Here is a 72,089-nt window from a genome sequence, read left to right as displayed (position 1 = left end):
CGCCAGAATTCAGTACAGCCTTTCATCCGCAAACAGATGGGCAGGCCGAGAGAGTCAATCAGATTCTGGAGGACATGTTGACAGCTTGTGTGCTAGATTATGGGTCTAGTTGGGATGATAATTTGCCTTACACAGAGTTCTCATATAACAACATCTACCAAGCTAGTTTGAAGATGGCCCCTTTCGAAGCTCTGTATGGAAGGAGGTGCAGGACACCATTGATGTGGGATGAAGTTGGAGATTGACAATTGTTCGGACCAGACTTAATCAGAGATTCCGAGGAGAAAGTCAAGTTGATCTGTGGTAGACTCAAGATAGCCCAGTCCAGGCAGAAGAGTTATGCCTATACTAAATGCAAGGAAGTAACCTATGAAGTCAGAGACAGAGCATATCTTCGTGTGTTTCCACTTCGAGGAGTTAAACGATTTGGAGTCAAAGGAAAGTTAGCGCCACGATTTGTGGGACCATACAGAGTCTTGGAGCGTATGGGTGAAGTTGCCTACAAGTTGGAATTACCCGAAGGTTTGTCAGGAGTTCAGGATGTGTTTCACGTTTCCTAGTTGAAGAAGTGCCATGCAGAGATGGCCGATATTCCTCTGAGAGATATCGTGCCCCTGGAAGCAATTCAGTTGGAGAGTGACCTGACTTATGAGGAGAAACGTGTCAAGATTCTCGAGTTCCCCAACCGAGTCACTCGCAGCAAGGTCATCAAGTTTTGCAAAGTTCAGTGGAGTCACCATACTGAGGAGGAAGCTACCTAGGAACGAGAAGAAGACCTCCGAAAGGACCACCCACACCTTTCTGCTAGCCAACTCGAATCTCAAGGGCGAGATTCATCTTAAGAGGGGGTAGGTTTGTAACATCCCAATTTTCAATTTGGATGTTATCATTTAGATAATTCATATGCATCCATGATTTATGCATTTTGCCCATTTGATTTATTCAAAAAAAATTATCCTAGAAACCTTAAGCAACTCAAGGACCAATTGAGAGAGTTGGAGGCTTTCTCCAAAATTAATTTTTGAATTTTCAAAATTGGCAAATTGGATCAAATTGATTTATTCAAAATATTTTTCCAATTATTTCAAATAAATAAAATAAAGAGAGAAGATAAAAGGACTTCTTCAAAATCAGCAAAGAAATATTGGAAATTAAATTTTGAATAAAAATATATTTTATTGGATTTTATTTGCAAGTTTATTTATTTTTATTAGTACTAAAAAGTTTATTTTTATTTTAGGCATTTAGGTCCAAAAAAATGTTCACCTAAGCCCATTTAATTAGGAGGGACTGTGTGAATTTTTCTGGAATTTTTTCAAATATAGTTATTATGTTTTTCGTATTTTTCGTACCTCTGGAAAAAAATGTTCTAGAAAAAGTTTTGGGTCGATCGAACTGGGCCGTGCCCAGCCCGGCCGGCCCAAGCCGCGCACCGCCTCCGTCTCCGAGCTCGGGACGAAGTCCCGAGCGATCCCGCCACCTTCGCCCATGTCCGCCTCGGGCACGCCTCCCGCCGCCGCCTCTTCTTGCCCCTCCCCCTAGCCGCCGCACCCCCTACCCTCCTTTAAATAACCGGCCCCGGCCCCCTCTCTTCCCAATAGCAGCCAAAGTTGTCGCCGCAAGCCACCGCCTCGCTCCGCGTACCCTCGCCGCCCCGCGCCACAGCAGCCACCGCCTCGCCTCGCCTCGCCCGAGCTGTCACCGCACCGCCTCGCCGCCGGAGAGCCGTCGCCGAACCGACAAAAGCCGCGGTAACCGCCGCCCAACCGCCCGGTTCTTTTTGTTTTTTTTTTGTTTTTCTTTTGAAACCCGATCGATTTGTTATTTTAGTTGTTTAGCGAATGTTCGTTCATTTAGGTTCTATAGTGAACATATTCGTTAGATTAGTTTCGGTAGCGAACGTTCGTTCGGTAGATTTTTCTTTTTTCTTTTAGTTTTCTGCCAGGGACCTATCCGTTAGGTTTATTTTATAGATTAGTCCCTGTTCTTCAAACGATCACAACTTTTTACTCGTTTGTCCAAATTTGATGAAACCAAAGCCAAATTCTTCGTTATGATCCCCTCTATCCATATAACCAACTTAAACAGTATTTTGAAAGTTTAAAAGAAAAATTCAAACAGATTTGAATTTGAACTTCTTTTGATCATAACTTGAGTTTCATAACTCCATTTTGATTAATTCTTTTTGCAAATCGAAGCTCTTGACCTAAATTTTTTGTTAAGATCTAATCCACATAATTTAGGTACTGTTAGAAATTGTTTTCTGTTTGAAAGTGTTATTCGCTTATTTCTGAGTTTTCCAAATCTTTTTCTTCGGTTTTCTTTGCATCTTCATGCTTGAGTGCTTATGTATGCTATTGTTTGTCTATGATAGATTTTTCGGAGTGCGAAGCTTGCTCCTACAAATCTCTAGGGTTCCGATCATCATCAAGGCAAGTTACACTTTGATCATACTCTTTCATACCCAGTTTTATTATGCATTATGTAGTTCATGAGGTAGGAACCTGTTACCTTTAATCACCCCGGGAATATACATTATGCTCATATTGCTTAGCCATTCTCATAGACGGGGATTGGTATGTGAGAATCATGCAAGTTGTGAGAGTTAATGATTAAGGATAACTTAAGGTGGCAACTTTAATACACATCTGGGTGGATTGGTTGCGGGCATGTGAAGAATCCAGTGTTGTCCTAGGAGATCCTGGAGTACCCGTGTGATCATCCTATGGAATGCCACCCAGGCTCAAAGGGATCATATAATTATTCATGCCTAGAAACTTCCATGTGCAGCCACAAGCCATTATGGGCTTTGTCATAGTTGAGTAAGTTGTGTGACCTCTTTCAGTGGTGGACTAGCAGATGTAGGGGAAAGTAGGTGTGCCGGTCTACCTAGAGTAAAGAGTTAATGCTTCAGAGAGGCTGTGTCTTGATCTTCCGATCATGGAGGTGGTCGAGTCTTGTGGTGAAAGTGTGCAACCTCTATAGAGTGTACAAACTAATCATGATTAGTCGTGTCCCCAGTTATGGACATCTTGAGTATCTAGAAGTGGATTATTTGTTGATCTCATCATTCTGTCTAATGAAATTGTTGGGGTAATATTTATTACTTGGTAATTTTGGGATTGAGTTGGAGGAACTTTCTAAATAATGGCATAAACTTGGTAGTAAAATAAAATTTATTCCTTTGTTATAGGGAAAAATTAGCTTTATGCAAACATTAAACTTAGAGCATCCACCAGCCAAATATGCATGTAGTGATAGTTATTGCTCTATAGTGTGATCTTGCCAACATATTCCATGTGCTGACCTATACGGCTGCAACGTCTCATGTTGTAGAATTTTCCGACGAGGATTAAGGTGCGATAGGTCGTTGTCGTGCACTCAGTTTTGTCGTGGAATTGGATGGACTCATTTATCTTCGAAGCTTCCACAGTTATTTTATTTAGTTGGCCTTCAGCCATATTTATGTAATAAGTACTCTTTATGAGACCCTCGATGTAATAAGTGTGTGATTGAACTCTGTTATAAATCCTCGAGTATTGTGTGTGTCAGCATACCGATCCAGGGATGACACTTAAGCACAGAGACTTCGAGCCATTAGGATCGGGTCGCTACAAGATGGTATCAAAGCACACGCTGACTATAGGACGTGACCACTAGGAAAAGCCACAAGATACTCTTCTCTACTCATTTCTAATCCTTCTTGATGACCCACAAGTGTAGGGGATCTATCATAGTCCTTTCGATAAGTAAGACTGCCGAACCCAACGAGGAGCAGAAGGAAATGATAAGCAGTTTTAAGTAAGGTATTCTCTGCAAGCACTGAAATTATCGGTAACAGATAGTTTTATGATAAGGTAATTTGTAACGGGTAACAAGTAATAAAAGTAAATAAGGTGCAACAAGATGGCCCAGTCCTTTTTGTAGCAAAGGACAAGCCTGGACAAACTCTTATATAAAGGGACACGCTCCCGAGGACACATGGGAATTATCGTCAAGCTAGTTTTCATCACGCTCATATGATCCGCGTTCGGTACTTTGATAATTTGATATGTGGGTGGACCGGTGCTTGCTTACTGCCCTTCCTTGGAAAAGCATCCCACTTATGATTAACCCCTCTTGCAAGCATCCGCAACTACAAAAGAAGTATTAAGGTAAACCTAACCATAGAATGAAACATATGGATCCAAATCAGCCCCTTATGAAGCAACGCATAAACTAGGGTTTAAGCTTATGTCACTCTAGCAACCCATCATCTACTTATTACTTCCCAATTCCTTCCCCTATGCCCAAAAAATGGTGAGGTGTCATGTAGTCGATGTTCACATGACACCACTAGAGGAAAGACAACATACATCTCATCAAAATATCGAACGAACACCAAATTCACATGACTACTTATAGCAAGACATCTCCCATGTCCTCAGGAACAAACGTAACTACTCACAAATCATATTCATGGTCATAATTAGAGGGGTATTAATATGCATAAAGGATTTGAACATATGATCTTCCACCAAATAAACCAACTAGCATCAACTACAAGTAGTAATCAACACCACTAGCAACCCACAGGTACTAATCTGAGGTTTGGGACAAAGATTGGATACAAGAGATGAACTAGGGTTTGAGATGAGATGGTGCTGGTGAAGATGTTTATGGTGATTGACCCCCTCCCAATGAGAGGATCGATGGTGATGACGATGGTGATGATTTTCCCCTCCCGGAGGGATGTTTCCCCGGCAGAACAGCTCCGCCGGAGCCCTAAATTGTTTCCGCCAAGGTTACGCCTCGTGGCGGCGGTTGATACGTCTCCAACGTATCTATAATTTTTTATTGTTCCATGCTATTATATTATCTGTTTTGGCTGTTAATGGGTTTATTTATACAATTTTATACTATTTTTGGGACTAACCTACTAACCCAAGGCCCAGTGCAAATTGCTGTCTTTTTGCCTATTTCAGTGTTTCACAGAAAAGGAATATCAAACGGAATCCAAACGGAATGAAACCTTTGGGAGAGTTATTTATGGAACAAACGTGATCCAGGGGACTTGGAGTAGACATCAAGAAGGAAACAAGGTGGCCACGAGGTAGGAGGCGCGCTCCCACCATTGTGGGCCCCTCGCAGCTCCACCGACCTACTTCTTCCTCCTATATATAACCATATACCCTGAAAACATCCAGGAGCACCACGAAACCCTATTTCCACCACCGCAACCTTCTGTACCCAAGAGATCCCATCTTGGGGCCTTTTCCGGAGCTCCGCCAGAGGGGGAACCGATCAAGGAGGGCTTCTACATCAACACCATAGGCTATCCGTTGATGTGTGAGTAGTTTACCACAGACCTTCGGGTCCATAGATGGCTTCTTCTATCTCTTTGGATCTCAATACAATGTTCTCCTCGATCTTCTTGGAGATCTATTTGATTTAACTCTTTTTGCGGTGTGTTTGTCGAGATCCGATGAATTGTGGGTTTATGATCAAGTTTATCTACGAACAATATTTGATTCTTCTCTGAAATCTTTTATGTATGATTGGTTATCTTTGCAAGTCTCTTCAAATTATCAGTTTGGTTTGGCCTACTAGATTGATCTTTCTTGCAATGGGAGAAGTGCTTAGCTTTGGGTTCAATCTTGCAGTGTCCTTTCCCAGTGACAGCAGGGGCAGCAAGGCACGTATTGTATTGTTGCCATTGAGGATAAAAAGATGGGGTTTATATCATATTGCTTGAGTTTATCCCTCTACATCATGTCATCTTGCCTAATGCATCACTCTGTTCTTATGAACTTAATACTCTAGATGCATGCTGGATAGCGGTCGATGTGCGGAGTAATAGTAGTAGATGTACAATCGTTTCGGTCTACTTGTCACGGACGTGATGCCTATATAAATGATCATGCCTAGATATTCTCATAATTATGCACTTTTCTATCAATTGCTCGATAGTAATTTGTTCAACCACCGTAACACTTATGCTATCTTGAGAGAAGCCACTAATGAAACCTATGGCCCCCGGATCTATCTTTTATCATATAAGTTTCCAATCTATTTTATTTTTCAATCTTTATTTTCCTATCTATATCATAAAAATACCAAAAATATTTTTCTTGTTATTATTATCTTTATCAGATCTCACTCTCGTAAGTGACCGTGAAGGGATTGACAACCCCTTTATCGCGTTGGTTGCGAGGTTCTTATTTGTTTGTGTAGGTACGAGGGACTTGCGTGCAGTTTCCTACTGGATTGATACCTTGGTTCTCAAAAACTGAGGGAAATACTTACGCTACTTTGCTGCATCACCCTTTCCTCTTCAAGGGAAAACCAACGCAGTGCTCAAGAGGTAGCAAGAAGGATTTTTGGCGCCGTTGCCGGTGAGGTTGCCCCAAGTCAAAGTCAAGATTTGATCTCCCGTCAACAAGCCATTTCTGGCGCCGTTGCCGAGGAGATCTACGCACAAGTCAAGACATACCAAGTACCCATCAGAAACTCTTATCCCTAGGATTACATTATTTGCCATTTGCCTCTCGTTTGCCACTCCCCCACTTCACCCTTGTAGTTTTATTCGCCCTCTTTCTCCGCTCGCCTCTTTTCCGTTCGCCTCTTTTTCGCTCGCTTCTTGTGTGCTTGTGTGTTGAATTGTTTGTCACGATGGCTCAAGATAATACAAAATTGTGTGATTTTTCCAATACCAACAATAATGATTTTATTAGCACTCCGATTGCTCCTCTACCGATGCTGAATCTTGTGAGATTAATACTGCTTTGCTGAATCTTGTCATGAAAGATCCGTTTTTCGGCCTTCCTAGTGAAGATGCCGCTACCCATCTAAACAGTTTTGTTGATTTGTGTGATATGCAAAAGAAGAAAGATGTGGATAATGATATTGTTAAATTGAATCTATTCCCGTTTTCGCTTAAAGATCGTGCTAAAACTTGGTTTTCGTCTTTGCCTAAAAATAGTATTGATTCTTGGAACAAGTGCAAAGATGCTTTTATCTCTAAGTATTTTCCTCCCACTAAGATCATATCTCTTAGAAATGATATTATGAACTTTAAGCAACTAGATCATGAGCATGTTGCACAATCTTGGGAGATTATGAAATTAATGATTCGCAATTACCCTACTCATGTGTTGAATTTATGGATGATCATACAATTTTTTTATGCTGGATTGAATTTTTATTCTATAAATCTTTTAGATTTGTCCGCGGGAGGCACTTTTATGGAAATCACTTTAGGAGAAGCTACCAAACTCCTAGATAATATTATGGTTAATTATTCTCAATGGCACACCGAAAGATCTACTAGTAAAAAAGTTCATGCTATAGAAGAAATTAATGTTTTGAGTGGAAATATGTATGAACTTATGAAATTGTTTGCTAATAAGAGTGTTTCTTCTGGTACTAATGATATGCCTTTGTCTACCTTGATTGATAATAATAATGAATCTATGGATGTGAATTTTGTTGGTAGGAACAATTTTGGTAACAACGCGTATAGAGGAAACTTTAATCTTAGGCCATATCCTAATAATTCCTCTAACAATTATGGTAATTCCTACAACAATTCTTATGGAAATAATAATAAGACGCCCTCTGATTTTGAATCTAATATTAAAGAATTTATTAGTTTGCAAAAGAGTTTCAATTCTTTGATTGACGAAAAATTGTCTAAGATTGATGAGTTGGCTAGGAACGTGGATATAATTTCTCTTGATGATGATTCTTTGAAACTTAGATCTATTCCACCTAAGCATGATATCAATGAGTCTCTCAAAGCCATGAGAATTTCCATTGATGAGTGCAAAGAAAGAACCGCTAGGATGTGTGCTAAAAAGATTGCTTTATAAAAGCATGTTCTTCTAGTTTTCATGATAATAAGGATGAAGATCTAAAAGTAATTGATGTGTCTCCTATTAAATCTTTGTTTTGCAATATGAATCTTTTAGATCATGATGTGTTTGGTTCTCTCGTGAAATCTGGATTCCTTCGCCAAGGCAATTGCTCCAGTATTGTCACAAAAGATTTTCATTGGACCCGATGCACTAGGTATTACACCTAGATCGGATATGAACTCCTTCATCCAGACTCCTTCATTTGATGCTTCCGAAGCAACTATGTACTCCGCTTCACACGTAGATCCCTCCATGACGCTCTACTTGGAACTGCACCAACTGACAGCTCCACCATTTAATATAAATATGTATCCGGTTTGTGACTTAGAGTCATACGGGTCAATGTCAAAGCTTGCATCGACGTAACCATTTGCGACGAGCTCTTTGTCACCTCCATAAATGAGAAACATATCCTTAGTCCTTTTCAGGTATTTCAGGATGTTCTTGACCGTCGTCTAGTGATCCACTCCTAGATTACTTTGGTACCTCCCTTCTAAACTTATAGCAAGGCACACATCAGGTCTGGTACATAGCATTGCATACATGATAGAACCTATGGCTGAGGCATAGGGAATGACTTTCATTTTCTCTCTATCTTCTGCAGTGGTCGGGCATTGAGTCTGACTCAACTTCACACCTTGTAACACAGGCAAGAACCCTTTCTTTGACTGATCAATTTTGAACTTCTTCAAAACTTTATCAAGGTATGTGCTTTGTGAAAGTCCAATTAAGCGTCTTGATCTATCTCTATAGATCTTGATGCCCAATATATATGCAGCTTCACCATGGTCTTTCATTGAAAAATTCTTATTCAAGTATCCTTTTATGATATCCAGAAATTTTGTATTATTTCCAATCAACAATATGTCATCCACATATAATATCACAAAGGCTACAGAGCTCCCACTCACTTTCTTGTAAATACAGGCTTCTCCAAAAGTCTATATAAAACCATATGCTTTGATCACACTATCAAAGCATATATTCCAACTTCGAGAGGATTGCACCAGTCCATAAATGGATCGCTGGAGCTTGCACACTTTGTTAGCACGTTTTGGATCGACAAAACCTTCTGGTTGCATCATATACAACTCTTCTTTAAGATATCCATTAAGGAATGAAGTTTTGACGTTAATTTGCCAAATTTCATAATCATAAAATGCGGCAATTGCTAACATGATTCAGACATACTTAAGCATCGCTACATGTGAGAAGGTCTCATCGTACTCAACTCCTTGAACTTGTCGAAAACCTATCGCAACAAGTAGAGCTTTGTAGACAGTAACATTACCGTCAGTGTCAGTCTTCTTCTTGAAGATCCATTTATTCTCTATTGCTTGCCGATCATCGGGCAAGTCAACCAAAGTCCACACTTTGTTCTCATACATGGATCCCATCTCAGATTTCATGGCCTCAAGCCATTTCACAGAATCTGGGCTCATCATCGCTTCCTCATAGTTCATAGGTTCATCATGGTCAAGTAACATGACCTCCAGAATAGGATTACCATACCACTCTGATGCGAATCGTACTCTTGTTGATCTACGAGGTTCGGTAGTAACTTGATCAGAAGTTTCATGATCATCATAATTAGCCTCCTCACTAATTGGTGTAGGAATCACTAGAACTAATTTCTGTGATGAACTACTTTCCAATTCGGGAGAAGGTACAATTACCTCATCAAGTTCTACTTTCCTCCCACTCACTTCTTTCGAGAGAAACTCCTTCTCTAGAAAGGATCCATTCTTAGCAACGAATATCTTGCCTTCGGATCTGTGATAGAAGGTGTACCCAACAGTCTCCTTTGGGTATCCTATGAAGACACATTTCTCCGATTTACGTTCGAGCTTATCAGGTTGAAACTTTTTCACATAAGCATTGCAGCCCCAAACTTTAAGAAATGACAGCTTAGGTTGCTTGCCAAACCACAAATCATATGGTGTCGTCTCAACGGATTTAGATGGTGCTCTATTTAACGTGAATGCAGCCGTCTCTAAAGCATAACCCCAAAACGATAGCGGTAAATCACTAAGAGACATCATAGACCACACCATATCTAATAAAGTATGGTTACGACGTTCGGACACACCATTACGATGTGTTGTTCCAGGTGGCGTGAGTTGCGAAACTATTCCACATTGTTTCAAATGAAGATCAAACTCATAACTCAAATATTCACCTCCACGATCAGATCGTAGAAACTTTATTTTCTTGTTACGATGATTTTTCACTTCACTATGAAATTCTTTGAACTTTTCAAAGGTTTCAGATTTATGTTTCATTAAGTAGATATACCCATATCTGCTCAAATCATCTATGAAGGTTAGAAAATAACGATACCCGCCGCAAGCCTCAACACTCATTGGACCGCACACATCAGTATGTATTATTTCCAATAAGTCAGTTGCTCGCTCCATTGTTCTGGAGAATGGAGTCTTAGTCATCTTGCCCATGAGGCATGGTTCGCAAGTATCAAGTGATTCATAATCAAGTGATTCCAAAAGTCCATCAGCATGGAGTTTCTTCACGCGCTTTACACTAATATGACCTAAATGGCAGTGCCGCAAATAAGTTGCACTATCATTATTAACATTGCATCTTTTGGCTTCAATATTATGAATATGTGTGTCACTACAATTGAGATTTAACAAAAATAGACCACTCATCAAGGGTGCATGACCATAAAAGATATTACTCATATAAATAGAACAACCATTATTCTCTGATTTAAATGAATAACCGTCTCGCATCAAACAAGATCCAGATATAATGTTCATGCTCAACGCTGGCACCAAATAAAAATTATTTAGGTCTAAAACTAATCCCGACGGTAGATGTAGAGGTAGCGTGCCGACAGCGATCACATCGACTTTGAAACCATTTCCCACGCGCATCGTCACCTCGTCCTTAGACAATCTTCATTTAATCTGTAGCCCCTGTTTCGAGTTGCAAATATGAGCAATAGAACCAGTATCAAATACCCAGGCGCTACTACGAGAATTAGTAAGGTACACATCAATAACATGTATATCAAATATATCTTTCACTTTGCCATCCTTCTTATCCGTCAAATACTTGGGGCGGTTTCGCTTCCAGTGACCAGTCCCTTTGCAGTAGAAGCACTCAGTCTCAGGCTTAGGTCCAGACTTGGGCTTCTTCACTTGAGCAACAACTTGCTTGCCGTTCTTCTTGAAGTTCCCCTTCTCCCCTTTGCCCTTTTTCTTGAAACTACTGGTCCCATCAACACTTGATGCTCATTCTTGATTTCTACCTCTATAGCCTTTAGCATTGCAAAGAGCTCGGGAATTGTCTTTTCCATCCCTTGCATATTATAGTTCATCATGAAGCCTTTATAGCTTGGTGGCAGTGATTGAAGAACTCTATCAATGGCACTATCATCAGGAAGATTAAGTACCAGCTGAGTCAAGTGGTTGTGGTACCCATACATTGTGAGTATGTGTTCACTAACATAACTATTCTCCTCCATTTTGCAGCTATAGAACTTGTTGAAGACTTCATACCTCTTAACTCGGGCATTTGCTTGAAATATTAACTTCAACTCCCGGAACATATCATATGCTCCATGATGTTCAAAACGTCTTTGAAGTCCCGATTCTAAGCCGTAAAGCATGGCACACTGAATTATCAAGTACTCATCAGCTTTGCTCTGCCAGACGTTCATAAAGTCTGGAGTTGCTCCTGCAGCGGGTCTTGCACCTAGTGGTGCTTCCAGGACATAATTCTTCTGTGCAGCAATGAGGATAATACTCAAGTTACGGACCCAGTCCGTGTAGTTGCTACCATCATCTTTCAACTTAGCTTTCTCTAGGAATGTATTAAAATTCAAAGGAACGGTAGCACGGGCCATTGATCTACAACAACATAGACATGCAAATACTATCAGGTGCTAAGTTCATGATAAATTAAAGTTCAATTAATCATTTTACTTAAGAACTCCCACTTAGATAGACATCCCTCTAGTCATCTAAATGATCATGTGATCCATATCAACTAAACCATGTCCGATCATCACATGAGATGGAGTAGTTTTTAATGGTGAACATCACTATGTTGATCATATCTACTATATGATTCACGTTCGACCTTTCGGTCTCAGTGTTCCGAGGCCATATCTGCATATGCTAGGCTCATCAAGTTTAACCGGAGTATTCTGCACGTGCAAAACTGGCTTGCACCCGTTTTATGTGAACGTAGAGCTTATCACACCCGATCATCACGTGGTGTCTCGGCACGATGAACTGTAGCAACGGTGCATACTCAGTGAGAACACTTGTACATTGAAATTTAGTGAGGTGTCATCTTATAATGCTACTGCCATACTAAGCAAAATAAGATGCATAAAGGATAAACATCACATGCAATCAAAATATGTGACATGATATGGCCATCATCATCTTGTGCCTTTTATCTCCATCTCTAAAGCATCGTCATGATCTCCATCATCACTGGCTTGACACCTGGATCTCCATCGTAGCATTATTGTTGTCTCGCCAACTATTGCTTCTACAACTAACGCTACCACTTAGTGATAAAGTAATGCAATTACATGGTGATTGCATTTCATACAATAAAGCGACAACCATATGGCTCCTACCAGTTGCCAATAACTTTTACAAAACATGATCATCTCATAGAAAAGTTTATATATCATCACGCCTTGACCATATCACATCACAACATGCCCCGCAAAAACAAGTTAGATGTCCTCTACTTTGTTGTTGCAAGTTTTACGTGGCTGCTACGAGCTTCTAGCAAGAACCATTCTTACATACGCATCAAAACCACAATGATTTTTCGTCAAGTGTGTTGTTTTAACCTTCAACAAGGACCGGCCATAGTCAAACTCGATTCAACTAAAGTTGGAGAAACAGACACCCACCAGCCACATGTGTGCGAAGCACGTCGGTAGAACCAGTCTCATGAACGCGATCATGTAATGTCGGTCTGGGTCGCTTCATCCAACAATACCAACGAATCAAAGTAAGACATTGGTTGTAAGCAGTATGCCTATTATCGCCCATAACTCTCTGCGTTCTACTCGTGCATATAACATCTACGCATAGACCTGGCTCGGATGCCACTGTTGGGGAATGCAGTATTTCAAAAAAATTCCTACGATCACGCAAGATCTATCTAGGAGATGCATAGCAACGAGAGGGGATAGCGTGTCCACGTACCCTCGTATACCAAAAGCGGAAGCGTTTAGTAACGCGGTTGATGTAGTCGAACGTATTCATGATCCAACCGATCCAAGTACCGAATGTACGGCACCTTCGTGTTCAGCACACGTTCAGCACGATGACGTACCTCGAGCTCTTGATACAGTTGAGGACGAGGGAGAGTTCCGTCAGCACGACGGTGTGGTGACAGTGATGATGAAGTTACCGGCATAAGGCTTCACCTAAGCACTACGACGATATGACCGAGGTGTTGAACTGTGGAGGGGGGAACTGCACATGGCTAAGAGATTGTCTGTTGTGCTATTGTGGTGCCCCCTGGCCACGTATATAAAGGAGGGAGGGAGAGAGGAGGCCGGCCAGGAGGGGTGCGCCAGGGGGGAGTCCTACTTGGACTCCTAGTCCAAGTAGGATTCGCACCCCCCTTTCCTTTCTTCCACCGGAGGGAAAGGAAGGAGGGGAGAAGGAGAAGGAAGGAGGGGGCCGCACCGCCACCCCTTGTCCAATTCGGTTTGGGTAGGGGGGAGGCGCGCGCCACCTCGTGGCCCTTCTTCCCTCTCTCTCCACTAAAGCCCACCATGGTCTACCAAATATAATGGGACAAAAATTATCTTGTGGGGAAGCAAGAATAAGAAAGTTAGTAGGATATTTTATCTTCCCACACAAGACTTCAACATCTCTAACTATCCCAATTGGTGACATAGTATCTCTATTAGCAAGCTTAATAGTAATATCAATATCTTCTATCTCAGCAGGTGCAATATCATTCATAATTTCTTTATATAAGGTATAAGGAATTGCACTCACACTAGCACCCACATCACATAAGCCATGATAACAATGATCTCCAATTTTAACAGATACAGCAAGCATGCCAACAACAGGTCTATGTTTATCTTTCATATCGGGTTTGGCAATTCTAGCAGCTTCATCACAGAAATAAATAACACGCCCATCAATATTATCAACCAAGAGATCTTTAACTGTAGCGACCCGACCTCAAACGGTCAAGTCTCTGTGCTTCAGTGTCATCCCTGGATCGGTAATGCTGACACACACTGAGGGAGTCCAGGATTAGGGGGTATCTGGACAGCTGGATTATATCCTTCGGCCGGACTGTTGGACTATGAAGATACAAGATTGAAGACTTTGTCCCGTGTCCGGATGGGACTCTACTTGGCATGGAAGGCAAGCTAGGCAATATGGATATGTATATCTCCTCCTTTGTAACCGACCTTGTGTAACCCTAGCCCCCTCCGGTGTCTATATAAACCAGAGGGTTTAGGTCCGTAGGACAACAACAATCATACCATAGGCTAGCTTCTAGGGTTTAGCCTCTCCGATCTCGTGGTAGATCAACTCTTGTAATACCCATATCATCAAGAATAAATCAAGCAGGACGTAGGGTTTTACCTCCATCAAGAGGGCCCGAACCTGGATAAAACATCATGTCCCCTGCCTCCTATTACCATCCGCCTAGACGCACAGTTCGGGACCCCCTACCTGAGATCCGCCGGTTTTGACATCGACATTGGTGCTTTCATTGAGAGTTCCACTGTGCCGTCGCCAGAAGGAAGGATGTCTCGTCTCGTCTTTAAAGACGGTACTACTGTTGGGGGAGCTTTGGCTGTCGGCCAAACTCTCCGGCTAGGCGGTTTCATCATGACCGCTTGTTCGGCTTCCGCGTCGACGATGACTTCTCGGGTCATCGAAAACAGCCTCCACGTCAAATCGGCACTCGCCGAACAGATGGATCCAACGGATCTCGCCTCCCTAAACGAGCTCTTGGATCGCATCGCCGCCCTGGGAGTCACTACGGACTATGATCGGATTGGGCTTAAACCCGATCAAAGGGAGATTAACTCTCCGCCGGTCACCCATCATATTGCAGTGGTGGAGGAACAATGCGGCGACCTCTCCTCCATATTGAGGACCAACTATGTCTGGATTCCTGAGCTCTCCGAGTCGGATACCCGTTCGCGGGAGGACAACATCCAATCCCTGAACTTAGAGTCAGGCAGCGGGCCAGGATTATCGGGCAACACCCTAGAACCAGAATTTCCAAAATTGGAAATTCCTCGGCCCCTGGATCCCAGATCGGGTAAGGGTTCAGATTCAATTCCACCCACCCACCCAAACATAAGCGATCTTTCCCACATCAGGCAAGAGCCCCAGGAAACAGTACATCACTACTGGGCCAGATTCCTCCTTGCGATGAACAAGGTTAAGGACTATCACGAGGAAGACGTAATCTTATTTTTCTGCAATAATTGCACGGACAAGGGAATCCTTAACGCCATAAATCGCCGTGAGATATCACGCTTCGCTGACTTGGCGTCCATAGTACGAAAGTACTGTGCGATGGAAAGTGCCTGGAAAACCGAAACAAACTTTTGGGATAATCCGGCCCTAAATACGAACCCAGTCCGAAATAAAAGGGTGCACTATCAAAAGACACCCGGGTCAACTACCAAAAAGCAAAAACCCTCTATAGGGCATGGAACCGTACTGGAGGGATGGCTCAATGGACCCTGTAAAATTCACAGTACAGAGGGCGCCATACCAACACATAGCCTTAGAGCATGTTGGATACTCTGGCAGGTAGCCAAAAGTGGCGAGGATCTCCTAATTCCAGAAGCCACAGAGCACCATCCCAGAAATACCAGTACGGTATTAACGGTCTTCGAGACCTTCGCATCAAATAATAGGCGAAAGCGAACACTCCGCAGCCTTGCCGAAATCTACCACGTGGCGACAATAAACCCATGGAGTGACACGGCAATTACTTTCAATGCCAGTGACGAACCTAAATTCCGACCAGCCCGAGCACCAGCCACATTGGTCCTCAGTCCAATTGTGGACGGCTTTCGACTCACCAAGGTACTCGTGGACAGCGGCAGCGGATTAAACCTCATCTATGAGGAAACCCTTCAAAAAAAAATGGAAATAGACTGGAACCACATCGAGCGAAGCAGCACAACCTTTAGAGGAATAATCCCCAGTCGGGAAGCGCGCTATAGAGGCAAAATCACACTAGATGTGGTGTTCGGCACGCTGGAGAATTATAGGTCCAAAGAGATTACGTTCCAAGTGGCCCTATTCAGTAGCGGTTACCACGCCCTGTTAGGGTGGGAGGCATTCACAATCTTCCAAGCCATACCCCATTACGGGTACATGAAGCTCAAAATGCCCAGGCCCAACGAAATTATCACTCTTGCTAGTGATCCAGACACAGCACTACGCGCCAAAAACAAGACAGCCGCACTGGCCCTCGAGGCATTATCCGAAGCCCTAGCAGCTGAGGAACTGACTGCGCTGCGCTCCACAATGAACAGGGACGGTGTGATACTCGATAAGAGATCCAAGTCCACCTACTTTAAACCGACGGATGAAATAGTCAAATTCCAAGTCCATCCAACGGACCCTACAAAACAGCTTCCATCGGGGCACAATTAAACCCTGACATAGATGCCGCACTACGAGAGTTCCTACGCGAGAACTGGGACATTTTTTCCTGGCACCCTTCAGACATGCCAGGAATCCCACGCAGGCTGGCCGAGCACAGCCTCAATATTCTAAAGGGATTCAAGCCGGTCAAGCAGGCTCTTCGGCGTTTCTCTGAACCTAAGAGACAAGCCATGGGAGAGGAAATATCCAAGTTATTGGAGGCCAGATTCATTAGAGAAATAAAACATCTGGACTGGCTAGCAAACCTGGTGATGGTACCAAAGAAGGACAAATCCTGGCGCCTGTGCGTCGATTTTAAGGACCTCAACAAGGCTTTCCCAAAGGATCCCTTCCCCCTCCCCCACATCGATCAAATTATCGATGCTACCGCAGGACACGATTCATTGTGTTTCCTCGACACATACTCCGGCTACCACCAAATTAAGATGGCGGAGCCCAACCAAGCCGCAACAACATTCATCACACCATACGGCCCCTTCTTCTTCAACACAATGCCCTTTGGGCTCAAAAACGCCGGCGCAACATATCAGCGCATGATTCAGACATGTCTGGCAAACCATATCGGCAAAATAGTGGACGCATACATAGATGACGTGGTCATCAAAACCAAACATGTCGAATCTTTAGTAGACAACTTGAGGCTCACATTCGATAACCTCCGAACATATGACATCAAGCTCAACCCGGAAAAATGCGTTTTTGGTGTGCCAGCCGGAAAGCTCTTGGGCTTCATTGTATCCGGCGGAGGAATTGAAGCAAATCCGGCCAAGATCCGAGCTCTGTCACAATTGGATATCCCAACAGACCTCAAACAAATCCAGAAATTAACCGGATGCGTGGCGGCTCTAAGTCGCTTTATCTCCCGCGTGGGAGAAAAGGCATTACCCCTTTATCGCCTCCTTCGGCGCACCAAACACTTTGAGTGGACGGATATCGCCACAGCCGGATTAGAAGAAATAAAAGCCATATTGGCAACCAACCCAATCCTGGCAGCGCCAAACATTAGCGAACCAATGCTGTTATACATTGCGGCAACTCATCAAGTTGTGAGCGCAGTGCTCGTCGTCGAACGAGAAACGGATGGACATAAATTCCCCCTTCAAAAGCCGGTCTACTATGTATCCGATGTCCTTACTCCATGCAAGTCACGGTACCCGCATTATCAAAAGATAGCATACGCGGTATTCATGGCATCCCGGAAGCTGCGACACTACTTTCAAGAGTGTTCGATAATAGTAGCCTCGGAAGTGCCACTTAATGATATTATAAACAACCGCGACGCCACGGGCCGTATTTCCAAATGGGCCATTGAGCTCCTCTCATTCGACATCGCAAGTATTGGCCGACTTTGTCGCTGAATGGACGGAAGCCGAACTCCCTAAAGAGTACGGCGCATATTCCAACTGGATCATGCACTTCGACGGCTCCAAAATGTTGGCTGGTCTGGGGGCTGGCGTCGTTTTGACGTCCCCAACCGGAGATACAGTTCAATATGTACTCCAGATAATGTATACCGACTCCAACAACGCAGCCGAATATGAGGCCCTTTTACATGGTCTCCGGATGGCAGTATCCATGGGCATTCAACGCCTAGAGGTGCGGGGGATTCGAACCTCGCAATATCCCAAATAAATGGAGACTTTGATGCCAAGGATCCGAAAATGGCGGCCTATCGCAACGCCGTCCTAAAAATGTCAGCTCGGTTGGAGGGGCTCGAATTTCATCATGTGGCTCGGGAAAACAATCAGGCGACAGATATCCTCGCTCGCATCGGCGCAAAATGCGACACGGTCCCCCCCCCCAAGGCTGTTCAAGCCATCCGTAGTATGGGAAGGGGACATCAGTAACAACAATCCGGACCTGGCCAAAATACCCGATACCGAACACTCTGACACAATCGGAGGCTCCGCCACCGAAATAACACCTTCGGCCCACGTAATAATGGCCATCATAGCCCCGTGGACAGAACCATTCCTGGCCTACCTAACTAGGCAGGAACTTCTGAAGGACCAAAATGAGGCACGCTGCATAGTGCGGCGATCTAAGGCCTACAGGGTCCATGAGGGAGAATTGTATAAAAAAAGCACTACCGGAGTCCTTCAAACGTGTATCTCCAAAGAGGAAGGACGAAACCTTTTGGCAGAAATTCACGCCGGACTCAGCGGTCACCATGCCGTAGCCCGGGCTCTTGTCAGCAAGGCCTTCCGTACAGGATTCTATTGGCCAACGGCCCGGGCAGATGCACAGGACTTGGTCCAACATTGCGCCGGTTGCCAGCTCTTTGCAAATCAAAGCCACATGCCACCCACCGCCCTCCAAACAATCCCCATTATGTGGCCCTTCGCGGTCTGGGGGCTTGACATGGTTGGGCCCCTTAAAGGGGGAACCCATAAGAAAAAATACTTACTGGTCATGGTGGATAAATTCACCAAATGGATAGAGGCCAAACCTGTTAAAACAGCTGAATCCGGACCGGTGATAGACTTCATATCCGGCGTCGTACACCGATATGGCGTCCCTCACAGCATCATCACTGACAACGGCACGAACTTTACTGCCGATGAGGTAAAACTCTGGTGCAGCAAAATGGGCATCAGGCTCGATTATGCTTCGGTCTATCACCCACAAACCAACGGTCAAGTGGAGAGCGCGAACGGTCTTATAATGAGCGGCATTAAACCCAAGCTAGTGCGGTCCTTAATGGAGTCTAACACGCACTGGGTAGAGGAGCTCGACTCCGTACTCTGGGGGCTGCGAACCATGCTGAACCGTAGTACCGGATATACACCCTTCTTTATGGTGTACGGCGCAGAGGCAGTCTTGCCCTGTGACATAATTCATGACTCACCCCGAGTGCGCATGTACGAAGAAAGAGAACCCGAGCTTGATCGGCAGTTCAGTCTGGACACCTTGGAGGAGGAGAGCGACGTGGCAAAAGCCCGTTCCGCATTTTATCAGCAACAGGCTCGCAGATACCAAAGCAGAGAAGTACGGGCCAAAACTTATAACATTGGCGAACTAGTTCTACGTCTGTCGTATAAGAAAAAGAACAAGCTCGAGCCCAAATGAGAAGGTCCCTTCATTATTGACCAAGTTCTGACCGGTGGAGCGTACCGACTGCGGGATGCATCGACTAATCAACTTGAGCCGAACCCATGGAATGCGGCCAGGCTCCGAAGATTCTACGCCTAGCACCGGACCCTGTGTCCGTCCCCTTCCTCTGTCCATTTTTTATACATTATCTGTCTTGTTTTTCTTTCTTTCTTTTATTCTTTCTCCAGGCCTTCAAAGGCCAACTTGCGCCTCATTTGCACATTACAGATGCGCTAGCCGCACTCATCATACCTGGGGGCTTCTTTCACAGAAGCTTGATTATTTATTTGGGCCTCGTGCCCCGCACATGTGTTATGCTTCCACATGTACCTTTTTTCGCCATTATATGCATCGATATGACTTAAGTTTTGGCCAAGCTGGGTTGCCTGGCTCTTGTATTTATGCCCTACGTTCCCATTAATTCGGCTAGGGCATAAGGGGAGCACCTCTGCGATTGTTACTGCCGGGTTAGCCGGATGTGTACCTCAGACTGGGTGAAGCCGGAAGCTATCATTCTTAAGGGAATATTCTGTCAGTGAACAAAAGATGATTTTTATTTATTTTCCATATCCGCCCCAGATGTTTTTTCCTGCGTTTCCTATCGCAGTCCGGACATGCACTTTAGGGCATGCTTACCCAGGGAAAGGAACCCTTAACGGAACTATTCTCCTTGGAAGATGTTTCTTACTACCCATGTAATATAACATAACTAGTTGGGCACTTGTCTGTTCAAGCACCAATGACCCCTACGCCTGGTCTCCACGCATACCCCGGTTCTTATATAACTGAGCGGGTATTCGGATACACTCCGGACTATCGGGTCCCGAGGTTGAAGCGAAAAGGTCCGCCATGACAAATGATCTACAATCTGGCTAGAAGGCATTATACATGTCACTTTAATTACATAGTCATGCAGACTGACTAAATTCGTCCTCTATACCATCCAATAGGCGGTCTAGCCTACAATCCTGTTGGGAATACTTTGCGGCTAATTCTACTTGCCCATAAACTAAGCTAACGGGGATCTATTTTCCGTCGGGCCCCACAGGTCTGACCTCGGCCATGTGATTTGGGTCAGCCTCGGTGTACCGCGTCTTCACCATGGCCCAGGCTTCTCGGGCACCTTGTCGGCAGGCCGATATCTTCCATAATCGGAAGCGCCGCCGTGCTCCCTTGAGCTTCTCCGTAAGCTCTGCAACGCCTTCTGGCAGGTAGGCGGATGGCCACAAGGCCTGGGCAACACCTTTCATCACCTGCCGAACTTGTTCGTGCAGATGCGAGAGCTCGGAGAGAAGATCACCTGCAGACCCGGGCATTTCCTCAGGACGACCCGCCAGCATACCTACAGACATAACGCTTTTAGTCGGCTTCTTCGCCGAACTCCTTCAAAAGGATTCGTTCAAGCACTTACTAAAAATGCCGCGCCGAAGCCGCTTTTTCTCCTTCTCGGAGTCTGCAAGCTGGGCTCGAACGTCTTTTAGTTCCACACTCAGCTTGACATTAGCGTCTTGGAGATTGTTTTTCTCCCGCCTAACCTTAGTCAGCACGGGTTTGCCAGCCTCTAGCTATCGCACGACATGTTGGTCCGGATTTTCTCGAGATTCATCTGCAAAATCTATTGTTAGATCTGCAGCCACGCTGCACACTATATGGTAACCATCATTCTTTAAAGTAAATGTTACTAGCGGGAGGCTTTTTCGGTTCCTGCAATGCGGCAACAGCGGCCCGCAGTTGGGTCTTGCATTCCTCCAGCTCCTGGGACAGCCTAGTATTCTTCTCTGTAAGAACCTGCACAATAAAGATGATCCTGAAATCAGTTCTGCTAACTTTTTCAAGTCTCAGGGGCTACAGATACATATAAATCACCAGATTTACTTACTCGTACATCCTTTACATACTGATCCGTGGCTCTGGCTAGACCATCTTGAGCAGCACGGAGGTACGCCTCTCCGGAATTAAAGGAATCAAATGCCTCTAGTGAGAAACAAGCGTCACAGAGTACAGCCCAGCGGAGCCTATGATTCATGGAACTTTCCACTTCTGAGTTAGTAGCGGATAATCTATTTGCATCCTCTGTAGGGGGATTATCCGGTGCCTGCCCCATATCGGCTTCCGCCTCTATGTCCGGTCCTGGCACCTGACTGGTGGAGGCATGATCAGCAACATCGCCGGACATATTCTGGCGAGCGTTTTTTCTATTAAAGAAACACGGGTGTCATTACATTTTGAGAAAGACGACAACCACGGAGCGGGGTTTTTATACCTTTGCGCCGGCGTCTCCGTCCTGACCGCCTTCCTTTTTGGCCTACCCGGCCTCGGCGCCTCTTGTTGGCGAGTTGCTGCGGGTTCGGCAGGGCATCCCGAATGCCTTCCCTGTAAAAAATGCCATGTGTATATGGTGGGTGAAGTGTCTAAAAGGGGATCCTAGTTTTTGGAGTTGGGATTTTTGGTTTTTCTTACGTGCGATGCAAGGAGCAGTCCGGGATAGTCGGCCGTAATGGCCACCATGGCGTCGTCGTAGCTTAATTGATAGAACTGCCGGTCTATCAGCTCCACGAAGATAACCGGATCTTCTTAAAGTCTGGAGTCGAGGGCCCGGTCAGGGTCCTTCGGTTGTGGAGAGGGGCTGCTAACCTCCTTTATGGCTTTTCGCAGTTCCTGCCACAAACTGGCAAGGTGAATACTTATGACAAAGAATGCGGGAAAATGGAAGTAAGGGGATATAGCTTACCCAGCTTGGAGGATTGTACATGGAGAATCCATCCTGTGGCTTGATGCGGGTGAAATCCTCCTCCTCCCCCTTGAACAATTCGGACAATTTTTTTGCTAAAGCGGCAGCATTGCCCGGACCCTTACGCCCGTAGCGGGTGGCGTCATCTGCCCCGTTGAAACACCACAAGGGGTGCCCATGGTATTGAAGTGGTTGCACTCCCCGCATTATGCAAATCGACATAACTTCGATTATTGTCAATCCTGATTGAGCCAGTGCTTTGATCCGGTTCATCAGATAGAGGACTTCTCGGTTGTCTTCCACCCGGGGGCTCCGTGGGCGTCAACTTCGTCACTTCTTCGGAGGAGCATTGTTGAACTCAGGAAGACCCCGCCGAACAGGGTCCGGAAGGGGAACGTCCTCCATATAAAACCATTCTGAAGGCCAGTCTTCACACGACTTCTTCGGGGTACCAGACAGGTATCCGATATCGTCGATGCGCCATATTTCGGCTCCGCCCACTTGATAAAGTGATCCCCTCTATGTGCGAGGGATGAGGCAAAATAGCCTTTTCCACAGCTTGAAGTGAGCCTCGCAGCACAGGAACAACTCGCAGAGAGCAACATAGCCGGCGATATGTAGAATGGAGGCAGGGGTGAAATTGTGTAATTGGAGGCCGTAGAACTCCAGGAGCCCGCGGAGGAACGGATGAATTGGAAATCCGAGTCCCCTTAGTAAATAAGGAACAAGGCAGACCCGTTCCCCCATGGAGGGACAGGGAAAGCTCTCCGCTTGCTCCCCGCCATTGTAGGTGGGAAGCCCGGCTCGAACGGGCACCATATACGCCGGAGGGAGAAATCCCTTGGTCTGCAGTTCGACCAATCGACTGTGTGGGACTGAACACCTCTCCCAATCACCGGGCTTAGGGCTACGGGGTGGGAGGAGGAGCTGCGGAGGTCGGCCATGCTGGAATGGATCTTTCTGAAACGCGCTCTGATGGATTCTTGCTGAGGGGAGGATGGTGTGGATCGAATCTAAAAATCCCTATCCCTTTAATAGACAATTTATTTATCTGGCTAGGGGGGCAAATGTAAAAATGCCCTGGCACCTCGTATTCATTCAACGCATGGGAGATAGCCCTTATTGGGCACAGAAGCCAAGAGGTTCAACATTTATGGGGCCGAGCACTGCTTACAAACACATGGAAATTGGAGAAGAACCCGCCTTGCAATGCCGAAGACAATACTGCGCGCCGGACTCATCGTCATTGAAGCCTGGTTCGGGGGCTACTGAGGGAGTCCAGGATTAGGGGGTATCCGGACAGCCAGATTATATCCTTCGGCCGGACTGTTGGACTATGAAGATACAAGATTGAAGACTTCATCCCATGTCCGGATGGGACTCTACTTGGCGTGGAAGGCAAGCTAGGCAATATGGATATGTATATCTCCTCCTTTGTAACCGACCTTGTGTAACCCTAGCCCCCTCCGGTGTCTATATAAACCGAGGGGTTTAGGTCCGTAGGACAACAACAATCATACCATAGGCTAGATTCTAGGGTTTAGCCTCTCTGATCTCGTGGTAGATCAACTCTTGTAATACCCACATCATCAAGAATAAATCAAGCAGGACGTAGGGTTTTACCTCCATCAAGAGGGCCCGAACCTTGGTAAAACATCGTGTCCCCTACCTCCTGTTACCATCCGCCTAGACGCACAGTTCGGGACCCCCTACCCGAGATCCGTCGGTTTTGACACCGACACACACAGTACTCAAGGATTTATAACAGAGTAGCAATCACACACTTATTACATCGAATGTCTCCAAAGAGAACTTATTACAATAAATATGGCTTAAGGCCATCTAATATGATAACAGTGGAAGGCTTGGAAGATAAAGTGAGTCCATCAACTCCAACGGCATAGCTGAGCTGCACGTCAACGACCTAACGAACCTTACTCCTCGTCTGAAAAGTCTGCAACATAATACGTTGCAGCCCGAAAATGGGTCAGCACATGGAATATGCTGGCAAAGTAACACAGTAGAGCAAGAAAGAATAATGCGATCACTACATGCATATTTGGCTGGTGGAAAGGTCTATGGTTACAGTTATTGCGAAAAGCCAATTTTTCCCTACAACAAAGGAATAGATTTTAATTTAACTATCATGGTAGTTGAAACATCATTGAGAAGGTTACTCCAACTCAATCCCAATTAAAGTAATTATCAACCCAACAATATTAAGTTAAAAGTGATGAGACACTTAAGATACTCAAAGTACTAGATACTCAAGATGTCCATAACCGGGGACACGACTAACCATGATTAGTTTGTACACTCTGTAGAGGTTTGCGCATTTTTCCTCACAAGACTCGATCTCCTCTGTTGGATTTATTGCACTACATGATGTTTGAGAAACGGATGACCGAGACACGGTCTTTCAGAAAAATTAACTCTCTATTCCGGGCAGACCATACCAAACCTACAACCCACTACCTGCTGATCCACCTCTTCAAGAGCTTCACGTAACTTACTCAACTATGCTAGAGCCCATAATAGTTGTGGCTGCACATGGAAGTTTCTAGCATGAATCATCTCAGTTCCCTTTGAGCCTGGATGGCGGTCCATAGGAAAATCACACAGAACCCCGGGATCTCCAAAAATACAGGCAACACTGGGTACTCCAGGTGCCTCAATCCACCCAGATGTGTATTCAAGTTGCCACCTTAAGTTAAACCATTAATTAAAAATCTCACATCTGTCATGGATTTCGCTCACCCAAACCACGTCTACGAGCGTAGCATAGCAGTATAACCAATTCATACAAGTAACTCCCAAGGTTTGAAGATAACATGGCAATAGGTTCTATCTCATCAACTACTTCCCAACCCACAAGTTAATGGCATCCTAACCATGCAACGTTTGAGGATTGGAACTAATGCAAAAAAACTGGGTGACAAAGGGATATGATCAAAGTGTTACTTGCCTTGCTGACGATCCATGAAACCTAGGGACTCCAAATAACACGCTTCGCACTCCGGGAATTCTATCGCAAACAAACAATAGCATACATAAGCAATCAAGCAAAGAAGCACGGGTAGAACTCAAATATGAAGATCTACCAGAAAGTTCAACTTAAGAACTCCGGTTAGCAAAAAGAATCAAATCAAACGAAGCAACAAAACTCAAATGGCAAAAGAAACTAGATCCGTTTACTAATCTGGACCTAGGTCAAATTTTACAGTAGCAAAAGCTTGTTCAAGTTGATTAAACAGAAAGAGGGTCTCAAGACGAAGACCTAGGCGCTTGAATCGCCTGATTCCAACAAACAAATGAAAAGATAAACTAGAACGAAGATCGGATCAGAAATCGCGATCTGAAATAATCGCGGAAAAATCCGATAAAAGAAAACTGACGAACAGGCTAACGAACGAGCGTTCGTTGACTGAAACTAACGAGCGAAAACCGTTCGTTGAAACGAGCGTATGGACGAACGTCCGTTAAAGAGAAGAACTGGAAAAAATACTAGCAAACCGATCTAAAAAATGAATTAGGGTTTTCTTAAAAAAACGAATCGGTTTTCTTAAAAAAGGCGGCGAACAGCTACCTCGTCGGTCCGGCGAGACGCGGGAGCGGCGACGGGGCAAGGCGGCGACGACGAGGTGCGGCGGCGGCGGCTGTGGCGGTGACGAGGCGTGGCAGAGGCGAGGGGCGGCTGCGGGCGGGGCTGCGGGAGGCGGTGGGTGGTGGCGGCGGTAGGGGGCTGGGTATTTAAAGGAGGGGGCTGACTTGGGGAGGGGGCAAGGGCGACGGGGGCGGAGTCCGGCTCGGACTCCTCCTTGTCGGCGGTGGCGGTGGCGCGGCCAGTCTCCTGGAGGGAGATGGCACGCGGGAGGGAGTGGGCCGGCCCGGCTGGGGTTTCGGCCCAGTCGGTGCCCGGGGATCTTTTTCTTTAAAACAATTCCGCCGAACAGGAAAAAAAATCCTAGAAAATAAAATAAAAATCTATAAATGACAAAACAATTTTTCACCGTCTAAATAAAATATTTAGAATGAGATGAACATTTTCTTGGCCCTAAAATGCAATTTTGAAAAACGTGCAATTTTTCTAATGCAAACAAAATTGCAATAAAATCCAAATAAAAACAAATATGTGATTTTAATATTTTTCCTCCCATATTTCATTTATTTTGGAGATGTCATATTATCTCCTCTCATATATTTTAATATGAAATATTTTTAGAGAGAAAAATAATAAAAACCAAAAACCGTCGTTCCAAAATTTGATAAAAATCAAATTTGAAAACCGGGGAAATTCCCAACTCTCTCCGAGGGTCCTTGAGTTGCTTAGGATTTTGAGGATCGCGAGACGAAATGCAATAAAATATGATATGCAAGAATGATCTATGTATAACATTCCAAATTGAAAATTTGGGATGTTACATTAACCATAAAAATACTAGGTTCAACTTAATTTGCTCAGGGGGTGTAGGTGTTCTAGTATAACTCTTACGAACCACTGTTGAAGCTTTAGCATGATCCTTTATTCTAACAAGAGAAGGGGGTTTCTCAATATAAGCAGTAGGAACGATAGGATCAACATTGTAAGTAATAGTTTCTTCTTCAACTTTAATATGTTATACTACTTTAACTTCAATGGGAGGATGATATTTAAGCCACTTCTCCTTACGGAGATCAACATGAGTAGCAAAAGATTCATATAAAGAAGCTACTATCTCAGAGTCAAGTCAATATTTAGTGCTAAAATCACGAAAAGCATCGGCATCCATAAAATATTTAACACAATCAAACTTGAGGTTTATACCTGACTCTTGACCTTCATCGAGTTCCCAATCTTCAGAGTTGTGCTTGATTATTTCCAATAAATCCCATTTGAATTCAATATCCCTCTTCATATAGGAACCAGTACAAGAAGTATCGAGCATCGATCGATCATTATGAGAAAGCCGAGCATAAATTTTTTGAATAATAATTTCTCTTGAGAGCTCATGATTGGGGCATGAATATAACATTGACTTAAGCCTCCCCCAAGCTTGAGAGATACTTTCTCCTTCACCAGCCAAAAATTATACATATAATTCCGATCACGATGAACTAGATGCATAGGATAAAACATCTGATGAAATTCCAATTTCAATCGGTTGTAGTTCCATGATCCAATAGCATCCAATAGCCTATACCATGTCAATGCCTTTCCCTTCAAAGATAAAGGGAAGACCTTATTCCTGACAACATCCTTGGGCATACCTGCAAGCTTAAATAATCCACAAACTTCATCCACATAGATTAGGTGCACATCAGGATGTAATGTTCCATCTCCTACATAAGGATTAGCTAGCAGTTTCTCTATCATACCCGAAGGAATTTCATAATAAATATTTTCAGTAGGTGAAGTAGGTTGAGGAGAAACTCTTTGCTCTTCCGGTCGGGGTGAAGATACCCCGTCAAGCCCCTTAAAGGATTATTTTCCATAGTAACAAGTGACAGTAAATTTCAGCACACTATATAAATGTTTCCTTACCAAATTCCACTCACCAAAGGCGCTTCACTCCCCGGCAACGGCGCCAGAAAAGAGTCCTAATGACCCACAAGTATAGGGGACCTATCATAGTCCTTTCAATAAGTAAGAGTGTCAAACCCAACGAGGAGCAGAAGGAATTGACAAGTCATTTTCAGCAAGGTATTCTCTGGAAGCACTGAAATTATAGGTAACAGATAGTTTTGTGATAAGGTAAATAGTAATGGGTAACAAGTAACAAAAGTAAAAATGGTGCAAAAAGGTGTCCCAATCCTTTTTGTAGCAAAGGACAAGCCTGGACGAACTCTTATATAAAGCAAAGCGCTCTTGAGGACACATGGGAATTGTTGTCAAGTTAGTTTTCATCATGCTCATATGATTCACGTTCGTTACTTTGACAATTTGATATGTGGGTGGACTGGTGCTTGGGTGCTGCCCTTCGCTGGACAAGCCACACACTTATGATTAACCTCTCTCGCAGGCATCCGCAACTACAAAAGAAGAATTAAGGTAAACCTAACCATAGCATGAAACATATGGATCGAAATCAGCGCCTTACTAAGCAACACATAAACTATGGTTTAAGGTTCTGTCACTCTAGATACCCATCATCTACTTAATACTTCCCATTGCCTTCCCCCAGGACAAAATAATGGTGAAGTGTCATGTAGTTGACGTTCACATAACACCACTAGAGGAGAGACAACATACATCTCATCAAAATATCGAACGAATACCAAATTCACGTGATTACTTATAACAAGACTTCTCCCATGTCCTCAGGAACAAACGTAACTACTCACAAAGCATATTCATAATCAAGATCAAAGGAGTATTAATTATCATTAAGGATCTGAAAATGTAATCTTCCACTGGATAAACCAACTAGCATCAACTACAAGGAGTAATTAACACTACTAGCGACCCACAGGTACCAATCTGAGGTTTTGGGACCAAGATCAAATACAAGAGATGAACTAGGGTTTGAGAGGAGATGGTGCTGGTGAAGATGTTGATGGAGATTGACCCCCTCTCGATGATAGGATCATTGGTGATGACGATGGCTTCGGTTTCCCCCTCCCAGAGGGATGTTTCCCCGGCAGAACAGCTCCATCAAAGCCCTAGATTGGTTCTGCCTAGGTTCCGCCTCGAGACAGCGGCGCTTCATCCCTAAAGCTTCCCTCTGATTTTTTCCCAGGTCAAAACACACCATATAGCCAAAGATGGGCACCGGAGGCCTGCCAGGGGGCCCACAAGGACGGGAGGCGCTCTCAGGGGGGTTGGGCGCACCCTCCACCCTTGTGGCTGGCTGGTGGCCCCCTCTGGTGCTTTCTTCGCCCTATATTTTTTATATATTCCAAAAACATGCTTTGTGAAGTTTTAGGACTTTTGGAGTTGCGTAGAATAGGTCTCTAATATTTGCTCCTTTTCCAGTTCAGAATTCCAGCTGCCGGCATTCTCCCTCTTCATGTAAATCTTATAAAATAAGAGAGAATAGGCATAAGTATTGTTATATAGTGTGTAATAACAACCCATAATGCAATAAATATGAATATAAACTCATGATGCAAAATGGACGTATCACAAGCCAAGCAATTGTTTCATACCTTTGATGTTGTCAAACCTTTTCAACTTTCACGCAATCCATGAGCATGAGCCATGGATATAACACTATAGATGGAATAGAATATGGTGGTTGTGGAGAAGACAAAAAGAAGGAGATAGTCTCACATCAACTAGGCGTATCAATGGGCTATGGAGATGCCCGTCAATAGATATCAATGTGAGTGAGTAGGGATTGCCATGCAACAGATGCATTAGAGCTATAAATTTATGAAAGCTCAAAAATAAACTAAGTGGGTGTGCATCCAACGTTCTTGCTCACGAAGACCTAGGGCAATTTGAGGAAGCCCATTATTGGAATATACAAGCCAAGTTCTATAATGAAAAATTCCCACTAGTATATGAAAGTGACAACATAGGAGACTCTCTATCATGAAGATCATGGTGCTACTTTGAAGCAGAAGTGTGGAAAAAGGATAGTAACATTGCTCCTTCTCTCTTGTCTCTCATTTTTTTGTTGGCTTCTTTGGCCTTTTTTATTTTTCCTCACATGGGGCAATGCTCTAATAATGAACATCATCACACTTTTATTTACTTACAACTCAAGAATTACAACTCGATACCTAGAACAAAATATGACTCTATATGAATGCCTCCGGTGATGTACCGGGATGTGCAATGACTCAAGAGCGACATGTATAAAAAAGGTATGAATGGTGGCTTTGCCACAAATACGATGTCAACTACATGATCATGCAAAGCAATATGACAACGATGGAGCGTGTCATAATAAAACGGAACGGTGGAAGTTGCATGGAAATATATCTCAGAATGGCTATGGAAATGCCATAATAGGTAGGTACGGTGGCTGTTTTGAGGAAGGTAAATGGTGGGTGTATGTTACCTGCGAAAGTTGCACGGTACTAGAGAGGCTAGCAATGGTGGAAGGCTGAGAGTGCGTATAATCCATGGACTCAACATTAGTCATAAAGAACTCACATACTTATTGCAAAAATATATTAGTCATCGAAACAAATTACTACACACATGCTCCTAGGGGGATATATTGGTAGGAAAAGACCATCGCTCGTCCCCGACCGCCACTCATAAGGAATACAATCAATAAATAAATCATGCTCCAACTTTGTTACATAATGGTTCACCATATGTGCATGCTACGGGAATCACAAACTTTAACACAAGTATTTCTACAATCCACAATTACTCACTAGCATGACTCTAATACCACCATCTTTATATCTCAAGACAATCATAAGGAATCAAACTTCTCATAGTATTCAATGCACTTTATATTAAAGTTTTTATTATATCCCTCCTGGATGCCCATCATATTAGGACTAAATTCATAACCAAAGCAAATTACCATGCTGTTTAAAGAGACTCCCAAAATAATATAAGTGAAGCATTAGAGTTTAACAATTTCTACAAAATAAAGCCACCGCCGTGCTCTAAAAAGATATAAGTGAAGCACTAGAGCAAAATTGCCCAGCTCAAAAGATATAAATGAAGCACATAGAGTATTCTAATAAATCATGTTTCATGCTTGTCCCTCTAAAAAGGTGTGTACAGCAAGGATGATCGTGGGAAACTAAAAAGCAAAGACTCATATTGTCGGATGTGGGGTTCCCGCTAACCCTTAAGGTTCGAACACTGGGGTGCGCGCGAAGTCTTTCCCTCCTACCGATTGATGCTCTAACTCGCTAAGATCTTGCGGACGAACTCGATGAACTCACAACACAGAAAGACATGGGGTTTATACTGGTTCGGGCCACCATTGTGGTGTAATACCCTACTCCAGTGTGGTGGTGGTGGTCGATTGGCTCTTGGGCTGATGATGAACAATACAAGGAGAAGAACAGCCTCCTGTGGTTGAGGTGTTCTTGTGCGTATGAACTTGTGGTGTGTAGATTCCCTCAAGCTAAGATGAGATGCCCCTACTATGGTGGTGGCTAGTCCTATTTATAGAGGCCCTGGTCCTCTTCCCAAATATTGAGCAGGAAGGGAGCCAACAATGGCGGGCTAATTTGAAGGGGGATAGCTAGTACAAGCTATCCTGACAAAAGCGGTATTCGCCTGTGAAAGGCTCTGGTGGTGACGCTGTCTTGGGCTCCACGATGACATCCGTCTTGCCTTCCTTCTGGTCTTGGTCTCGTTGCACCGAAATGGCAACCTTTGCCTGGGGCCTCGGTACTCCTCGCCTGCGCTTGCCTCCTTAGCACCAAAGAGGAAATGAGGACGCTGCGCGCGCTGGCGCCCGCCTGGCACCGTTCGTCATGGCTCACGTCACGAGAGCCTCGTGAGGTTCGCCCCATCTTGATATCTCCGCTCCTCGTGAGCCTGCCTGACCAGGCTGCTCTAGAGGAGGTCTTGCGTCGTTCCCCTCGCGAGGGTCTTGGGTGCCTTGTTGACGAAGATGGGTCGTACGGCCTGCTAGCTCAGCCACGCCGTGGGCCGCAGGCAGGCAGGTCTGGGACCCCCGTTCCCAGAATGCCGACAGTAGCCCCCGAGCCCAAGGTGCGCGCGGGCTTGGCTTCGCGGCGAAACCAAGGGTCAAGTTCAGAGCACCGCGGGCCCCAAAAGCCTACGGCCTCGGTTGGCGCGTGGTGAAGGCAGAAGCTCATGTTCTGTCTTCAGCCGCACTGACTCGCGTCCTCGGCCATCTGCACCTCCGCGACCCCAATGCCCGCCTTGACGAGATGCTGGAGCCTGTGGCTGAAGATCTCTGCGAAGCCGCCGCCGCAGCTGTTCAAGGTCAAGTCGAGGCTTTGCTGGGGAAGTTCCGCGGCTTTGTCTCCGATCCTCTGTCTGGCGATGTCGCGGATCCTGCGACTGGTGGTGAAGGTGAGAACATCGTCGCCCACGGGGGAGCACCTTCCGCAGGCGACTGCGACATCCAGGGGTGACCTATTCTTCTCGTTTCATTCCTGCGACATACATCAGGCCTCGTGGAGGAATTTGGACTTTTTATTTGGTATTGTGAGAACAATATGCTTGTAATATTTGCTTCGAGATTTTCTGTTTTCCTTCCTATTTGCTTTGTTCTGCGTCGGCAGAGCCCGGCCCCGCGCATACCTCAACCGCCATTGGGCCGACTGGAGACCAGGACAGTCCAAGGAGTGAGGGGCTACATGACCAGTTAGGCTCCTGAGTCGTGATGCTCAGGAGTCCCCCTTGACGTGCGAACGACATATAGGGAGAGTTTGTGAGGATAGATTTATGTTCTACGTCGGCAGAGCCCGGCCCCGCGCACACCTCAACCGCCATTGGGCCGACCGGAGACCAGGACGAACCAAGGAGTGAGCGGCTACGTGACCAGTTAGGCTCCTGAGTCGCGATGCTCAGGAGTCCCCCTTGACGTTCAAAGAATTTCCATACCTGCCCTCGTTGAGGCCTCGGGAGGGGCGCGCGGCGCCCAGGTCCGGGGGACCTGGTTGGGTGGCGTGCGCTTGGGCGTGACCTGAGCGCAGCCCCGTGCCCAGCCCCCTCGCGCGACTCTCCTGAGGGGAGGCTTCATGGTGAGGATGGGTGTTGAGCTCTGGGCTCCCTGAGGTTGGTACGACCGTGGGGTCGCCCTCAGTTGTTTATCACCAGCGCGGAGCATAGTGCTTCCGCTTGTGCACGGGCATAGCCACTCCTTGGCGGCGTCGACAGCCAGCGCGGAGCATGGAGCTTCCACTTGGGCGTGGCATGGGGAGCTCCTTCGGGAGGAGCCCCCGGGGCGTGTACAGCCCCGCCCTGACACATGGCTTGCACGGCAGGGCTGCGAGGTGTATCTGGGCACTCGTGAGCCAGCGCGGGACTCACGAGGCCCTACCTCATGGCGGGTTGCGCCTGGTCTTGAGTCTTGGTGATTGTATGTCCCTGCAAGGCGGTTAGATGCAAGCACTCTACGTCCTCAAGTCCCGGCCCTCGAGCGAGCTCAGCCGCCGCTGGTATGCCACGTCGCAATGTCATGGTCAAGGCCAGGGGGTGAGGGCTGGAGAGCCAGTAAGAGCCCCTGAGTCGCGATGCTCAGGAGCCCCCCTTTTAACGTGCAAGCGGGTTGCATGGGATAAACAGACCCGCGGCGGGCGGCAACCGAGCAGGCGATAGCCGTCGGCGGGTTAAGCATGAAGAGCAGATCGACTTGGATGAATGCAGGAAGATACATGCCACTGGGTCTGGCTCGAGCAGCTTAGGGATGATGCAGCCCGAGGGGCGCCCCCAGCAAGGTAAGCTAAAGACTTAAGCAAAAGGGATACATGCCATGGGGATGGAACCATGTGGCCTGGGAATAATGCATCCTGAGGGGCGCTCCTGGCTTAAATGAACTGGGAAGATGTCACCTGGTTCTGTAGACAAAGTAGAGTTTGTGCAGCTGAAGCCACACATTGAAGGAATGGCTCCTCATGAGCCACCGGGACCCTGAGCCTCGGGAGGCTCTAGGGGCTCAGAAGGTTTCCTGAAGACCGTCCCCACTTCCTCTAGAACGGCGTGGAACCTGGCCTCCTGAGCCGCCAGGACTTGCCGCACGTTGCGCTGATAGGACGACGCCACGCTCGGCAAGCCGAAGGGAATGCGAACGTAGCTGTGTGGCGGACCCTCACAGCGGCCCACACGTGATGGCCAGAAGCGTTCCTGAGATGCGGCCCTGTTGAGGCCTGGGACGTCGATGCAGACACACAGCCCCACATCCTTGCCTGGATGAGGGGCTGCGCCTTGTGAGCGGCTGTAGCCGCGCATGGCTCTTGCTTCTTGTAGTTCCTGGGTGGTCTTGGTGATGAACTCCTGGGTGGTGGGCACTCCTTGCACTGTGCTCTCCTGAGGAAAGTGTGTCGTGAATCACGCTTCCAAGTGGTGCCCAAGCGCCTCCCTCGTGAGGTTGGCAAGGTCTGAGGCTCTCCAAGAGAGAGCCCCCGAGTCCTGCCTGAGGAGGGCGCCGTGCGCACTTTCCTATGCGGTGGAGGGAGGCGCCCTTAGAGCGGGCGCTGATCCTGACAAGGCTCCTGACACGACGCCATCTTCTTGGGGTCCTGCGCGGCGCGACAGCTTCTTCTTGGGGATGGTCTCCGGAGGGCCTTCAGGGTTGTCGATTGCTGCGGCTTGGAAGGCGCGCTCAAGGGAGCACACCGCATCCCTTTCTTCACATGGGACCATGATGATTCCCCCGCTTCCTGTCATCTTGAGAACGTTGTAGCCATGGTGAGTGACTGACATGAACTTGGTGCTACCTCTTGAGCACTGCGTTGGATTTCCCCGAAGACGTGAGGATGATGCAGCAAAGTAGCATAAGTATTTCCCTCAGTTTTTGAGAACCAAGGTATCAATCCAGTAGGAGGCTACGTGCGAGTCCCTCGTACCTACACAAAAACGATAGCTCAATGCAACCAACGTGCTTAGGGGTAGTCAATCCCTTCACGGTCACTTACGAAAGTGAGATCTGATAGAGATGATAAGTAATATTTTTTGGTATAGAGATGCAAAGTAAAAAGTAAAAGCAAAGCAATAATAAAGTGATGGAGATTGATATGATGAGAAAGAGACCCGGGGGCCATAGGTTTCACTAGTGGCTTCTCTCAAGAGCATAAGTATTCTACGGTGGGTGAACAAATTACTGTTGAGCAATTGACAGAATTGAGCATAGTTATGAGAATATCTAGGTATGATCATGTATATAGGCATCACGTCCGAGACAAGTAGACCGACTCCTGCCTGCATCTACTATTATTACTCCACTCATCGACGGCTATCCAGCATGCATCTAGAGTATTAAGTTAAAAACAGAGTAACGCCTTAAGCAAGATGACATGATGTAGAGGGATAATTTCATGCAATATGATAAAAACCCCATCTTGTTATCCTTGATGGCAACAATACAATACGTGCCTTGCTGCCCCTTCTGTCACTGGGAAAGGACACTGCAAGATCGAACCCAAAGCTAAGCACTTCTCCCATGGCAAGAAAAACCAATCTCGTAGGCCAAACCAAACTGATAATTCGAAGAGACTTGCAAAGATAACCAATCATACATAAAAGAATTCAGAGAAGATTCAAATATTATTCATAGATAGACTGGATCATAAACCCATAATTCATCAGTCTCAACAAACACACCGCAAAAAGAAGATTACATCGAATAGATCTTGACAAGAGAGGGGGGAACATTGTATTGAGATCCAAAAAGATAGAAGAAGCCATCTAGCTACTAACTATGGACCCGTAGGTCTGAATTAAACTACTCACACTTCATCAGAGGGGCTTGGATGATGATGTAGAAGCCCTCCGTGATTGATGCCCCCTCCGGTGGAGCTCCAGAACAGGCCCCAAGATGGGATCTCGTGGATACAGAAAGTTGCGGCGGTGGAATTAGGTTTTTGGCTCCGTCCCCGATCGTTTGGTGGTACGTAGGTATATATGGGAGGAAGAAGTACGTCGGTGGAGCTTCGAGGGACCCATGAGGCAGGGGGGCGCGCCCTAGGGGGGCGCCCTCCACCCTCATGACTGTGTTGTGGCTTTCTTGACGGAGGGTCCAAGTCTCCTGGATCTTATTTGATGAGAAAATCATGTTTCTGAAGGTTTCATTCCGTTTGGACCCCGTTTGATATTCTGTTTCTCCGAAACACTGAAATAGGAAAAAAACATCAATTCTAGGTTGGGCCTCCGGTTAATAGGTTAGTCCCAAAAATAATATAAAAGTGGAAAATAAATCCCAATAATGTCCAAAACAGTAGATAATATAGCATGGAGCAATCAAAAATTATAGATACGTTGGAGACGTATCAAGCATCCCCAAGCTTAATTCATGCTCGTCCTGGAGTAGGTAAATGATAAAAATAGAATTTTTGATGCGGAGTGCTACTTGGGATAATTCTAATGTAATTCTTCTTAATTGTGGTATGAATATTCAGATCTGAAAGATTCAAGACAAAAGTTCATATTGACATAAAAATGATAACACTTCAAGCATACTAACTAAGCAATTATGTCTTCTCAAAATAACATGGTCAAAGAAAGTTCATCCCTACAAAATCATATAGTTTAGTCATGTTTCATTTTCGTCACACAAGAATGCTCTCATCATGCACAACCCCGATGACAAGCCAAGCAATTGTTTCATACTTTAGTAATCTCAAACCTATAAACTTTCACGCAATATATGAGCGCGAGCCATGGACATAGCACTATAGGTGGAATAGAATATAATGAGGGGGGTTATGTGGAGAAGACAAAAAGGAAGAAAGCCTCACATCAACGAGGCTAATCAATGGGCTATGGAGATGCCCACCGGTTGATGTTAATGCAAGGAGTAGGGATTGCCATGCAACGGATGCACTAGAGCTATAAATGTATGAAAGCTCAACAAAAGAAACTAGTGGGTGTGCATCCAACTTGCTTGCTCACGAAGACCTAGGGCACTTGAGGAGGCCCATTGTTGGAATATACAAGCCAAGTTCTATAATGAAAAATTCCCACTAGTATATGAAAGTGATAACATGAGAGACTCTCTACTATGAAGATCATGGTGCTACTTTGAAGCACAAGTGTGGTAAAAGGATAGTAACATTGTCCCTTCTCTCTTTTTCTCTCATTTTTGGGCCTTTTTTATGGCCTTTCTCTTTTTTTGGGCCTTCTTTTTTTAATGGCCTTTTTTTATTCCTCACTTGGGATAATGCTCTAATAATGATGATCATCACACTTCTATTTATTTACAACTCAATGATTACAACTCGATACTAGAACAAAGATGACTCTATATGAATGCCTCTGGCGGTGTACCGGGATATGCAATGAACCAAGAGTGACATGTATGAAAGAATTATGAATGGTGGCTTTGCCACAAATACTATGTCAACTACATGATCATGCTAAGCAATATGACAATGATGAATGTATCATGATGAACGGAATGATGGAAAGTTGCATGGCAATATATCTCGAAATGGCTATGGAAATGCCATAATAGGTAGGTATGGTGGCTATTTTGAGGAAGATATAAGGAGGTTTATGTGTGTAAGAGCGTATCATATCACGGGGTTTGGATGCACCGGCGAAGTTTGCGCCAACTCTCAATGTGAGAAAGGGCAATGCACGGTACCGAAGAGGCTAGCAAGGATGGAAGGGTGAGAGTGTGTATAATCCATGGACTCAACATTAGTCATAAAGAACTCACATACTTATTGCAAAAATCTACAAGTCATAAAAAACCTCGGTACTAGGCGCATGCTCCTAGGGGGATAGATTGGTAGGAAAAGACCATCGCTCGTCCCCGACCGCCACTCATAAGGAAGACAATCAAATAACACCTCATGTTTCAAATTTGTTGCATAACGTTTACCATACGTGCATGCTACGGGACTTGCAAACCTCCACACAAGTATTTCTCAATTTCACAACTAGTCAACTAGCACGACTTTGATATTACTACCTCCATATCTCAAAACAATCATCAAGCATCAAACTTCTCTTAGTATTCAACACACTCATAATAAAGTTTTATTATTAATCTTGCACACCAAGCATATTAGGATTTTAAGCAAATTACCATGCTATTAAGACTCTCAAAATAATCTAAGTGAAGCATGAGAGATCAATAGTTTCTATAAAACAAATCCACCACCGTGATCTAAAAGATATAAGTGAAGCACTAGAGCAAAACTATAAAACTCAAAAAGATATAAGTGAAGCACTAGAGTAAAACTATAGAGCTCAAAAGATATAAGTGAAGCACATAGAGTATTCTATCAAATTCCAAATTATGTATGGCTCTCTCAAAAGGTGTGTACAGCAAGGATGATTGTGGTAAACTAACAAGCAAAGACTCAAATCATAAAAGACGCTCCAAGCAAAACACATATCATGTGGTGAATAAAAATATAGCTCCAAGTAAAGTTACCGATAGAAGTAGACGAAAGAGGGGATGCCTTCCGGGGCATCCCCAAGCTTTGGCTTTTAGGTGTCCTTAGATTATATTGGGGGTGCCATGTGTATCCCCAAGCTTAGGCTCTTGCCACTCCTTGTTCCATAATCCATCAAATCTTTACCCAAAACTTGAAAACTTCACAACACAAAACTTAAAGTAGAAAATCTCGTGAGCTCCGTTAGCGAAAGAAAACAAAAGAACACTTCAAGGTACTGTAATGAACTCATTATTTATTTATATTGGTGTTAAACCTACTGTATTCCAACTTCTCTATGGATTATAAACTATTTACTAGCCATAGATTCATCAAAATAAGCAAACAACACACGAAAAACAGAATCTGTCAAAAACAGAACAGTCTGTAGTAATCTGTAGCTAGCGCAAAATCTGGAACCCCAAAAATTCTAAAATAAATTGCTGGACGTGAGTAATTTACCTATTAATCATCTGAAAAAATAATTAACTAAATATCACTTTCCAAATAAAAATGACAGCAGTTCTCGTGAGCGCTAAAGTTTCTGTTTTTTACAGCAAGCTCAACAAGATTTTCCCCAAGTCTTCCAAACGGTTCTACTTGGCACAAACACTAATTAAACACAAAAAACACAACCAAAACAGATGCTAAATAATTTATTTATTGAATAAAAGTAAGGGAAAATATTGGGTTGTCTCCCAACAAGCGCTTTTCTTTAAAGCCTTATAGCTAGGCATACGATTTTAACGAGGCTCACAAGAAAGACAAGAATTGAAGCACAAAGACAGCATCATAAAACATGTGACAATCACATCTAAGTCTAACATACTTCCTATGCATAGGAATCTTATAGGCAAACAAATTATCAAGGCAAGCAAAAACTAGCATATGCAAGGAAGCGGAAAGAAACAATAGCAATGTCAACATAACGAGAGGTAATTTAGTAACATGAAAATTTCTACAACCATATTTTCCTCTCACACAGTAATTACATGTAGGATCATAAGAAAATTCAACAATATAGCTATCACATAAAATATTCTCAACATGATCCACATGCATGCAAAATTGGCACTTTTCTGAAATAGTGGGATTAACATTAACTAAAGTCATGACCTTTCCAAACGGGCTTTTATCAAAAACTTCATAAGATTGAACATTCTCCAAATACGTGGGATCTAAAGTTGACATTCTTCCAAACCCACTTTCAATATTATTGAAAACATCATAATCAATCTCATATTCATCATGGGGCTTAAATAAATTTTCAATATCATAAGAAGAATCACCCCAATCATGATCATTACAACAAGTAGTAGACATAGCAAAACTAGCATCCCCAAGCTTAGGGTTTTGCATATTATTAGCACAATTGACATCAAGAGAATTTATAGTAAAATCATTGCAATCATGCTTTTTATTCAAAGATCTATCGTGAATCACATCATAAAGTAATTCATCACACTTTTCAGATTCATGAATTTCAAGCAAAACTTCATAAAGATAATCTAGTGCACAAAACTCACTAGCAATTGGTTCATCATAATTGGATCTCTTAAAAAGATTAGCAAGTGGATGAGGATCCATAGATCTTAGGTTCTCTGTTTAGTAATAAATAAACAACTATTCGAACCATACGAGCAAACAAGAAACGGGCAAAAAGAAGCAAATAGAGAGGGAGGATAGAGAGAGAGAGAGGGCGAATAAAACGGCAAGGGTGAAGTGAGGGAGAGGAAAACGAGAGGCAAATGGCAAATAATGTAATGCGGGAGATAGGGATTGTGATGGGTACTTGGTACGTTGACTTTTGCGCAGACTCCCCAGCAATGGCACCAGAAATTCTTCTTGCTACCTCTTGAGCACTGCGTTGGATTTCCCCGAAGAGGAGAGGATGATGCAGCAAAGTAGCGTAAGTATTTCCCTCAGTTTTTGAGAACCAAGGTATCAATCCAGTAGGAGGCTACGCGCGAGTCCCTCGTACCTACACAAAAACAATAGCTCAACGCAACCAACGCGCTTAGGGGTTGTCAATCCCTTCATGGTCACTTACGAAAGTGAGATCTGATAGAGATGATAAATAATATTTTTTGGTATTTTTGGTATAGAGATGCAAAGTAAAAAAGTAAAAGCAAAGTAAAAGCAAAGCAATAATAAAGTGATGGAGATTGATATGATGAGAAAGAGAACCGGGGGCCATAGGTTTCACTAGTGGCTTCTCTCAAAAGCATAAGTATTCTACGGTGGGTGAACAAATTACTGTTGAGCAATTGACAGAATTGAGCATAGTTATGATAATATCTAGGTATGATCATGTATACAGGCATCACGTCCGAGATAAGTAGACCGACTCCTGCCTGCATCTACTACTATTACTCCACTCATCGACCGCTATCCAGCATGCATCTAGAGTATTAAGTTAAAAACAGAGTAACACCTTAAGCAAGATGACATGATGTAGAGGGATAATTTCATGCAATATGATAAAAAAACCATCTTGTTACCCTCGATGGAAACAATACAATACGTGCCTTGCTGCCCCTTCTGTCACTGGAAAAGGACACCGCAAGATTGAACCCAAAGCTAAGAACTTCTCCCATGGCAAGAAAAACCAATCTAGTAGGCCAAACCAAACTGATAATTCGAAGAGACTTGCAAAGATAACAAATCATACATAAAAGAATTCAGAGAAGATTCAAATATTATTCATAGATAGACTGGATCATAAACCCACAATTCATCGGTCTCAACAAACACACCGCAAAAAGAAGATTACATCAAATAGATCTCCACAAGAGAGGGGGAGAACATTGTATTGAGATCCAAAAAGAGAGAAGAAGCCATCTAGCTACTAACTATGGACCCGTAGGTCTGAAGTAAACTACTCACACTTCATCGGAGGTGCTTGGATGATGATGTAGAAGCCCTCCGTGATCTATGCCCCCTCCGGCGGAGCTCCAGAACAGGCCCCAAGATGGGATCTCGTGGATACAGAAAGTTGCGGCGGTGGAATTAGGTTTTTGGCTCCGTCCCCGATCGTTTGGGGGAACGTAGGTATATATGGGAGGAAGAAGTACGTTGGTGGAGCTTCGAGGGGCCCACGAGGTAGGGGCGCGCCCTAGGGGGCGTCCTCCACCCTCGTGACCGCCTCGTGTCTTTCTTGACAGAGGGTCTAAGTCTCTGGATCTTATCTGATGAGAAAATCACGTTTCAGAAGGTTTCATTCCGTTTGGACTCCGTTTGATATTATGTTTCTCCGAAACACTGAAATAGGCAAAAAACAGCAATTCTGGGCTGGGCCTCCGGTTAATAGGTTAGTCCCAAAAATAATATAAAAGTGGAAAATAAAGCCCAACAATGTCCAAAACAGTAGATAATATAGCATGGAGCAATCAAAAATTATAGATACGTTGGAGACGTATCACTTGGCCAGGGCTGGATACCCGAGAATAGCATTGTACGGCAGGTAGATGTGCGCGACGTCGAAGTCGATGAGCTCGGTGCGGTAGTTCTTGCGCTCCCCGAAGGTGACAGGCAGGCGGACTTTCCCTATCGGTGTGGTGGAACCGTCGGTCACTCCTGAGAAAGGCTTGGTTGGCTGGAGCTGCTCATTGGGCACTTGGAGGTTGTCGAACGTGTCGACGGATAGGACGTTGAGCCCTACACCGCCGTCAATGAGAGTCTTGGTGACTTGCACATTGCTGATGACTGGGGAGCACAGCATAGGGAGTGCGCTAGTGGTGGCTGCGCACTTGAGCTGATCTACCGAGTCGAAGGTGATGGCGCATTGGGACCACCTGAGCGGGCGCATGGCCTCGAGCTTGGGGAGCACCGCGTTCACCTCGCGAGTGAACTGTTTGAAGATGCACTGAGAGGCTGGGGCCTGAGCACCGCCCAAGATGCAAGCGATCGCACGCGGCTCCTGGAAGCCCCCAGCCCCCTCGTCCTGGTGGTGGTCATCGTATCGAGGAGGTAGATCTGGCTTGAACTTGCCTGGCCAGGCGACGCTGCGCAGTTCGGGGGTGAAGGCGCGGCAGCCAGCCATGGTCGCCGGGGCCCGCTTCTGAGGCGGAGCTTGGTCTTGACGAGGTCCGCGCTACGCCACTGCAGGCGGCACGTGGTCTTGACAAGGTGGCGCAGGGAGCGCCAGTGCAGCTTCTTGTGGCCGCGGGATTTCTTGGCAGCTTGTTTCTTCACGCACGGGCGCCGGGCACGGTGGATCACGTCGCGGAGGCGCGCGCCTTGGTGCCAAGGCACCGTCTTGGGGTCGAGGCAGTGGAGGCATGCCATGAACCCCGTCGCCCACGGCTGGTTGAGGGTGACGCAAAGAGTGGGACGGCGTCGGGGAGCCCCCTGCGGCATGGACGAGCTTGGTGATGCGGTCAAGCCACTCCTCATAGCGGTCGTCGACGGGGCAGTAAGGCAGGAGCTCGTTCGCCGCGATGAGCATGGCCCATGCCTCCATGGGAGCACGGTGCGCGTGAGACGAAGAACCAGCAGGGGTGAGTGATGGAGTAGCGGTGTGAAAGTGTGTTATATCGACTAGAGGGGGTGAATAGGCGATTTTTATGAAAGTCTTTAAAACATGGAAGTTTCAAAGACAAATGATAGAAATGAACCTATTTCCATGCAGCGGAAGATAGACTACACTAGACAGACAATAGTCAAGCATTCAATGAAGTGAAACCACACTGACTAAGAGTAGCTAGGCAATAAGGATCAGGTACACAGTGAAGACAAATAGATAAAGCAAATAGGCACTGACTTTACAAGAGCCAACTGTAAATAAAGAGATGAGAAGGATAGAACCAGTGTGCGTGAGGAAGACAAAGGTTTGGTAGACCAGTTCCAACTGCTGTGACGGTTGTACGTCTGGTTAGGGCGGATAGGTATTTAAACCTGAGGACACTCAGTCCCGGAAACTTAGTCCTGAGCACACAGCTCAGAACACTTAGTCCTCTCCGTATTCCCCTTGAGCTAAGGTCACATAGACCTTACCCAATCACTCTGGTAAGTCTTCAAGGTAAACTTCCAAACCTTCACAGACTCCGTTCACTGGCGATCCACAATGACTCTTGGATGCTCAGAACGCGACGCCTAACCGGCTGGAGGATTCATAGTCCTCAAGTGTAATAAGTCTTCAAATCATATAGACAAGAAGACTTAAGTGATGCCTAACACTCTTTGGCTCTGGGTGGTTAGGGCTTTATCCTCTCAAGGAAGTCTCTCTCAAAGGCTTCGAGGTGGGTTGCTCTCAAACAACAAAAGCCGTACTTTAACTCTGAGCAGCCAACCGTTTATGGTTGTAGGGGGTGGGCTATTTATAGCCACTAGGCAACCCAACCTGATTTGTCCGAAATGACCCTGGGTCACTAAGGAACTAACACGTGTTCCAATGGTCAGATTTCAAACACACACGGCAACTTTACTTGGGCTACAAGCATAGCTGACTTGTCCAACTCTGAACAAGATTCGCTCTCATTGTCTTCACTCGAAGACATAGGATTTTGGTTAAGCATCACTTCAGTCATTCTGACTGGTTTTCTTGGACCCCACTTAATAGTACGGTGGTTCCTATGACTCAACAAAGAAGAAAAAGAACTACGAAAGATCTAAGTCTTCGCGCTCCATAGTCTTCATGCGATGTATTCTCTTGTCATAGTCTTCAAGTGAATGTCTTCACGTACCACCTTTGACTTCAATGTCTTCATACATTTTTAGGGGTCATCTCTGGTAGGAAAACCGAATCAATGAGGGACTTCTACCTGTGTTATCCTGCAATTCTCACAAACACATTAGTCCCTCAACTAGGTTTGTCGTCAATACTCCAAAACCAACTAGGGGTGGCACTAGATGCACTTACAATCTCCCCCTTTTTGGTGATTGATGACAAACTAGTTGAAGTTTTCAACGGGGAATATAATATGTGAAATTGTAAAGGATAAGGAATTGTCTTCATAAGTTGCAAGGGCTCCCCCTGAAGATGTGCATATAAGTAATTTGCTTTTGGAATGCAAATGCACATGGCAGGTTGTACTTGTGGAGATCCTCTTCCACTTATGATGACAATTCATCATGCATGAAAGGTATGTGAAGATAATGACATGCATAATGACAAATGGACGTCTGCAAAATGATCTAAGTGCGGAATTTATCGTCGCACATGCAGAATTTATCATCGCATCACAAAATAGCAAATAAGTAGCAGACGACCATCGAGTTTAAGTGTTACAACTCAAAGAACCAAATGTATCAAAACAAGAGTTGTAAACACTAGGCAAAACATAAAGTAACCGCCCATATGGACCCGCTTGAAGACTATCAAACTCATATGCTTCTCCCCCTTTTGTGAGTGAGGACCAAAAAGGTTTGAAGACATAGAGCATCTACTCGTTCCCACAAGAGTAGGTGCAGCAGCAGGGTCGTCGGTGGTGTTCGGCGGTGCAGAAGAACTTGGGGCAGTGTCGAGGCGTGCAGAAATAGGGGGCGGTGAAGTGGCATCATCTTCGTCCTCGATCACTCTAGCATTCACAGTTGCCGCAGAGGAAGAGAACTCAGAGTCTTCAAGAGATGGAGTTCGTCGCAGCATAGTCCTTCGGGGAGGTGTGGAGTCAAACTTGAAACGTTCAAAGAAGCCATCCTCTTGAAGATCATCCTAAGAACACATAAGCGTCAGCCCTTTCCATGTACGCCGACAGGTTTCATGGGCAACGAAGGCATTCTTGGTGGCAAGATTGCGAATGCGGTTGACATCCACCAAGAGGCTGTGCATTTGGCGCTTCAGCCAGTCATGATGCCTATCCTATTTCTGATGAAGAGCAACCAGAAGCTCTCGGTCATTGAGAACATGAGATCACTTCTTGGGTCGTTGGGCAATAGTGCTTTTAGTGGCTTCAGTAAGAGCACGATGAGGTGCACGTGTAGTACCAGCCAGAGGATAAACACGAGTCACTGCTTCAACTCCTTCAATGTTCTGAGTGAAACTTTGATGCTCTGCATTCTGAAGACTAAGAGGTTCCTTGGCAGGCTCTGGATAAATGGCTTCAACGGACATATCCACATCAGGCAGAAAGATCCGATGATTGCGAGCAGATGGCTGATATGAGATAGCTGAGTGGAGTTTAATCAGTCGCATTATCCATGGAGCGTAGAACTTCAAGCCAAAAAGATCAGATCCTGATGCAGCAAGTTGGCGGATGAAGAAGTCTTGTGCATTGAAGCATTTGCCATGACGAATATAGAAGACCAAAGTCTTCATTGCACCTTCCAGCTTTGCATGTGGAGAATGTCCTTTGATGGGCCAGAGAGTTCGCCTTATGATGTGATAGATAGTCCTGGGCAGATACTCAAGGTCTTCAACAAAGAACTCCTTAGGATATGCAGCATCTTGTGGCAAAGGCTTCATCATACTGAGCATCTGACTCATGTTCGGTTCAGGCTTCTGAAAGATGCTTTCCATAGCTTCACTATGAAGTTGACATCCAGGTTCATAGAGATCTCCAGGAGTGGGCAGACCAGTGAGCTCAATGACATCAAAGGCTTTGGCTTCGTGATGAACATTTCCTGTCATCCACTCCAGGACCCAAGTCTTCAGATCTCTGTTGTAACCACGTATGTGAAGTGTGGCATAAAATTGGAGTAGCAACTCTTCATTCCAGTGCTCTTGGTCGGTGACGAAAGGCAACAATCCAACCTCTTTGAAGCAATCCAAAGCTTCTTCCAGACAGGGCAGACCAGCTATTGCTTCGGTGTCAAGACGCATATGTGGGAAGATGCGACCTTGATTATACAGAATGCAGGAGTAATAGCTTCACTGCGGATAGCTCCAGAACTGATCAGAAGATATTCGTTTCCTTGAATAGGGGTTCTTGGAGCTATTGAAGAAGGTGTTGTCTGCTTGGAAGCCGTTGACATTGAAGGATCCAGGTACTGATGCAGGACCTGGAAACCTGGGCAACCTTGGCATGGGCTTCTGTACCTGAGGCCTATGCTCAATATGATAGTCAAACCGAGGACCAGCAGCAGGCGCAGGAACAGAAGCAGTAGCATCATTGGCTTCGCTGACTTCTGGTTCTGGGGTTGGTGTAGGCTCCACATTTGCTTCAGCCATGACAGCGTCAGTGGCTTCATTGGTGTTGGTGGTGGCAGCCTCAAGATTTTCTACCTCCACTTGATGAGCTGGAGGGTCGGGCACAAACTCGTTCTCCTCGAGAACAGCTTCTTTAGTAGTTGGGAGAGTAGGAACACGTTCTTCTTCTTGGGTGTCATCGGCTGATGCAGCCGGAATGTCTTCAGCAGTTTTAGCTTCAGACTCGGAGACTTGAGACCTTGGTCCTTTGCGAAGCCTGCGTAACGCAGGCGATGCCTTTGGAGATGGAGTTGGCTGGGCCTCAAAGTCTTCTTCTTCTTCTTGCCGGGGTGGTGTGACTTGTTGTTGTTGTGGGTGATCAGCCCATGTTGCATCCTGAGCAATTGGCATCAGAGGACGACCAATGCTGATGAGTTCGTTGTGCGTAAGAACAGGCGATGATACCTGTTGGTGCTCGATCTGAGGAAGAACTACATCATCTTCAACATGGTCATGGTGACCAATGTCTTCAGCAGCGGTGGGATCAGCTACTGGTATGTCTTTAGCTTCATGAGCCTCTGTGAAAGCAGGCTCATGGACAATCAGTTGGCGCTCTTGATGTTCCGCGGCAGGGCGAACCATGGAGATAGGTTCAACAATTAAGGGCTCTGTGGGAGCAGCCCGTTCCTTCTTGGTCTTCCGCTTCTTCTTGGAGGGAGCAGTAGCAGAGGCTTCAGGATGTTTCCTCTTTCTGGCTTCAGCCTCAGCAATCCTCGTCTTCTTCAGTTCTGAAGCGGTAGACCTGGCTATTGGCTTCGAGCCAGTCATGCTGGTTGGGAAGACAATGGGATGTGCTTCCGGCCTTGGTGCGTCGGGTTCGGCCATAGCGGGCTTCTTCTTCTTCCACTTTGCAGCCATCCTGGGGTCAATGCCAGGGTGCCCAAGGGCCTTGTGTTTCTCAGCCTCATTGTAGGCTTGCACACACTTGTCAGCCAGGTTCTTCATGCGCTCACGAGAACCTTGAGCTTCTTCACGCTTCTTGAGAAAGGCTTCTTTGAGCTCGTGCAGCATGATCTTGAAGTTCTTGACCCCTTGCACGCTGAGCTTGGCCATATACTTCTTGAACTGAGCTTTCGCAAAGTCAATCTTCTGCTTCAGTTCAACGATGCGCTGGGCTATAGCTAACTCTGAAGCAATGGCGCCATGGAAAGCGACACTGAGGCCAATGGGAAGTTGCAGATCTTCAAAGCTGAGGTTGGGCGTGTCAAACCACTCATCAATGAAGTCGTGGATGATTGCCATGCCAAAGATAGGCAAATTGTTGAAGATTTCTGCTTCTTCTTTGCTCTTGATCAGTTGCTCAAGAGCGTCATCTCCAAGATCTTCATCACTGGATAGATCAATGGTATCATTGCGCAGAATGGCAGCAGCAGTCAGTTCTTGGCTGGTGTGTGGCAGAGGCATCTTGACTCTAGGGGGCTTGGAGATACGTGACAGATCTTCAGACTGCACACTGTCTTCAGGAGGTGCAGTAGCCAGTGGCTTCGCCCGTGAGATTTTTGGTGCTGAGGCAGGCTTTGAAGCTTTAGGCAGCTTTGGCTTCTGTGGCTTCGGAGTAGGAGCTGGGGCTTCATCAGTGTCGGCATCATCATCAGAATGATCCACTTTGGCACCTTGAATAGAGATGTGAGTGATGAGGCCATCCAGGTTGTAGAACGGACCGATGACATTGGGTTCGGCATCACGGGTGCCATCTGCACAGGGAGCAGAGGGACCAGAGTTGAAGTCTAGTCCCAATGACTTCTTCTTCTGCTTCGCCGAATTCTGGGCAAACTGGAAGTTGCGCTTGAACAGATGGTCGTCACGACACCAGAGCAGTGATGATGGGTCAGCATCCGCAGGCTGTGGTTCACGGACCATACAGGGATAGAAGCCTTGTTCAATGGCTTCATCTCTGGACCTGGGTTGAAGATTTTTGTATAGGATGTCTCCCCATGGTTGCTTGATGGTATTCTTCTCAGCATATTCCTTTGTCTCAAATCTGTACTTGAACCACTGTTCTGCCCAATATCGTCGAATCCATTGGATTCATGTCTTGCGCTGATTGTAATCCTCTTCTGGATCTGTCTTGTACAGTTATGAGAGGTCATCGGGCAGATCACTTGATGTCTCACCTCGACGCTTTCTGCCACCCTTCCTTGTTGATTTCTCTACAGCCATGAACTTTAAACTGAATGGCTTCAATACGTTAAAAGGCTTCAAGGGCTTTCGCTTGCTGGACAAACAGGAACTGGCTTCGGGAGAATTTATGTGATGCTATAAGAATTCGGCAAATGAATGCAGACTATGAGAACCAAGGGATTCTCCCACGGACATGTACCTGTGATAGCATTAAGGTGCGAGGGAAGGGGAAGAGGTCATATGCATTCTCAGAAGATTTTGAAGATAAATCAGTTTAGAAGACATTGACCTCATCGTGTGAAGACATTCACTCATAGACAAGGAGTTGGTTCCAGATTTGTACGAATCCACAGATCAGTACAAGTGAGGAATCTAACTACTTTGTGAAGCATAAGTGAACATACTAGGCATAATATGAGATGAAGTATGAAGTGGATCCAACTTGTGTGAACAGAAACTGCTTGTGGTAGAAAGTGACGAATCTATAGGATCAAAGAGGCCGTAAAAAGGAAGTTTTATTTACCACACAAGGAACTGCTAGACGGAGTGGAAGAGGAGGCCGAGCAGTTCGATTATCTGTTCCCTAACTTGGCGACGGAGGACACCTACGGCGATGGCGGAGAAGACGATGTCCGCGGCTGGCGTGAAGACGGCGTCGGAGAGGTCGCGGCAGCTAAGCACTTCATCGCCGGCGTCGTCGAGGGCTAGTGGTGGCGCTAGGGTTCGTGCGAGAGTGGAAGAAGGGATAATGACTGTGGTGAGGCGTGTATTTATAGGGACAGGGATGGCACAGCGTTATTACACAGGTGCCCCTGGCATTTCACATCTGAAGAACACGTGGCCATCATGCAGCATATCGGAGGTTGTTCCACGTTCCCACGCACGCCTGGATTGTCGGGTGGTCATTCCCACTTCTCCGGGTTTCAGGTGAAGGAATTGGCATTGAAAACAGACTTAATGTTTGTCTCTGTATCTTCTGCTGACAAGGATGCAGAGAAGACATTCGACAGTTTCAATAGAATGCATATGATTTGGAGAGATAGAGTTTGAGATAGAAAGCATAGAGAGGGTAGGGTCCGATCACATTCACTTAGTTCAAAAGACTCAATAAGAAGACATAGCTATAAGTGAATGCTGTAGAAGACAGAATGCTAGTATAAGGAATGCAAATATATATGATCAACATAATGAAGATAATCATGAAGACATGTTGAGATTGAAACCAAACCAAATGTGAGGACACAACAAATGTAACACCATGGGTAAAACACTTCAAACAAACGAATTTTGTGGTGGTGTTACCCACCGTATAGGAAGTATTAGACCCAGACACGGCGCACAATTATAGTGGCGCTCCGAAGTCAAATTCCACATTAATGTATTCACACTTAGAATGTATGTCTTCATTGATTGAAGATATACTTTACTTCATGTGTTGCACATCTAAGTCATCAATATGCATAAGTGTTAGGATGTGTGCCTGATCACAGGACATTTGAGGATTCCAAGATATTTAGCTCACACCGTAACTTGCAAAATCTCTTCTCATCCAAGGGCTTGGTGAAGATATCTGCCAATTGCTCTTCAGTGTTGACGTGTATGATATCAATATCTTCCTTCACAACATGATCTCTGAGAAAGTGATGACGAATTTCAATGTGCTTTGTCTTCGAGTGCTGAACTGGGTTGTTGGCAATCTTGATGGCGCTTTCGTTGTCGCAGTAGAGTGGCACTTGCTTCAGATGAATTCCATAGTCTTTGAGGGTTTTCTTCATCCACAGAAGCTGAGCGCAGCAAGATCCAGCAGCAATGTATTCAGATTCAGCAGTGGAGAGAGATACACAGTTCTGCTTCTTTGAAGACCAACATACAAGTGATCGTCCCAGAAAATGACATGTGCCTGATGTAGACTTGCGATCCACCTAGTCACCAGCATAATCAGCATCCGAAATTCCAACCAAATCAAACTCTGAGCCCTTTGGATACCATAATCCTAGAGTTGGGGTATAAGCCAAATATCGAAGAATTCGCTTCACAGCTAAGTGATGCGATTCCTTTGGTGCCGCTTGGAATCGAGCACACATGCAAACACTAGGCATAATATCTGGCCTAGATGCACATAGATAAAGTAAAGAACCAATCATGGAGCGGTATACCTTTTGATCGAACTCTTTACCATTGTCGTCGGGACCCAGATGATGTTTGGCTGGCATTGGCGTCATGAAGCCTTTGCAGTCTTGCATACCAAACTTCTTCAGACAATCTTTGAGATACTTCTCTTGAGATATAAAGATGTTGTTGCATTGCTGACGTATTTGAAGACCAAGGACGAACTTCAGCTCACCCATCATGGGCATCTGATATTGCTCTTGCATCATATATCCAAACTCTTCACTGTATTTCTGACTGGTGCAGCCGAAGATAATGTCATCCACATATATTTGGCACACAAACAGTTCACCATCATATGTCTTCATGAAGAGAGTGGGGTCGAGGGAACCATATTTTAAGCCTTTGCTCTTCAGGAAGTTTTTGAGTGTGTCATACCAAGCCCGAGGGGCTTGTTTGAGGCCATACAGTGCCTTGTTGAGCTTGTATACCATGTCAGGATGTTTTGGATCTTCAAAGCCAGGTGGTTGTGCGACATACACTTCTTCTTCAATCTTGCCATTGAGAAAAGCGCTCTTCACATCCATTTGATACAGAAGTATGTTATGATGATTTGCATAGGCCAGCAGTATGCGTATAGCTTCAAGTCTAGCCACAGGAGCAAATGTTTCATCAAAGTCAATCCCTTCAACTTGAGTGTATCCTTGAGCAACGAGACGAGCTTTGTTTCTGACAACTTGACCATGCTCATCTTGCTTGTTGCGATATATCCATTTGGTGCCTATTATATTGTGCTTCTGAGGATCAGGACGTTGAACCAGTTCCCATACATTATTCAGCTCAAACTGTTGAGGCTCTTCTTGCATAGCTTGAATCCATTCAGGTTCCATGAAGGCTTCTTCAACTTTCTTGGGTTCTGTTATTGAGACGAATGTAAAGTGCCCACATAAATTTGCTAGCTGTGTTGCCCTTGAACGAGTGAGTGGACCTGGTGCATTGATGCTATCAATTATTCTCTCAATCTGCACTTCATTTGCAACACGAGGATGTACAGGACGAAGATTTTGCTCTTGCTGATCATTATCATTGTTAGAGGGATTGTCTTCAGGCTGAGCATTGTCTTCAGGTTGATCAGGTGCGGAGATGATAAGTTCTTCTTCAGGTTGAGCTTCAGAAGGTATGATTTCTCCAGTTCCCATAAGTTTGATTGATTCACTGGATGGAACTTCATCTAGCACATTTGGCAGCTGCTCTCTTTGTGAGCCGTTAGTTTCATCGAATCGCACATCCACTGTTTCAACCACTTCGTAATAAAAGAGATTGAAGACTCTGTAGGAGTGAGAATCCTTTCCATATCCAAGCATAAAACCCTCATGTGCTTTTGGTGCAAATTTTGAAGTGTGATGTGGATCCTTGATCCAGCACTTGGTGCCAAATACTCTGAAGTAACTGACATTTGGCTTCTTTCCAGTAACGAGTTCGTAGGATGTCTTGTTCAGAAGCTTGTGAAGATAAACACGGTTGATGATATGGCATGCAGTGTCAATGGCTTCAGGCCAGAATTTTCTTGGAGTCTTGTATTCATCAAGCATCGTTCGAGCCATCTCAATAAGAGTTATGTTCTTGCGTTCGACGACGCCATTCTGCTGTGGCGTGTACGGAGCTGAGAATTCATGTGTGATGCCCAAAGTATCAAGATATGTATCAAGGCCAGTGTTCTTGAATTCAATGCCATTGTCACTTCTGATGTGCTTTATCTTGGCGCCATAGTTGTTCATTGCTCGATTGGCGAAGCGTCTGAAGACATCCTGCACTTCAGTCTTGTAAAGGATTATATGCACCCAAGTATATCTTGAATAATCATCAACAATGACAAAGCCATAGAGACAAGCAGTAGTGGTAAGAGTTGCATAATGAGTGGGACCGAAAAGATCCATGTGGAGCAGTTCCAAGGGTCGAGTGGTTGTCATGATTGTCTTCGAGGGATGCTTGGCCCTCGTCATCTTCCCTGCTTCACAGGCACCGCATAAGTGATCTTTCTTGAACTTGACGCCCTCGATGCCTATGACATGCTTCTTCTTTGCACGGGTGTGGAGGTTCCTCATGCCGGCATGCCCTAGCCTCCGATGCCAGAGCCAGCATTCTGAAGGCTTTGCTAGAAGACATACGGCAAGTTGTGGTCCTGCTGAGAAATCTACCATGTACAAGTCATCTTTCCGATACCCTTCAAACACTAGAGACTTGTCAGATTCCATTAGAACAAGGCAGCGATATTTTCCAAATATTACGATCATGTTAAAATCGCAAAGCATTGAGACAGACATTAAGTTGAAGCCAAGGGATTCAACAAGCATGACTTTATCCATGTGTTGATCCCTTGAGATTGCAACTCTACCTAGACCCAATACCTTACTTTTACCAGTGTCGGCAAATGTGATGTGACTCTTGTCGGATGGACGTAAGGTTGAGTCCATAAGAAGGCTTCTTTTGCCAGTCATGTGATTGGTACACCCACTATCAATAATCCATTCTGAAGACGCTGGTGTCGTACCCTACAGTGCAGTTAGGGGGATAGGCTTCACGAAGAGAATTGTGAAGCAAAAACATTTGACGAACCAGTGGGTTATGAAAGCTTAGATCCAGATTAGGAATGATAGGGAGAGTGGCAAGCGATTCAGGAACGAAGTACATAGTAAGACCATTCGGGCATTTGATCTTGCGCCCTACAAGATGTTTAAGGTCCCCAGCAATAGCGTCAGACGATTTTGGTTTTCTGCTGGAGACCTTTCCCTGCAAAAGAGAGTTAAGCTTTCTTAGCCACCCACATCTTCAAGGGTGGCTTAGAAGCAATAAGTCTAAGTGCAGCGTCTGAGAATTTTGGCTTTGGAGCCCTAGCAAAAAGTCTTGTAGGCGGACAATAGTAATCATAAGAATACGCAGAATAGTTCTTGGTCTTATGAACATGGCGGTTTGATGAACCGCGCTCATATTCATAGGCCTGAGTATGGTTTCCCTACAAAACATTTGCGTTAGTGCGACTCAAGTGAGTCCTCTGTCTGTATGAAGCCTTTGGACCGTGTGAAGCCTGTGGTCTGAGGTTTGTCTTCTTCACGTGTGGTGTCATGATGACATTCACAGGAAGATTCTCCAGACACTTTTTCGGAAACCAGATCTTCTTCATAGGCGGTCCATTCCTGCAGTTAGTACCAATGTACCTGGCAAACACTTCACCTTTCTGACTCTTAAACAGTTTATAGTTTGCATCAAAGGATTCATCAATGACAACGGGGTTAGCACAAGTGAATCCAGATAGATTGGATGCATCTGCTGAAGGTTCCTTTGCAGCAACCCATGTGGTTTTGGGGTACTGCTCAGGTTTCCAATAAGAGCCATCAGCATTCATTTTCCTTACGAACCCAACACCCTCTTTCCTAGGGTTTCGGTTCAGGATCTATCTTTTGAGGACATCACATAGTGTCTGATGCCCTTTGAGACTTCTGTACATCCCTGTTTCAAGCAATGTCTTCAACCTAGCATTCTCATCAGCAATAGTAGTGGTATGCTCAGTAGAGGGGTTAGTTCCCAAATCAATAGTTGAAGGTATTGCAACAGTAGCAGCAGTAGAACATTCAGCAACAGAAGTAGCCTTCTCACGCTCAATGCATTTAAGACATGGTGGTTCAAATACTTCCTGAGCGGAACTGATCTGTTTGGCACGAAGTGACTCATTTTGAAGATCTTCATGAGCCGCTCTCAATTTCTCAAGATCTTGCTTCCTTTGAAGATAATCATAGGAAAGCTTTTCATGAGTTGTTGAGAGCGTTTCATGACGACTTTCAAGTTCCTCATACTTAACGTGAAGATTTTTATGTCTTCAATTAAGGACTCAGATCGAGTCATTTCAGCGCCTAATAGATCATCGCTTTTGTCTAACAGTTTTTGAATATGTTCCATAACTTTCTGTTGTTCAGTTGCAATTTTAGCAAGTGTTTTATAGCTGGGTTTTGAACCACAATCAGAGTCATCGTCAGTTGATGTTTGATAGTGAGTAGTGCGTGAGTTTACCTTGGCACCGCGTGCCATGAAGCAGTAGGTAGGAGCAGAGTAGTCCTTGTCATTTGCATCGGTTTCGGTGGTGAAGTCATTGTCTTCAGGGTTGAAGATGGACTTGGCAACATATGCTGTAGCCAGACTTGCAACGCCAGAATCGGACTCCTCCTCAGACTCCACCTCCGCCTCCTCAGAAGCGGACTCCTCCTTGTAAGTGCATCTAGTGCCACCCTTAGTTGGTTTTGGAGTATTGACGACAAACCTAGTTGAGGGACTAATGTGTTTGTGAGAATTGCAGGATAACACAGGTAGAAGTCCCTCATTAATTCGGTTTTCCTACCAGAGATGACCCCTAAAAATGTATGAAGGCATTGAAGTCAAAGGTGGTATATGAAGATATTCACATTTGAAGACTATGACAAGAGAAGACACCACATGAAGCCTATGGAGCTCGAAGACTTAGATCTTTTGTAGTTCTCTTTCTTTTGTGTTGAGTCATAGGAACCACCGTACTATTAAGTGGGGTCCAAGAGAACCAGTCAGAATGACTGAAGTGATGCCTAACCAAAACCTATGTCTTCGAGTGAAGACTATGAGAGCGAATCTTGTCCAGAGTCGGACAAGTCAGCTTTGCTTGTAGCCCAAGTAAAGTTGCCGTGTGAGTTTGAAATCTGACCGTTGGAACACGTGTCAGTTCCTTAGTGACCCAGGGTCATTTCGGACAAATCAGGTCGGGTTGCCAAGTGGCTATAAATAGCCCACCCCCTACAACCATAAACGGTTGGCTGCTCAGATTAAGAGTACGGCTTTTGTCGTTTGAGAGAAACCCACCTCGAAGCCTTTGAGAGAGAATTCCTTGCGAGGATAAAGCCCTAACCACCCAGAGCCAAAGAGATTTAGGCATCACTTAAGTCTTCTTGTCTGTGTGATCTGAAGACTTATTACACTTGAGGACTGTGCATCCTCCAGCCGGTTAGGCGTCGCGTTCTGAGCATCCAAGAGACATTGTGGATTGCTGGTGAACGAAGTCTGTGAAGGTTTGGGAGTCTACCTTGAAGACTTACCAGAGTGATTGGGCGAGGTCTGTGTGACCTTAGCTCAAGGGGAATACGGTGAGGACTGGGTGTCCTGAGCTGCGTGTTCAGGACTGGGTGTCCGGGACTGTGTGTCCTAAGGTTTAAATACCTAGCCGCCCTAACCAGACGTACAGTTGTCACAGCAACTGGAACTGGTCCAACAAATCATTGTCTTCAACGAGTCACTGGTTTCATCTTCCCTTCCCTTTACTTACTGTTACTCATTGTGAAGTCATTGTATGTTTGCACTATCTTTTGTCTTCACTGAGTGACTGCGTGTTCTGTCTGGCTTCATAATATCTTCCTACCTGATCCTTACTACATTGCTGCTATTAAGTCATTGTGCGTTCACTCTATTGAATACTTGACTATGGCTTGCCTAGTGTAGTCTACCTTCCGCTGCAGGGTATTAGGTTTATTTCTATCGTTTGTCTTCATAACTCCCACGTTTTGAAGACTTTCATAAAAATCGCCTATTCACCCCCCTCTAGTCGATATAACGCACTTTCAATTGGTATCAGAGCAAGGTGCTCCCTTGTTCTGTGTGATTCAGTTTAACCACCTGGAGTTTTAGCTATGTCAACTGTAGGGATAATTAAAGTCTCCGCTGCGTGCCCCGTCTTTGATGGAACTGAATATCCCTACTGGAAGAATAAGATGCGCATGCATCTTGAAGCCATTGACGTCGACCTATGGTATGTCATCGAGAACGGCGTTCCCAAGGCTGGAGAAGGTGTCACTCCTACTGATGTCAAGAAATTCGTTCAACTAGACTCTACTGCCAAGAATATCATCTGTGGTCATCTGACCAAAGGACAGTATGGCCGTGTGAGTGCTTTGAAAACATCTAAGCTGGTCTGGGACTGGCTCTCCAAGGTCAATGAAGGCGTCTCAACCAAGAGAGATCAGAGAATCAGTGTCCTTCACAACCTCTTCAACCGCTTCAAGCGAAATGACAATGAGAATGTCCAGCTCACATTTGACCGACTCACTGACATCACAAATGAGCTTCAAGCCCTCGGCGCTACTGAGATCACCAAACATGAAGTCGTCAAGACACTACTGAGATCACTTGACAGTTTGTTTGACACCCTAGCCCTGATGATTCAAGAACGTCCTGATTTCAAGACACTTGATCCGTCTGGCATACTTGAGAGGCTCAACACACATGAGTTTCAGCTTTCTGAGAAAAGAGATATCTACGGTCCAAACTATGGGCGAACTCGTGCCTTGAAGGCAAAAGCTGTCTCCTCATCTGAAGAAGAATCTGACAGCAGTTCTGATGATCCTGAAGACATTGGAAGGGAACTTGCTATGCTTGTCAAGAAGTTCCAAAAATTCACCAAGAAGAAAGGCTTCAGAAAGTCTTCCCGATCAAGCTCAAGAAATGATGAAGCTTCTGCTCATGACTACAAGAAGAAAACATGTCAGAAGTGCAAGAAACTTGGCCACTTCATCTCTGAGTGTCCACAGTGGGACAATGAGAACAAAAAGAAGAAGAAGAGCAAGGAATATGACTCTGGCGACAAGAAGAAGAAGAAATACTCAAAGTCTTCTTCCAAGTCTTCCTCAAAGTCTTCATCACACAAGAAGAGCTCATCTGGCAAGGCACGTGCGTTTGTTGGCAAGGAAATGGATTCAGAGGAGGAGTCGGCTTCTGAGGAGGCGGAGGTGGAGTCTGAGGAGGAGTCCGATTCAGGCGTCGCAAGTCTGGCTACAGAATACGTTGCCAAGTCCATCTTCAACACTGAAGACAATAACTTCATCACCGACACCGATGCAAATGACAAGGACTACTCCGCTTCTACCTACTGCTTCATGGCACGCGGTGCCAAGGTAAACTCACGCACTACTCACTATCAAACATCTAGTGACGATGACTCTGATTATGGTTCAAAACCCAGCTACAAAACACTTGCTAAAATTGCAACTGAACAACAGAAAGCTATGGAACATATTCAAAAACTGTTAGACAGAAGCGATGATCTGTTAGGTGCTGAAATGACTCGATCTGAATCCTTAATTGAAGACATAAAAAATCTTCACGTTAAGTATCAGGAACTTGAAAGTCGTCATGAAACTCTCTCAACAACTCATGAAAAGCTTTCCTATGATTATCTTCAAAGGAAGCAAGATCTTGAGAAATTGAGAGCGGCTCATGAAGATCTTCAAAAGGAAAACGAGTCACTTCGCGCCAAACAGATCAGTTCCGCTCAGGAAGGATTTGAACCACCATGTCTTAAATGCATTGAGCATGATAATGCTACTTCTGTTGCTGAATGTTCTACTGCTACTGCTGTTGCAATATCTTCAACTGTTGATGTGGTAACTAACCCCTCTGCTGAGGATACCACCGCTATTGCTGATGAGAATGCTAGCTTGAAGACATTGCTTGAAACAGGCATGTACAAAAGTCTTAAAGGGCATCAGACACTATGTGATGTCCTCAAAAAGCAGATTCTGAACCGAAACCCGAGGAAAGAGGGTGTTGGGTTCGTAAGGAAAATGAATGCTGATGGCTCTTACTGGAAACCTGAGTAGTACCCCAAAACCATGTGGGTTGCTGCAAAGGAACCTTCAGCAGATCCATCCAATCTATCTGGCTTCACTTGTGCTAACTCCATTATCTTCGATGAATCCTTTGATGCAAACTATATACTGTTTAAGAATCAGAATGGTGAAGTGTTTGTCAGGTACATTGGTACTAACTGCAGGAATGGACCGCCTATGAAGAAGATCTGGGTTCCGAAAAGGTGTCTGGAGAATCTTCCTGTGAATGTCATCATGACACCTCACGTGAAGAAGACAAACCTCAGACCAAAGGCTTCATACAGTCCAAAGTCTTCATACAGATAGAGGACTCACCTGAGTCGCACTAACGCAAATGTTTTGCAGGGAGACCATACTCAGGCATATGAATATGAGAGCGGTTCATCAAACCACCATGTTCATAAGACCAAGAACTATTCTGCGTATTCTTATGATTACTATTGTCCGCCTGCAAGACTGTTTGCTAGGGCTCCAAAGCCAAAATTCTCAGACGCTGCACTTAGACTTATTGCTTCTAAGCCACCCTTGAAGATGTGGGTGGCTAAGAAAGCTTAACTCTCTTTTGCAGGGAAAGGTCTCCAGCAGAAAACCAAAATCGTCTGACGCTATTGCTGGGGACCTTAAACATCTTGTAGGGCGCAAGATCAAATGCCCGAATGGTCTTACTATGTACTTCGTTCCTGAATCGCTTGCCACTCTCCCTATCATTCCTAATCTGGATCTAAGCTTTCATAACCCACTGGTTCGTCAAATGTTTTTGCTTCACAATTCTCTTCGTGAAGCCTATCCCCCTAACTGCACTGTAGGGTACGACACCAGCGTCTTCAGAATGGATTATTGATAGTGGGTGTACCAATCACATGACTGGCAAAATAAGTCTTCTTATGGACTCAACCTTACGTCCATCCGACAAGAGCCACATCACATTTGCTAACACTGGTAAAAGTAAGGTATTGGATCTAGGTAGAGTTGCAATCTCAAGGGATCAACACATGGACAAAGTCATGCTTGTTGAATCCCTTGGCTTCAACTTAATGTCTGTCTCAATGCTTTGCGATTTAAACATGATCATAATATTTGGAAAATATCGTTGCCTTGTACTAATGGAATCTGACAAGTCTCTAGTATTTGAAGGGTATCGAAAAGATGATTTGTACGTGGTAGATTTCTTAGCAGGACCACAGCTTGCCGTATGTCTTCTAGAAAAAGCTTCAGAATGCTGGCTCTGGCATCGGAGGCTTGGGCATGCTGGCATGAGGAACCTCCACACCCTGGCAAAGAAGAAGCATGTCATAGGCATCGAGGGCGTCAAGTTCAAGAAAGATCACTTATGCGGTGCCTGTGAGGCAGGAAAGATGATGAGGGCCAAACATCCCTCGAAGACAATCATGACCACTACTCGACCCTTCGAACTGCTTCACATGGATCTTTTCGGTCCCACTCATTACTCAACTCTTACTACTACTGCTTGCCTCTATGGCTTTGTCATTGTTGATGATTATTCTAGATATACTTGGGTGCACATAATCCTTTACAAGACTGAAGTGCAGGATGTCTTCAGACGCTTCGCCAATCGAGCTATGAACAATTATGGCGCCAAGATAAAGCACATCAGAAGTGACAATGGCACTGAATTCAAGAACACTGGCCTTGATACATATCTTGATACCTTGGGCATCACACATGAATTCTCAGCCCCGTACATGCCACAGCAGAATGGCGTCGTCGAACGCAAGAATAGAACACTCATTGAGATGGCCAGAACGATGCTAGATGAATACAAGACCCCAAGAAAATTCTGGCCTGAAGCCATTGATACTGCATGCCATACAATCAATCGACTTTATCTTCACAAGCTTCTGAACAAGACATCTTATGAGCTTCTTACTGGCAAGAAGCCAAATGTTAGTTACTTCAGAGTATTTGGAGCAAGGTGCTGGATCAAGGACCCACATCACACCTCAAAGTTTGCACCAAAAGCACATGAGGGTTTTATGCTTGGATATGGAAAGGATTCGCACTCCTACAGAGTCTTCAATCTCTTTCATTACAAAGTGGTTGAAACAGTGGATGTGCGGTTCGATGAGACCAACGGATCACAAAGAGAGCAACTGCCAAATGTGCTAGATGAAGTTCCATCCAGTGAATCAATCAAGCTAATGGGAACTGGAGAAATTATACCTTCAGAAGCTCATCCTGAAGAAGAACTTATCATCTCAGCACCTGATCAACATGAAGACAATGCTCAGCCTGAAGACATTCCTTCTAACAATGACAATGATCAGCAAGAGCAAAATCTTTGCCCTGTACATCCTCGCGTTGCCAATGAAGTGCAGATTGAAATAATTATTGATAGAATCAATGCCGGTCCACTCACTCGTTCAAGGGCAACTCAGCTAGCAAATTTCTGTGGGCACTTCGCATTCGTTTCAATAACAGAACCTAAGAAAGTTGAAGAAGCCTTCATGGAACCTGAATGGATTCAAGCTATGCAAGAAGAGCTTCAACAGTTTGAGCTGAATAATGTATGGAAACTGGTTAAGCGTCCTAATCCACAGAAGCACAATATAATAGGCACCAAATGGATATACCGCAACAAGCAAGTTGAGCATGGTCAAGTTGTCAAAAACAAAGCTCGTCTCGTTGCTCAAGGATATACTCAAGTGGAAGGCATTGACTTCGATGAAACATTTGCTCATGTGGCTAGATTTGAAGCCATACACATACTGCTGGCCTATGAAAATCATCATAACATACTTCTATATCAAATGGATGTGAAGAGTGCTTTTCTCAATGGCAAGATTGAAGAAGAAGTGTATGTTGCACAACCGCCTGGCTTTGAAGATTCAAAACATCCTGACATGGTATACAAGCTCAACAAGGCACTGTATGGCCTCAAACAAGCCCCTCGGGCCTGGTATGACACACTCAAATACTTCCTGAAGAGCAAAGGCTTCATACCTGGTTCCCTAGACCCCACTCTCTTCACGAAGACATATGATGGTGAACTGTTTGTGTGCCAAATATATGTGGATGACATTATCTTCGGCTGCACCAATCAGAAGTACAGTGAAGAGTTTGGATATATGATGCAAGAGCAATATCAGATGTCCATGATGGGGGAGCTGAAGTTCTTCCTCGGTCTTCAAATACGACAACAACGCAACGACATCTTTATATCTCAAGAGAAGTATCTCAAAGATTGCCTAAAGAAGTTTGGTATGCAAGACTGCAAAGGCTTCACAACACCAATGCCAGCCAAACATCATCTGGGTCCCGACGACAATGGTAAATTGTTTGATCAAAAGGTATACCGCTCCATGATTGGTTCTTTACTTTATCTATGTGCATCTAGGCCAGATATTATGCTTAGTGTTTGCATGTGTGCTCGATTTCAAGCGGCACCAAAGGAGTCGCATCACTTAGCTGTGAAGCGAATTCTTCGATATTTGGCTCACACCCCAACTCTAGGATTATGGTATCCAAAGGGCTCAGAGTTTGATCTGGTTGGATTCTTGGATGTTGATTATGCTGGTGACAAAGTTGATCGCAAGTCTACATCAGGCACATGTCACTTTCTGGGACGATCACTTGTATGTTGGTCTTCAAAGAAGCAGAACTGTGTATCTCTCTCCACTGCTGAATCTGAATACATTGCTGCTGGATCTTGCTGCGCTCAGCTTCTGTGCATGAAGCAAACACTCAAGGACTATGGCATTCATCTGAAGCAAGTGCCACTTTACTGCGACAACGAAAGCGCCATCAAGATGGCCAATAACCCAGTTCAGCACTCGAAGACAAAGCACATTGAAATTCGCCATCACTTTCTCAGAGATCATGTTGTGAAGGAAGATATTGATATCATACACGTCAACACTGAAGAGCAATTGGCAGATATCTTCACCAAGCCCTTGGATGAGAAGATATTTTGCAAGTTACGGTGTGAGCTAAATATCCTGGAATCCTCAAATGTCCTGTGATCAGGCACACATCCTAACCCTTATGCATATTGATGACTTAGATGTGCAACACACGAAATAAAGTATATCTTCAATCAATGAAGACATACATTCTAAGTGTGTATACATTAATATGGAATTTGACTTCGGAATGCCACGATAATTGTGCCCCGTGTCTGGGTCTAATACTTCCTATACGGTGGGTAACGCCACCACCAAACGTTCTATTTTGAAGTGTTTCACTCATGGCGTTACCTTGCAATGTCTTCACATTTGGTTTGGCTTTGATCTCAACATATCTTCATGATTATCTTCACTATGTTGATTATAGAGATATACATATATTAGTGTTCTGTCCTCTACAGCATTCACTTATAGCTATGTCTTCTTGTTGAATCTTTTGAACTAAATGAATGTGATCGGACCCTAACCTCTCTATGCTTTCTATCTCAAATTCTATCTCTCCAAATCATATGCATTCTATTGAAACTATCGAATGTCTTCTCTGCGTCCTTGTCAGCAGAAGATACAGAGACAACCATTAAGTCCGTTTTCAATGCTCATTCCTCCACATGAAACCCGGAGAAGTAGGAACGACCACCCGACAATCCAGGCGTGCGTGGGACGTGGAACAAACCCCGAAATTCCGCATAATGGCCACGTGTTCCTCAGATGCGAATCGCCAGGGGCACCTGTGTAATAGCGCAGTGCCGCCCATGTACCTATAAATACACACTTCACAGCGCTCATTATCTCTTCTTCCACTCTCGCACGAACCCTAGCGCCACCGCTAGCCCTCGACGACGCTGGCAACGAAGCGCTTCGCTGCCGCAACCTCTCCGACACCGTCTTCACGCCGACCGCGGACATCGTCCACTCCGCCGTCGCCGTAGGTGTCCTCTGTCGCCATGTTAGGGCACGGAAGATCAAACTGCTCGGCCTCATCTTCCACTCCGTCTAGCAGTTCTTAGTGTGGTAAATAAAACTTCCTTTTTACAGCACCGTTGATCCTATGGATTTGTCACTTTCTACCACAAGCAGTTTCTATTCACACAAGTTAGATCTCTCTCATACTGCATCTCATAACATGCCTAGTATATTCACTTATGCTTCACAAAGTAGTTAGATTCCTCACTTGTACTGATCTGTGGATTCGTACAAATTTGGAACCAACTTATTATCTATGAGTGAATGTCTTCGCAGGATGAGGTCAATGTCTTCTAAACTGATTTATCTTCAAAATATTTTGAGAATGCATATGACCTCTTCCCCTTCCCTCGCACCTTAATGCTGTCACAGGTACATGTCCGTGGGAGAATCCTTTGGTTCTCATAGTCTGCATTCATATGCAGAATTCTTACAGCATCACACAAATTCTCCTGAAGCCAGTTCCTGTTGGTCCAGCAAGCGAAAACCTTTGAAGCCTTTGAACGTGTTGAAGCCTTTCAAGTTAAAGTTTATGGCTTCAGAGAAATCAGTAAGGAAGGGTGGCAGAAAGCATCGTGGAGAAACATCCAGAGATCTGCCAGATGACCTCTCAGAACTGTATAAGACAGATCCTGAAGAGGATTACAATCAGCGCAAGACCCGAATCCAATGGATTCGAAGATATTGGGCAGAACAATGGTTCAAATACCGATTTGTAACCCAGGAATATGCTGATAAAAACGCCATCAAGAGACCGTGGGGAGACATCCTATACAAGAATCTTCTACCCAGATCCAGAGATGAAGCCATTGAACAAGGCTTCTATCCCTGCATGGTCCATGGGCCACAGCCTGCTGATGCACACCCATCGTCACTACTATGGTGTCGTGACGATAATCTGTTCAAGCGCAACTTCCAGTTTGCCCAGAACTCAGCGAAGCAGAACAAGAAGACATTGGGACTAGACTTCAACCCTGGTCCCTCAGCTCCAAGGGCTGATGGCACACGAGATGCAGAACCCAATGTCATCGGTCCTTTCTACAACCTTGAAGGCCTCATCACCCATATCTTGGTTCAAGGGACTGCAGTGAATGAGCCTGCAGCTGATGCTGAATCAGATGAAGCGCCTGTAGCGCCGAAGACAAAGAAGTTGAAGAAGCCTAAAGCTTCAAAGCCTGCCCCTTCACCAAAAATCTCTCAGGCGAAGTCACTGGCAACTGCACCTCCTGAAGACAGTGTGCAGTACGAAGATTTATCACGCATCTCCAAGCCCCAGAAGGCCAAGATGCCTCTGCCACACACCGGCCAAGAGCTAACAGCTGCTGCCATTCTGCGCAATGATGCCATTGATCTGTCAAGTGATGAAGATCTTGCAGATGACACTCTTGAGCAACTCATCAAGAGCAAAGAAGAAGCAGAAATCTTCAATGATCTGCCTCTCTTTGATGTAACCATCATCCACAACTTCATTGACAAGTGGTTTGACACGCCAAACATCAGCTTTGAAGATCTGCAGCTTCCCATTGGCCTTAGTGTCGCCTTCCAAGGCGCCATTGCTTCAGAGCTAGCTGTTGCCCAGCGCATTGTTGAACTGAAGCAAAAGATTGACTATGAAAAGGCTCAGTTCAAGAAGCATATGGCCAAGCTCAGCGTGCAAGAAGTGAAGAACTTCAAGAGTATGATGCACGAGCTCAAGGAAGCCTTTGTAAAGAAACGTGCAGAAGCTCAGGGTTCGCGTGAGCGCATGAAGGTTCTGGCTGACAGATGTGTGCAAGCCTACAATGAGGCTAAGAAGCGCAAGGCCCTTGGGCATCCTGGCATCGACCCCAGGATGGCCGCAAAGAAGAAGAAGAAGCCTGCTACGGCTGAACCCGACGCACCAAGGCAGGAAGTAGTTCCTATTGTCTTCCCAACAAGAATGACTGGCTCGAAGCCAAAAGGCCGGTCAACCGCTTCAGAGCTCAAGAAGACGAGGACTGCTGAGGCTGAAGCCAGGAAGAGGAAACATCCTAAAGCCTCTCCTACTGCCCCCTCCAAGAAGAAGAGGAAGACCAAGAAAGATCGGGCTGCTCCCATAGAGCCTTTGATAGTTGAACCCATTTCTATGGTCTGTCCTGAAGCTGAATGCCAACTGACAATCCATGAGCCTACTTCCATAGAGGCTCATGAATCTGAAGACTTTCCAGCAGCTGATCCCATTGCTGCTGAAGACATTGGTCAACATGACCATGTAGAAGATGGTGCAGTCCTTCCTCAGCTAGAGAATAGCGAACTCATCAGCATTGGTCGTCCACTGACGCCAATTGCACAGGATGCTTCATGGGCGGATCACCCACAAGAGGAAGAAGACTTTGAGGCCCAGCCAACTCCAACTACACAGGCGTCGCCTGCGTTGCGCAGGCTTCGCAAAGGCCCAAGGCCTCAAGTCTCTGCTGAAGACAATCTGGCTGCATCAGCCGTGGAAGGAGAAGTCCCACAAGTTCCCACTCCCCTGTCCCACCAAGAAGCAGTTCTCAAGGAGAACGTGCTTGTGACCGACCCTCCAGCTCGTCAAGTGGAGGATGAAAATCTTGAGGCTGCCACAACCACCAATGAAGCTAATGTGGAGCCCTCCCCAACAAAAGCATCAGAAGACAGCGAAGCCACTGATCCCGCCACTTCTGTTCCTGAGTCTACTGCCGGTCCCCAGTTCGACTATCATGTTGAGCACAGGCCTCAGGTACAGAAGCCAATCCCAAGATTGCCAAGGTTCCCAGGTCCTGCATCAGCACCTGGCTCCTTCAATATCAATGGCTTCAGAGCAGACAACACATTCTTCGATAGCTCCAGGAACCCCTACTCAAGGGAAAGGATATCATCTGATCGGTTCTGGAGCTATCCTCAGCGAAGCTATTACTCATGCATTCTTTACAACCAAGGTCGCATCTTCCCACACAAGCGCCTTGACATTGAAGCTATAGCTGGTCTGCCCTGTCTAGAAGAAGCTTTGGATTGCTTCAAGGAAGTTGGACTGCTGCCGTTCGTAACTGACCAAGAGCATTGGAATGAAGAGCTGCTGCTCCAATTCTATGCCACACTTCACATCCGCGGGTATAGCAGAGATCCGAAGACTTGGGTCCTGGAGGGGATGACTGGAAACGTTCATCACGAAGCCAAAGCCTTTGACATCATTGAGCTCACTGGTTTGCCCACTCCTGGAGATCTCTACGAGCATGGCTGTCAGCTGCATAGTGAAGCTATTGAGAGCATCTTTCAGAAGCCTAAACCTGATATGAGTCAGATGCTCAGCATGATGAAGCCATTGCCCCAAGATGCTGCTTATCCCATGGAGTTCTTCGTTGAAGACCTTGAGTATCTTCCAAGAACCATTTATCACATCATCAGGCGAACTCTCTAGCCCATCAAAGGGCACTCTCCAAATGCCAAGCTTGAGGGTGCAATGAAGACTTTGGTCTTCTATATTCTTCATGGAAAATGCTTCAATGCACAGGACTTCTTCATTCGCCAACTTGCTGCATCAGGCTCTGATCTGTTTGGCTTGAAGTTCTACGCCCCATGGGTAATGCGGCTAATCAAACTTCACTCCGATATCTCATATCAGCCATCTGCTTGCAATCATCGGATTTTTCTGCCTGATGTGGATATCTCTATTGAAGCCATCTATCCTGAGCCTGCCAAGGAACCTCTAAGTCTTCAGAATGCAGAGCATCAGAGTTTCTCTTAGAACATTGAAGGAGTTGAAGTAGTCACACGTGTGTATCCTTTGGCTGGAACTACACGTGCACCACATCTTGCTTCCACTGAAGCCACTGATAGAAAAACTGCTCCATGACCCAAGAAGCGCACTCGTGTTCTCAACAACCGAGAGCTTCTTGTGGATCTTCATTAGAAACAGGATAGGCATCATGACTGGCTGAAGCGTCAGATGCAAAGCCTCTTGGTGGATGTTAATCGCATTCATAATCTTGCCACCAAGAATGCTTTTGTTGCCCATGAAACTTCTCGCCGCACATGGAAAGGGCTAACAATGATGTGTTCTGAAGATGATCTTCAAGAGGATGGCTTCACTGAGCGATTCAAGTTTGACTCCACACCTCCTCGAAGGGCTATGCTGCTAGGAACTCCATCCCTTGAAGACTCTGAGTTCTCTTCCTCTGCTGCAACAGTGACTGCCAGAGTCATCGAGGATGAAGATGATGCTACTTCACCGCCACCTCCTTCAGCACGTTTCGACTCTGCTCCAAGCTCTTCAACACCGCCAAAGACCACCAACGACCCTGCTACTTCACCTACTCCTCATGGGAACGAGTAGATGCTCTATGTCTTCAAACCTTTTTGGTCCTTACTGACAAAAGGGGGAGAAGCATATGAGGTTGATAGTCTTCAAGCGGGTCCATATGGGCGGGTGCTTTATATTTTGCTTCGTGCTTACAACTCTCATTTTGCTACATTTGGTTCTTTGAGTTGTAACACTTAAACTCGATGGTTGTCTACTACTTATCTGCCACCTTGTTTTGCGATTATAAATTCCGCATGTGCGACGATAAATTCCGCACTTAGATCATTCTGCAGATGTCCATTTTCCATTATGCATGTCATTATCTTCATATACTTTCACATGCATAGTGGATTGTCATCATAAGTAGAAGTGGATCTCCACAATACAACCTGCCATGTGCATTTGCATTCCAAAAGCAAATTACTTATATGCACATCTTCAGGGGGAGCCTTTGCAACTTATGAACACAATTCCTTATCCTTTACAACTTCATAGATTATATTCCCCGTTGAAAACTTCAACTAGTTTGTCATCAATCACCAAAAAGGGGGAGATTGTAAGTGCATCTAGTGCCGCCCCTAGTTGGTTTTGGAGTATTGACGACAAACCTAGTTGAGGGACTAATGTGTTTGTGAGAATTGCAGGATAACACAGGTAGAAGTCCCTCATTGATTCAGTTTTCCTACCAGAGATGACCCCTAAAAATGTATGAAGACATTGAAGTCAAAGGTGGTATATGAAGATATTCACATTGAAGACTATGACAAGAGAAGACACCACATGAAGCCTATGGAGCTCGAAGACTTAGATCTTTTGTAGTTCTCTTTCTTTTGTGTTGAGTCATAGGAACCACCGTACTGTTAAGTGGGGTCCAAGAGAACCAGTCAGAATGACTGAAGTGATGCCTAACCAAAACCTATGTCATCGAGTGAAGACTATGAGAGCGAATCTTGTCCAGAGTCGAACAAGTCAGCTTTGCTTGTAGCCCAAGTAAAGTTGCCGTGTGAGTTAATCTGACCGTTGGAACACGTGTTAGTTCCTTAGTGACCCAGGGTCATTTCGGACAAATCAGGTCGGGTTGCCAAGTGGCTATAAATAGCCCACCCCCTACAACCATAAATGGTTGGCTGCTCAGATTAAGAGTACGACTTTTGTCGTTTGAGAGCAACCCACCTCGAAGCCTTTGAGAGAGAATTCCTTGCGAGGATAAAGCCCTAACAACCCAGAGCCAAAGAGATTTAGGCATCACTTAAGTCTTCTTGTCTGTGTGATCTGAAGACTTATTACACTTGAGGACTGTGCATCCTCCAGCCGGTTAGGCGTCGCGTTCTGAGCATCCAAGAGACATTGTGGATTGCCGGTGAACGAAGTCTGTGAAGGTTTGGGACTCTACCTTGAAGACTTGCCAGAGTGATTGGGCGAGGTCTGTGTGACCTTAGCTCAAGGGGAATATGGTGAGGACTGGGTGTCCTGAGCTGCGTGTTCAGGACTGGGTGTCCGGGACTGTGTGTCCTAAGGTTTAAATACCTAGCCGCCCTAACCATACGTACAGTTGTCACAACAACTGGAACTGGTCCAACAAATCATTGTCTTCAACGAGTCACTGGTTTCATCTTCCCTTCCCTTTACTTACTGTTACTCATTGTGAAGTCATTGTATGTTTGCACTATCTTTTGTCTTCACTAAGTGACTGCGTGTTCTGTCTGGCTTCATAATATCTTCCTACCTGATCCTTACTACATTGCTGCTATTAAGTCATTGTGCGTTCACTCTATTGAATACTTCACTATGGCTTGCCTAGTGTAGTCTACCTTCCGCTGCAGGGTATTAGGTTTATTTCTATCGTTTGTCTTCATAACACCCATGTTTTGAAGACTTTCATAAAAATCGCCTATTCACCCCCCTCTAGTCGATATAACGCACTTTCACTCCTCTGAATCCATTTCCTTGCCAACAAACGCACGTGCCTTGCCAGATGAGCTCTTCTTGTGTGATGAAGACTTTGAGGAATACTTGGAAGAAGACTTTGAGTATTTCTTCTTCTTCTTGTCGTCAGAGTCATATTCCTTGCTCTTCTTCTTCTTTCTGTTCTCATTGTCCCAATGCAGACACTCAGAGATGAAGTGGCCAATTTTCTTGCACTTGTGGCATGTTTTCTTCTTGTAGTCATGAGCAGAAGTTTCATCATTCCTTGGGATTGATCGTGAAGACTTTCTGAAGCCTTTCTTCTTGGTGAATTTTTGGAACTTCTTCACAAGCATAGCAAGTTCCTTTCCAATGTCTTCATGATCATCAGAACTGTTGTTAGATTCTTCTTCAGATGAGGAGACAGCTTTTGCCTTCAAGGCACGAGTTCGCCCATAGTTTGGACCGTAGATATCTCTTTTCTCAGAAAGCTGAAACTCATGTGTGTTGAGCCTCTCAAGTATGTCAGACGGATCGAGTGTCTTGAAATCAGGTTGTTCTTGAATCATCAGGGCTAGGGTGTCAAACGAACTGTCAAGTGATCTCAGTAGTGTCTTGACGACTTCATGCTTAGTGATCTCAATAGCGCCGAGGGCTTGAAGCTCATTTGTGATGTCAGTGATTCGATCAAATGTGAGCTGGACATTCTCATTGTCATTTCGCTTGAAACGGTTGAAGAGGTTGCGAAGGACACTAATTCTCTGATCTCTCTGGGTTGAGACGCCTTCATTGACCTTGGAGAGCCAGTCCCAGACCAGCTTAGATGTTTCCAAAGCATTCACACGGTCATACTGTCCTTTGGTCAGATGACCACAGATGATATTCTTGGCAGTAGAGTCCAGTTGAACGAACTTCTTGACATCAGCAGCAGTGACACCTTCTCCAGCCTTGGGAACGCCGTTCTTGACGACATACCATAGGTCGACGTCAATGGCTTCAAGATGCATGTGCATCTTATACTTCCAGTAGGGATATTCAGTTCCATCAAAGACGGGGCACGCAGCGGAGACTTTGATTATCCCTGCAGTCGACATTGCTAAAACTCCAGGTGGTTAAACCGAATCACACAGAACAAGGGAGTACCTTGCTCTGATACCAATTGAAAGTGCGTTATATCGACTAGAGGGGGGTGAATAGGTGATTTTTATGAAAGTCTTCAAAACGTGGAAGTTTCGAAGACAAACGATAGAAATAAACCTATTACCATGCAGCGGAAGGTAGACTACACTAGGCAAGCCATAGTCAAGTATTCAAGTGAGAGCACAATGACTAATAGCAGCAATGCAGTAAGGATCAGGTAGGAAGATATTATGAAGCCAAACAGAACACGCAGTCACTTAGTGAAGACAAAAGATAGTGCAATCATACAATGACTTCACAAGGAGTAACAGTAAGTAGAGGGACGGGAAGGATGAAACCAGTGACTTGTTGAAGACAATGATTTGTTGGACCAATTCCAGTTGCCGTGACAATTGTACGTCTGGTTAGGGCGGCTAGGTATTTAAACCTGAGGACACACAGTCCCGGACACCCAGTCCTGAACACACAGCTCAGGACACCCAGTCCTCACCATATTCCCCTTGAGCTAAGGTCACACAGACCTCGCCCAATCACTCTGATAAGTCTTCAAGGTAGACTCCCAAACCTTCACAGACTTCATTCACCGGCGATCCACAATGTCTCTTGGATGCTCAGAACACGACGCCTAACCGGCTGGAGGATGCACAGTCCTCAAGTGTAATAAGTCTTCAGATCACACAGACACGAAGACTTAACTGATGCCTAATTCTCTTTGGCTCTGGGTGGTTAGGGCTTTATCCTCGCAAGGAATTCTCTCTCAAAGGCTTCGAGGTGGGTTGCTCTCAAACAACAAAAGCCGTACACTAACTCTGAGCATCCAACCGTTTATGGTTGTAGGGGGTGGGATATTTATAGCCACTAGGCAACCCGACCTGATTTGTCCGAAATGACCCTAGGTCACTAAGGAACTGACACGTGTTCCAATTGTCAGATTTCAAACTCACACGGCAACTTTACTTGGGCTACAAGCAAAGCTGACTTGTCCGACTCTGGACAGGATTCGCTCTCATAGTCTTCACTCAAAGACATAGGTTTTGTTTAAGCATCACTTCAGTCATTCTGAATGGTTCTCTTGGACCCCACTTAACAGTACGGTGGTTCCTATGACTCAACAAGGAAGAGGAAAAAGAGCTACGAAAGATCTAAGTCTTCGAGCTCCACAGGCTTCATGCGATGTCTTCTCTTGTCATAGTCTTCAATGTGAATATCTTCATATACCACTTTTGACATCAATGTCTTCATACATTTTTAGGGGTCATCTCTTGTAAGAAAATCGAATCAATGAGGGACTTCTACCTGTGTTATCCTGCAATTCTCACAAACACATTAGTCCCTCAACTAGGTTTGTCATCAATACTCCAAAACCAACTAGGGGTGGCACTAGATGCACTTACAAGGTCATCGCTTTTGTCTAACAGTTTTTGAATATGTTCCATAGCTTTCTGTTGTTTAGTGACAAGGGAAGCAAGTTTTGCATAGCTAGGTCCA

This window comes from Triticum dicoccoides, chromosome 6A (genome assembly GCF_002162155.2).
Source record: "Triticum dicoccoides isolate Atlit2015 ecotype Zavitan chromosome 6A, WEW_v2.0, whole genome shotgun sequence".
Taxonomy (NCBI): domain Eukaryota; kingdom Viridiplantae; phylum Streptophyta; class Magnoliopsida; order Poales; family Poaceae; genus Triticum; species Triticum dicoccoides.
This window is presented reverse-complemented; position numbering follows the sequence as displayed.